Source organism: Arachis ipaensis, chromosome B10 (assembly GCF_059453495.1).
Source record: "Arachis ipaensis isolate K30076 ecotype BB chromosome B10, ASM5945349v1, whole genome shotgun sequence".
NCBI lineage: Eukaryota > Viridiplantae > Streptophyta > Magnoliopsida > Fabales > Fabaceae > Arachis > Arachis ipaensis.
In genome coordinates, this window is record NC_142435.1 from 137716268 (window position 1) to 137777215 (window position 60948).

General features: G+C 33.2%; 3 protein-coding genes, 1 long non-coding RNA gene, 3 other non-coding genes and 2 pseudogenes across 7 annotated transcripts; 4 read left to right on the plus strand and 5 right to left on the minus strand.

Annotated features, from left to right (window-relative positions):
* Positions 1 to 5727: 5727 nt before the first annotated feature.
* LOC107621475 (monodehydroascorbate reductase-like) lies at positions 5728 to 9857 on the plus strand (annotated as a pseudogene).
* Positions 9858 to 21863: 12006 nt separating this feature from the next.
* On the minus strand, positions 21864 to 22537 carry LOC107621473 (putative protein phosphatase 2C 76 pseudogene; annotated as a pseudogene).
* Positions 22538 to 28559: 6022 nt separating this feature from the next.
* LOC148581864 (uncharacterized) lies at positions 28560 to 36215 on the plus strand. The gene is made up of 3 exons (XR_015893213.1): positions 28560 to 28914; positions 35630 to 36004; positions 36111 to 36215. It is a non-coding gene; the product is annotated as an uncharacterized LOC148581864 (long non-coding RNA).
* A 16-nt stretch (positions 36216 to 36231) lies between these two features.
* On the plus strand, positions 36232 to 37051 carry LOC110267891 (uncharacterized). Its single transcript, XM_088495192.1, has 3 exons — positions 36232 to 36346; positions 36428 to 36643; positions 36742 to 37051. Exons 1-3 carry the CDS (start codon positions 36248 to 36250, stop codon positions 36835 to 36837), a joined length of 411 nt encoding a protein of 136 aa, XP_088351318.1. The 5' UTR covers positions 36232 to 36247; the 3' UTR covers positions 36838 to 37051.
* Positions 37052 to 44146: 7095 nt separating this feature from the next.
* Positions 44147 to 44266, minus strand: LOC148581865 (small nucleolar RNA Z278). The gene has a single exon (XR_015899255.1). It is a non-coding gene; the product is annotated as a small nucleolar RNA Z278 (small nucleolar RNA).
* A 141-nt stretch (positions 44267 to 44407) lies between these two features.
* On the minus strand, positions 44408 to 44520 carry LOC148581866 (small nucleolar RNA Z278). The gene has a single exon (XR_015899252.1). It is a non-coding gene; the product is annotated as a small nucleolar RNA Z278 (small nucleolar RNA).
* Positions 44521 to 44576: 56 nt separating this feature from the next.
* LOC148581867 (small nucleolar RNA Z223) lies at positions 44577 to 44668 on the minus strand. Its single transcript, XR_015896880.1, has one exon. It is a non-coding gene; the product is annotated as a small nucleolar RNA Z223 (small nucleolar RNA).
* Positions 44669 to 54479: 9811 nt separating this feature from the next.
* Positions 54480 to 56061, minus strand: LOC107623356 (putative galacturonosyltransferase-like 10). The gene has a single exon (XM_016325581.3). The coding sequence runs from the start codon at positions 55793 to 55795 to the stop codon at positions 54638 to 54640; it is 1158 nt and encodes a 385-aa protein (XP_016181067.1). The 5' UTR covers positions 55796 to 56061; the 3' UTR covers positions 54480 to 54637.
* Positions 56062 to 58933: 2872 nt separating this feature from the next.
* LOC107621468 (uncharacterized) lies at positions 58934 to 59599 on the plus strand. Its single transcript, XM_016323487.1, has one exon. It carries the CDS (start codon positions 58934 to 58936, stop codon positions 59597 to 59599), a length of 666 nt encoding a protein of 221 aa, XP_016178973.1.
* The last annotated feature ends 1349 nt before the right edge of the window (positions 59600 to 60948 follow it).

Consider the following 60948-nt stretch of genomic DNA (forward strand, 5'->3'; position numbering starts at 1 on the left):
AACAGTCATACATCCAAAAGTCCACTCAAAAACTCAAAGCTCGTATCAAAGATGTAAAATAGGGCTAATTTTGAGTTAGAAGGAGAATAAATAAGACCTATTGATTAAAATCCTAAATTATAGTTGTCACAGTTGTTATTGTCGCTGTCACTGCTATTGCCACCACCACAGCGATTCATCTCAAGATATTATAGCCAATTAGATCGTTCTTAAAAAAAAATTAAAAAATTATAGTATTTAGATTTTATTATTTATTTTGTTTTCATAAATTCTTAGTTCCTAAAAAGCAATTTTTTTAATCTTATAAATTTATTTTTTTAAATATGTAACAAGACATTAGGTAAAAAAAAATTAAATAACTATTCTAGGAAAGGATACGTCCTTCCTTTTATCAGCATCAACAGCTAAAGAAAGAAAACAACAAACAACAAAAAATATAACTTAAACAAAAGAATCCAATGGAGATGAGATTTATAAGAAATTAATAATGCATTGTTTGTTTTATATCTATGTTTATATAGGTGTGTTTGATATGGCATACTAAAAGTTTGAAATTGAGATTAAAACTTAATATTATATTTGGTGGTTAAATATTAAAATTAAATAAAATTTTAATTTTGAAATATAAAATATCAATTCTTTTAGTACTTTTAAAAAGTAAAGATATATGAAACTGAAATTTTAAAAAATTAGAGTATGTATTCATTTTGATCCTCAAAAAATTTTGGACTAAACACTTTAGTCTTTAACTAAAATTAATTATTCAATTGATCCTTAACAATTAATTCTATCAGTCACTTAGATCTTTAGCTCCGTCAACTATAATGAAAGACAAAATGGTCCCTGACAATTCAAGTAGGAGACAAAATGATCCCTCACTGTAAAACCCATAAATTTTAAAAATTTTATTAAGAGTTAATTTCGATTTATTTATTCATTAAATACTTTAATCTCAGAAATTATTTTATAAAAGATAAATTAAAGTAAATTTTGATTAATTGAGTTTAGAATCCATTTAAGATTTTATCTGATTTTATAATTATTGAATTATTTTCTATATTTAAATTATAAAGTTTAGCAAATGTAAAATAATAAGAATTTTATATAATTTAATTTAAACAAATGATATTTTAGAATTTAATACTTTTATTTTTATCAACAAAGAAAATTCAGAATTCAATCTTATATACAATATTCCCTAATTTTATTAAAATCTAACAAATTTCAATTTATCTAAAATAATTCCTAATTTTACAATTGTCCCAAATCGAACCCTAATTCTAAAATCAAACACACAAAATCCTAACCCATCCACCGCCCCTCACTCCACCGCCACCCCCTTCCCTAAACCTAACATTCAGTTAATTCAGAAACAAAAGAGAAAGAAAAGGGAAAAAAGGGGGAGAACGCAGAGTAAAGAGCAGAGAACTCGAGATGCCTGAGAGAGGAAGAGAGAGAGAGAGAGTGGAGATCTCGCCGCTGCTGTCGGAGCTCCACCACTGCCAAACCATCGCAGAACCACAGAGAGGAGAAGCCCGCAGCTGACATCATCGGAATGGGAGCCAGAGGAATCAAACGCGATGGAGGTTTGCATCAGCTGCTGCCATGGCCACCATTTCGTCACCGCCGCCGCTGGGTCGTCGTCGCGTCGTCGTCAAATCCGTTAACCTTGCCAACTCGTGAAAGAGAATCACGATGAAGCTCGGTTTCTGTTTCTTTGGTCCGTGAGCGGGGAGGTCGTGGATGGAGGAAGATCGATTGAGAGAGGACGCTGCCGCCACTGCACCACGCCTCGTCACCACTGCCGCATCGTGCTCCACACCGTCGCTGCTACTGTTCTGTCACGGGAGAAGGACGCGCGAAGGAGAGAGAGAAGGATCCGAAGCTGAGCTGAGGTCCAACCGCCGCGCTCAGTCGCTGTTCACGTTGCTGGCATCGCCTTCGGTTGGAGCCGTCGCTGCCAGCTTCCATCTCCATCAAGGCTGATTGTGGATTTGAGGGGACGAAGCTGCCTCTGCTGCCGGAGAAAGCACTGCCGGTAAGGGTTTTGGGTTTGTCCTTCGTTTCTTTTGAGATTCCGAAAGTTTTATTGTCGTTGCATGTTAATTTCAGTTGCCGTTGCCAGAGTCTAGTAGACGCTGCTGCTTGAGTGGCAGCCGGGGCTGCCGTCGAACTGATTTAGAGACTGCCGCTGCTTCGTTTTGTCATTTCAATAAGTATTTACGTTTAGAAAATCCCTGTGTTAGTGTTCGGTTATGTGTGATTAAAGACTTTGAGGTTTGGTAACGTAGATTTGAATTTTGACGTTGCGTGTCGCGTAAATATTGCTGTAGCTGCCGCGCCATTCCTTTTATCCCAGTAAGTGTCTCTATCTCGGAATCCTCACCATTAGTTTTCCATTATGTGCTTTAAGATTTTCCGTGATATTAATGTTTTAGGAATTAGAAACTGAGGTCGCACGTCGCGTTTGAGGCTGTTCTGCTTTTGAGAAAGCAAGCGGAGCCGAGGTTGCAGCTGCCACTGATTGCGGGCGGAAAAGAAAGGGTTTCTTGATGCGTTTGATTTATGAGTTTCGACTATTCGAGATAGGGGATTTTTCTTAAAATCTATTTTACTTTGCGGAGTTGTTATAAATAGATATTAATGTGATAAAACATATGTCTGTTATTATGATTGTCTTATAAATGTGGTTGTTTGCTGGACTGAATGACTGATTGCTGAAAAGAAATTGGTTTGAAAAGAAATTGGTTTGAAAGGTTATTTAGTTGATTATTATTTAGAAATGGTTTCCTTGGTTTTAAAGCTATTTTTGATAATGTAAATGAATCGGATTTGGAAATGATTTGGAATATGAAACTGAATTAATTTTGGAAACGGTTTAATTTTGAGTTAGTCTGACTTTATAAATGACTTTGTAAATGATTTAGTATTTCAGCTGGTTTGATTTTAAAAAGAGATTTATTGTTGGCATTGATTCGCTTTGAAAATAATTTGATATTGGAACTGGTTGAATTTTGGAAATGAATGAGATTTGGAAATGGTTAAGAAAAGGTTTGAGAAATATTTGGATGGACTCGAAAAGGGTGGCAGTATCCGAGTTTTAGAGGAGATGCTGTCGAAATTTTATAAAATTAGAAATTTTATTGAAGTAATTATTTAAAAGGATTTGTTTTTAAACATTATATGTTTTAAGATTGATTTATTTATCAAATAAAGAATTACATTTTGAATTGGGATCGTTAACGGACGGAATGGAAAGAAGGATGACGAGGATTTTCTTTAAAATATGGTTTTTGAATGAATTTGGAAATGAGATTTGGATTGATGAATGATTATGACGTTGAGAATGTTGAGGATGTTGAGATATGAATTTTGAATTATTCATTTGGCTTATGAATTTGAATTATCTGGAATACAAGGTTCCCTGGATAAAGTACCATGGCTTGCCACCAAGTGTACTAGGTTGAAAACTCAATACTCTGTTGACCCTACGACGTAAGTGTGACCGGACATTATATAAATTCCCGGGAATGTTACCCCCCATTGAGCAATATTGATTATTTAAGAAAAAGCTATGCATAGACTCTTGGGGATGCACGTCGGGGGACAGTCTAAGGACAATTCAGACTTGTCGGGTTGGTTGGATAACCGACAGATGAGCCTCATCAGCCATAGGACAGGTATGCATCATATGAATTTGTATGCTTTGCTTGGGTTTGAACTTATTTTGGTTTGCCTAATTGCTAAACTGTTCTTAACTGCTACTTGAACTATTTGCTGTAACTGCTACCTAAACCTATGCTTTCCTTGTCTGTCTTGGTTGTGTTTGTCCTGGCGTGCTACATTTGAGAATGAACTTTGATGCTGAATTAATGATTGTATTGTTTGATTGCGTGGTTGATTTCTGAATGAGATTTTCTTGTAAGAAAGGAAAAGTTTCGGATTTTTGAAAGATTAAACATTGTTTCTTTGAAAAGGTTTTGAACGATTTTTTATTGGTTTTTAAAAGATTCACAAGGCAATGATAGTCACTGAGCCTGAAAACAGTTTTCTTATTGAATATTTGCTTATGACAACTTTGAAATTTCGTGGTGAGACTGTGTGGTTAGGTTCTCATCCCCTACAACTTTACCTTTTCAAGAACCGAATGAAGAAGCATTAAGAGGAGTTATACTGCGCTTGGTTTATATGTTGTTCTATTAATTAGATTATTTTCTGCCCTCATCTTTGTTATTACAAGCTTGTAAGAGGGATAGGAATTGTATGTTTTATATGTATATTATATTGAGTTATTATGTAAGAAGTCTTGTATATGAATCTATGCCTGCTTATATTTTTCTTTAGATAAAAGTGATACAGTGTCGAGTCACAGGCTCCTATTTTAGTATTTAGTATGTAAAGTAGTCGTAATACTTCTTGCTATCAGAGTAGCACAGTCGGAAGCGTGACTTCTGATTGTGAGGATGTTACACTCACAACTCTAACAGGAGACAAAATGATCCCTGACCCCTTTGTTCGAAAACGACACTATTCTTCCCTAATTTTCATCATATTTCGCATAACTCTAACATTCATATTAGCCTTCTTCACCTTCACAATCTTCTTTTCCATCTTTTCCTTCCTCTTCTTCAGCTCCAAGATCAAGTCTGTAGCTGGTACACCCACTTCCTCCGCACTTTACCCACCATAAACATCCACCTCCATGTCCTCGATAATAGCATCACCTCTAACCCCGACAACGTTCACCACATCCTCAAGACCAAGTTCCACAACTACTCTAAGGGCACGCTTTCTCCACTCTCCGACAAGCAATATAGATTGTTGGACATTAAGACATCATGAGAAAATTCTCTTTTGTCATCATATACAAATTCTCATTTGGAATGGACCCCGAGTGTTTCATTCCTTCTTTTCTGGAGTCCAAGTTGGCAAACAGTTTCGACCTTGCATCCAAGCTATCAGTACAACAAGCAATGTCATCGTTGCTGCTCATATGAAAACTGAAGCAATTACTAAACATTGGTTTGGAGAAGAAGCTGAAGGAAGCGATCGGATTGGTGGACAATGTGGTCATGGAGATGATAGGGCAAAGGAGGAGGGAGATGGTGGCGACGATGACGGGTCTTAACAAATCAGACTTGCTGTCTAGATTCATGGGATCTATCGAAGACGATAAGTACTTGAGAGACATAGTCATTAGTTTCCTGAGTATGAATTGGTTGAGAACAAGTTGATGATTTTTCTTCTTGTGAACATTGAAGTTGCAGAGTGTGCATTGTGTAGCTTCAAGTTATAGTGTTAGACTGTTAGTGTTATGTGAGATACAATGGAAATTGGAGGAAAACAGTGTCGTTTCTAAATAGAGGAGCTCAGAGACTATTTGGTCCCCTGTTAGAGTTTCTAGAGACTATTTTATCCTCCGTTAGAGTTGACGGAGCAAAGGACCTAAGTGACTGACAAAGTTAATTGTTAAGGACCAATCGAGTAATTAATTTTAGTCGAAGACTAAAGTGTCTGGTCCAAAATTTTTTGAGGACCAAAATGGGTAAATACTCAAAAATTGAGACTGAAATTGTATTAATATTTCTTTTAAAAAAATACCCTTATCCAAAAGTTGAAATTTCAAGTTTACTCTTTGTTAAAACTGGTTAGGGTTTCTTCTGATTTTCATTGCATCTCTTCTCATCCTGGAATACAACGTTGGTCCAAACCCTCCTCAAGCCCATGATGCCAGCATCGCCACCAGGACTAGCTCATCGTAGTCGTCGGAGCCATGGTGATGAAGGTAAGTCACCTTGCATCTTGCAATTTAATCACACGGAATACAAACATTGACAAATGTAAACGCTGAAAGCTGCGAAGCTACCACAATATGGAGCTAGTAACTCCACTCATAAACTACGCTTTGATCTGCGTTCTGCTATTGTTCGTCAATTGTAACATCCTACCACACAACCTTACGCTCGAGTCGTAAAGCAGAGGTGACAAGGTATTACGACCTCTAAAATAATATATATGTATAATAATTGAAAGAATGTAATATACGAGGAGTCTTAAAGGACAGTTAAAGAAAAAACGTAGAATTAAAAGCGCAACACTCAGAAATAACGTTTACTTGCGTGTGAAAAAAACTAAAGCACGCATACATATGTATATAAAAAGAGAGTAGAAGGTCTAGGGTACAACTTAAGCAAGCTCCTAACACAGCCTGCGGAGCTAAGGCTGGTCGGAGAATATATTTATGTACATACATATAGATATCCATAACCCAAAATACATAAAAGTAAGGGAATACGTCGGGGGATTAGTGCCCTACCACCTTCATTACATCCCACAAAACACAATCACAATAAATGCGGGAGAATGAATCGAGGGATTAGCACCTTACCGCCTTCCCCACATCTCACAAAACACAATCACAAAGAATGCGGGGGAAAAAGATCGAGAGATTAGCGCACTACCGCCTTCCCCGCATCCAACACATCAATATCATCATTATGTCTATTTATTCTCAAAATTCATTATCGTCATTCCTTTACAATCATTCCTTATAGACATGGCATCACACATATACCTCATATCTTTGCATTTTTGTACATAATTCATCATTTAAAATCTTACTTCACTCACAAGTTACCACCTCTTCCTAGCTTTATCTCATTACTAGGCATACTATTAAGATCTAGGGTTAAAAGAATGAAAATAGAGGTTTAGAGATTTGAAATTAAGATTTAAAACACAAATCCATGTTTGCTAAAACAGGGGTCATGCGTACGCGTAGGCGTGCAATTTTCAATGCTCGTGTACGCATTACCTCGTCCGCGTATGAAGCCCCATGCTCGCGTATGCAAGGGTCTTTTTTCGCCCATGATATGTACGCAGCACATGCCCGCGTACACATGCATGCCAAACAGAAATGTCCATCCGCGTATGGAGGGGTTTGCGTACGCATGCATTACAGATTAGTCAAAAGTGGTTAAGTTTACAGAATTTCAATTTTACATACTGAACTTCCGACGTGCATAACTTTCTCGTTTTAAAATATTTTTTATCCGTTCTTCTAATGGCGTAAACTTCACGGAGCCAATTTTCATATGAAATAAGTTTGAAACAATTTGGGGGTTCGGAAGCTGAGTTATAGCTTGCCGAAATTCGGCCAAAAATCAAATTTTCACAAAAAATACTCTAACATCTATTTTCAACAAATCACCATTCAAAAACCAACTTTCTATGCTCATAAACAACACCAAAACATACTATATCACAGAAACATAGCCTCACATCCTACCACAATCAATCATACCTTAATTTTTAACAATCTCTTATATAAACTTCTCAATTAAACCAACAAACTCATCAATAGTTCATCACATAAATATTCAATCCCATCATCCTCATCATTCATCATTAAAATCATCATGCCTCAATAAATTCTCACCACAAACATCAATTGCCATAATTCATACTCAACCCAATTCAACAATTTTCATCAAGGATGCTAAACATTTAACACAATCATGCATTTCAACCTATACTAAGGTCATCTAGCCTATGTTTTCACAAAATATTATATATTATATACAAGAAACCAAAACCATACCTTGGCTGATTTTGCTCCTAAGTCAAAGGCACCACAAGTTGGTACAAAACCCAGCCCCAAGGTTCTCAATCCTCAAGCTAACAGCACCCAAGGCTCCACCAAGCATCCAACATTCACAATTTAACTCCAATTCACATATATACACTACCTAGTTCACATTGCCACATCCAAGTATACCAATTATTATTCAAACATAATGAACAAGGAAAAACTACTAGGGTTCAAAAAGTCTCACCTTACTCAAGCACCAATATAGCAAGATTAAGCGCTTCCCTCAAGCTAGCTTCAGCCTAAACATCACAGTTTAACCAAATCTAAACACATACACCTATTTGTTTTCGAAATTAGGAGTAAATACCCATAGTCGTCCCTGAGATTCACGCAAATACCCATAATAATCCCTAAGATCCCGATTTTCCCATTGTAGTCCTCCAGATAGAGCTCCGAGCACTCAAACTGGTCCCTGGCCATATTTCAAGTGATGACTCATCACCGGAGCGCTGACGTGGACTCGAATTGCCACGTGGGAGGGGTCCAAAATGTCGTCGTTTTGGGTTTGGCACCCTTGAAAGCCAAAAACGACGTCATTTAGATGTTATTTAGTACGAAAAACAGTTTTCTCCCCCAACACAAATACTTTCACTTCACTCGTCTCTTCTTCTTCTACCCTCTGACTTCTTCTTCATCTCCCCATCAATGGTGTAGCCATATAGGGTTGTATTCGCTGGGTTTAGGAAAATTTGAGAGAAGAAGTAATCCGACCAGAAGTTGTTATCGTTCTTCCCCTCCTTCACCATAAGCACGAGGTTCTGACTTTGTGATCGGACTCAAGGTAACCTTCATTTTTTTTTACTTTGCATTTTCAATACAGTATTGGTTGATGATATGCAAGTTGTTAGTGTAGTTGAGGTTCTGGAGTTTTGGTGTCATTGTAGTATCTAGAGTTTGAAGGCTGGCTGGGGTTTGTGGGGTTGCTCTATTTAACCCAAATGAAACAGGGAGTTGTATGCAGGATTGAAACATATGTTTTCTTGTGGTGATTAATTTTTTTTAATGCATTAGTAAGCTTTCTATACATTTTGTCTTAATACATGTTCTCTTGTATTTTCTTTTTGTATTTTTTGTAGGTAGCACCTTATGAACGTCCTGCACTAAGCAAGGCTTACCTTTTTCCTGAGTGTGAGTTGTAATATTCTCTCTCCCTCTATGTTATAATTCCTGATTTCCATGTTTGTGTTGGAAGTGGAGGAGAAAGATTGCTTCCTAAGTGGTACAATGAGAAAGGTGATTATTACATTTGGTTCATCACAATTATTGGATAGTTTTAAGGACAGCTAGGCTCTCATGCTAAGTGAAAACAAGAGTAAATTAACAAAATGGTCCTTAACAATGATTTTCCAAATGCAAATTTAAATGTTTGATTGCAGGTATAGAGTTGATTCTTAGCACAAAAATAGTGAAAGCAGACCTTGCCGCAAAATTTCTGACAAGTGCAGGAGGAGAAACATTCAGTTACCAGATTTTGTTGATTGTAACCAGCTCAACTGTAAGGATCCTTGAGGATATTAGAGAATATGTCTTGCATTGTACTCATTTCTTCATTTTTCTGGTCTTGCTAATAATTTGTATTTGTTTGCAGGTTATAAGGTTAAGTGATTTTGGTGTTCAAGGAGCTGATGCCAAAAACATCTTTTACTTAAGGGAAGTTGATGATGCTGATAAACTATACGAAGCAATTAAAGCAAAGAAGAATGGCAAAGCTGTGGTTGTCGGAGGTGGATACATTGGTCTGGAGCTTAGTGCAGCAATGAGACTCAACAATCTTGATGTTACCATGGTCTACCCAGAGTCTTGGTGTAGTAAGTAGATAGTTATAACTCTTTCTTTTCATGCCATACTGTTTTATTTCTTTATATATTTTTAAAGAAGTGCATTATAATATGATGTTGCAGTGCCAAGACTTTTTACATCTGGCATAGCTGCTTTCTACGAGGGATACTATGCGAAAAAGGGGGTCAATATTATTAAAGAAACAGTTGCTGTTGGATTTCCTTTTAAATTTCAAATCAAGCTTGTCATGATTTCAACCCACCATTCAGGTGAAAGAAGTCAAACTAAAGAATGGCAGGGTCCTAGAAGCTGATATCATTGTTGTTAAAGAAGGCCACAAACAACCTTATTCAAGGGACAGGTTGAAGAAGAGAAGGGTGGAATCAAGGTTGAAGAAGAACTGAAGATTTTAGATACAGTTACTTAGGAGTTTTGTTTTGTGTTATTAGTCTTTTTCATCGTACAATGACTAGATCGTGAATTGTGATCCAAAGGAATTTGCATTTGGAAAATCATTGTTAAGGACCATTTTGTTAATTTACTCTTGTTTTCACTTAGCATGAGAGCCTAGCTGTCCTTAAAACTATCCAATAATTGTGATAAACCAAACGTAATAATCACCTTTCTCACTGTACCACTCAGGAAGCAATCTTTCTCCTCTACTTCCAACACAAACATGGAAATCAGGAATTATAACATAGAGGGAGAGAGAATATCACAACTCACACTCAGGAAAAAGGTAAGCCTTGCTTAGTGTAGGACGTTCATAAGGTGCTACCTACAGAAAATACAAAAAGAAAATACAAGGGAACATGTATTAAGACAAAATGTATAGAAAGCTTACTAATGCATTAAAAAAAATTAATCACCACAAGAAAACATATTTTTCAATCCTGCATACAACTCCCTGTTTCATTCCTGTTTCATTTGGATTAAATAAAGCAACCCCACAAACCCCAGCCAGCCTTCAAACCCTAGATACTACAATGACACCAAAACTCCAGAACCTCAACTACACTAACAACTTGCATATCATCAACCAATATTGTATTGAAAATGCAAAGTAAAAAAAAGGAAGGTTACCTTGAGTCCGATCACAAAGTCAGAACCTCGTGCTTATGGTGAAGGAGGGGAAGAACGATAACAACTTCTGGTCGGATTACTTCTTCTCTCAAATTTTCCTAAACCCAGCGAATACAACCCTATATGGCTACACCATTGATGGGGAGATGAAGAAGAAGTCAGAGGGTAGAAGAAGAAGAGACGAGTGAAGTGAAGTGTTTGTGTTGGGGGAGAAAACTGTTTTTCGTACTAAATAACATCTAAACGGCGTCGTTTTTGGCTTTCAAGGGTGCCAAACCCAAAACGACGACGTTTTGGACCCCTCCCACGTGGCAATTCGAGTCCACGTCAGCGCTCCGATGATGAGTCATCACCTGAAATATGGCCAAGGACCAGTTTGAGTGCTCGGAGCTCTATCTGGAGGACTACAATGGGAAAATCGGAATCTTAGGAATTATTATGGGTATTTGCGTGAATCTCAAGGACGACTATGGATATTTACTCTAATATTTTCGTCTGGGACCGCGTGCAATTCGGAGTAGACGACCGAGATTTGAAAAGGATATTCGTTATTTTCTTAAAAGAAATTATGCTGTTAGATCATATTTAGAGTTGCCACCAATTAATTTTTTTATAAGAATGGTATCACTAATTGAATGTCGAAAATTGAGAAAAAACTGTTACTAGAATTTGAGTTCAGAAAAGAGATTAGCATCCTATATCAGCTGCTTTTAGATGGTTAGTTTTTTGTTTTTTGCTAAGATAGTAAATTTCATTGCAATAAGGTCCAATTGGATAACATACAAAAAAAAAAAATAGAATAGAAAAAGATCCACCAATGTAACTAAAGGAAGTCCTCTTCGAACAGGGGGTATAATCAAAATTGAAAAAAAAAATCATGTTGTAATAAGTTCTATCTTTTTCATTTATCTTCGAGCTTTTTTTCACGCAGTGCAATGGAGATCTGTAGTATTTCTGTTCAAACATTATCTCGTTCCTCGCTTTCCATAGCTACCAGCATAAATTTACTGCTAGTTCCTTTCTTTCATCCGTAATCCTTGTTTGATTGCTTCTGTTTTGGGTTGCTAACCACCATTTCCATGCTTCTTCTTTGCAGGTCGGCACCGTGATTCCAGAAATGTCCCAGCTGGCTTCCGCGAAGTTTGCACATATCCAGATGCAATGAACAACCGTTTCCTCCACCAAGTTGCATTTGAGGTCTTGGTGTGGAGCTTCTATTTAATAGGTATACCTTCGTATAGTACCTTTTAAATGAAATTTTTTATTTTTAGTTGGCACTTTAATTTTCAGAGATTCGACCACATCTATTTGTTTTGGAATCATTCAGGGAGGTATTCAATTGATAGGTGATTAAATTGGAATGTCGTCTCATAGCCGGTTGCAACTGAATAATTATTATTCTTTTTCTTCATTCAGCTAATTTTATCTCTTCTCTCGTTAATGGTAGTGTTAATGATAGCTGCTAAGACTTTTGGATTGAACAATTTTATTATGGAAAAATCTAGGGGACCAGTAATTTTATTAAATTTTAGCCAATATGTAGCCATAAAAAAAAGTGAGCCATTGGATAAAATCTCATATCAATCTCATACTATTAAAATCATCATTGATAACTATTTGATGGCTACAAATCATAAAAGTTGCTGTCCTTAACACTCTTGGATTATTGTATTGTGGTTCCATTGTCTATTCGAAAATATTAAATCTCGTACTCAAAAAGGAATGTCTTAAGCAGTTTTTTTTCCATTATTATTTATGAATTTTATTTTATTCATCTTCTTTCAAAAAAATATATATGTATTCTTTTCGTATTTTTGTTATTTTGATAACTAAATTTCGTCAATATATATAATTTGCGAGAAGTAATATATTATATTTTAACAATTTTATCAAAAAATATTTATTTTATATTATTATTATTTTTGTTATGAAAAATTAATTTAATCAATGCTCATAATTGAAACTTAGAATATAACTTTAAAAATATTAGAACAAAAGAAATAGTTTTAATTGATACTTTAATCTTCTTCTAATTTCTATCATAAGTCAATTTAAAAATTTATAAAGTATATTAAATGATAATAATATATGTTTATAATTATGATAATATATTATTTTTTACAATAATACTCCTTGAAAAATATAAAAGAAAAAAATTTAAAAAAATTATTAGAGAATATGTATTATATTTAAGCATAATAATCATTAAAGTGATATATATATATATATATATACACGCGCATGAATTCATAAAAATATGTAATAGCTTAGCGGAGATTAATGCACAGCTATCTTTATTGTCTTTGGTTTGAACTTTAGATGGCATAATTTTTTTATACATCAACAATGTAAGATTTAAAATAAATAAAATAAATATTTTAATTTCTTCAATTATAAAATTTTTATTTTTAATACTATAATTAGTATTTCTAATTAGTGTCAATAATCTAATTCTAATAAAAAATTGCATGTATAAAAATGAGTGCTTTACGTGGACATGTGTTGCAATTAAAGTGAGTCACTATAATTCTACAGCTGAGGAAGAAAATAAATTTCAGTTTCGAAAAATTTACCAAATTTATTTTATAATTTCATGCCTCTTCTAAATCGTATTTTGATGATGATGATCTCTGAGTTTTTTTTTTTTTTTTTTGAATTCTCAATAATAATAATAATAATAATAATAATAATAATAATAATAATAATAATAATAATAATTGGTTCTACTATTATAGTTATATATACGTGAAACTGATCTTACCTTATTAAACCTGTTTTTGGCATACAAATTAAATGGTGGTTTGTTTTAGATCCAGTTTGTTGTTTTAATATGTGAAATATAAAATAATCACACAATATATATAAGAACAACAATAAATTAAAGTCTCATACTCGATCAAAACGATATATTAAAACTAAAATGTAAGACAAATGCGAATAAAATATAACCTGAAAATTTATTAATAAACGTGCATAATTGCATTATACTTACAGTGGACATTATTCAATTATATATTTAGTGGTGATCTATATGTTCTTTAAAGAAAATATCTTGAAAGGAGGACCTTCCAGTATTGCCGGTGTCTTATGATTAATTGGATTTGGACCACCGGAAATATCATGGTCATGATTCATGTTTCTAAAGGATAATTTTGTGGTGCCGGATTACCGATTGGGTTTGGAGCAGATGGAACATCATGCGGTTGGCGGCGGTGGTGGTGGCGGTGGCAATCCATTATGGATTGGATTTGGACCACTTGAAACAGTACGGTCGAGACCTATATCGTTTGAGAAAGAGTATTTTCTAGAAGGAGGTCCATTTGGCGGCGGCGGCGGCAATCCATTATGAATTGGATTTGGACCACTTGGAACGGTACGGTCGAGACCTATATCTTTTGAGAAAGAGTATTCTCTAGGAGGAGGTCCATTTGGCGGCGGCGGTGGCGGCAATCCATTATGGATTGGATTTGGACCACTTGGAACAGTACGGTCGAGACCTATATCTTTTGAAAAAGAGTATCTTGCAGGAGGAGGACTTCTATTACCGATTGGATTTGGACCACGTGGAACTTCATGGTTAACACCAACATTTTTTGAAAAAGAATATCTTTTGAAAAAGGATTCTCTTGAAATTGATAGTGGCAACACTTCATTATTGATTGAATTTAGACCAATTAAAACATCATGGTTGAGACCTACCTCAGGGTTATTAATTTTCGTAGCATCTATAGTGTCGTAAACAAGTGACAGAAAAAAGAAGCAAACAATGATATGAAACAAAAGTTGAGTAAATTCCATTTTTTAAATTAATGTGTCAGTAATGCTCGAATCATCTACTTATGTAGAAAAACCATATCACCTGGGGTTTCTCTTTTGATGGAAAGATAATAAAATTTAAATATTCATAGTCAATTTTTAATATTCGTGAAAAACAAGTAATTAATAATGAGCTATATATATGACCCATTTAATGAGGTGCTAATATAACTATATCTAATTTGCTATTATTTTATAATGTGATAAGAAGTTATTTAATTTGCAAGGTGAAAGGATCATACAAATTTGTGATCATCACAAACTCTTCAGATTTTCAAATTTTAAAATATTATAAATGTATCAATGTTTAAAATCAAAATTTGAGAACATACAAATATTTTTCAAATTTAATATTTTCAACCTTTTGTTATTATAAAAACTTTTTTACCAAAATTATTAAGAAAGAATAATTAATTTAATACTATTTTTTTTACCAAAAAAAATGACCAACATTTGATTTTAAAGAGTCGATACTATTTTTTATGATCAGCTCATACATTTTAATGTTAGAAAATTTTAAATTTCAAAATAAAATTGGTAAATGTATCAATTTTTAAACTAAGAAATTGAGAGTATATAAGATAATTTTGACTAAAAAATTATTTTGTTCTTCCAAAAATGTTAAGAAAGAATGAACCATTTAAATTGTATTTAAAGAAGAAGACCAAAATTAATTAAATATTGAAAATAGATAATATATACTATCCTAAGATACATATTAAAATTGCATTTATTAGTTTAGCTTTAGTCTTTAGAGGACTTTGCTGGATGGGAGCTGGGAGGAAGACAAAGAGATTGGAAATTTTTATTTATTTTTTCATTTTTTTTATAAATAACAGAATAGAAACGCTCAAGAAAAAAGAAAAAAAAAACAAATTACCCCGTCACTATTTTGATAAATATAGTTCTAACAGAATCTGAAAAAAAATTAATAGATTGAAAGTTTATTTTTATTAATCATTCAAACTTTTCATTTAATTTTCAATTTCTCCAAATCGAAGGTTTCATGAGAACTAAATATAAATTATATTTTTATTTCTAAAAAATTATCATATTACCATTTAAATTTTAATTTCCGATATTATAATAAAGAATAAATTTATAAAAATATTTATTAAGTCAGACAAACTTTTATTTCTTATTTATTTAAAACTCTTGAACAAGATTTGAGCATATAAGTTATATTTTTTGAAAAAAAAAACTATGTGTATTTAAAAGTTCAATCATAAAATTATTCATAATATATATGTGTATAAATATATATTATTTTACATATTTTTAATATATATTTTATATTTTAATATATAATATATATTAATAACTAATTTTTTATGTATATTTGCTTCTTGTGCGTGCCAACTCTTTTTGTCGTAAGCAGTCTTTATGTATGTTTATTTCAATATTTTATGATAAATTAATTATGAGTATTTTTGTTGGACTTGAATTAAATATTATATTATAAATTATAAATAAATTATAAATGATGGATAAATTTAATTTAATTATAACTAGTCTCTATTTGTTGTTCCTGTCCCTTTTGCCCCATCCCCAAAAAAGAATTGTAAGAATAAATAATAAATAAGTCTCTAATTTTTTTTTTGTATTAAATTAAGGTGGAAATTCACCTGCAGTCGATTTTACATTAAATTGTTTTTGGATAGATGACACATATTATCATTTGGTTAAAAAAAATCGATTTATTTTATACAAATAATTTAATTAAATAATCAATTGATATAGCTATGATGTTAAATTTTTTATCGTATTTTATTTTAAAAATAAATTGACTAATTTAAATTGAGAAATTGTAGTTAATTATTTACTATATAATTATTTTAACCAAAATTATAATTAAAAATTATTAAAAAGATAAAATTATCTAGTATATTGGACCAGCTCAATGTTAATTAGATTTTTTATTTCTATTATAAAATATAAAAAATTAATTCTCAAAAATAAAAAATCATGTTATTTTTTAGGATTTAATTTTTTTTATTGTGTTTTCATAAAGTTTGCACAAAATTCTCCTATCACATTGATTAAACTTATTTATTTACGTAAAGTTTGTTTATGACTCAGCAAACTTGTTTACGTTTTAATACGATTTGAATTGTATTAGCATATTTTTATTTTTTAATTAATTTTATTTTATTTTAAATAATTAGAATTTTAAATTATAAAATTTGTATTAGTTTACAATTTAAAATTTAAATTCTAAATTAATGATTTATAAAATTGTATATAATCGTATTATTGTACTCATATGATTAATTATATTTATTCGATTTTCAAAAAAAAAAAATAACGGTTGTTAATTTTTAACTAACAAATAAATACACTTATATTATTTTAAATTAAATTTTTTTAAATAAATATACTCTTATTATTTTAATTTTTTAATTTAAATAAACATATGTGTATTATTTTAAATAAAATTTAAAATTAATATAAGTAGATTTATTTAAAATTTAAAACATACTCTTATTATTTTAAAATTTTTTAAATTTAAATAAACGTACTCATATTATTTTAAATAAGTATATTCTTTTCATTTGGAAATAATATGAATGTATTTAAATAAAAAAATTAACAACCGTTATTTTTTTTAAATCGAATAAATATAATTAATCATATGAGTACAATAATATAAATACATACAATTTTATAAATTATTAATTTAAATTATATCTGTTTAAATTTTAAATTACAAACTAATACAAATTTTTAATTTAAAATTCTATTTATTTAAATAAAATTAAATTGATTAAAAAACAAAAATATACTAATACAATTCAAATCGTATTAAAATATAAACAAGTTTGTTGAGTCCATAAACAAACTTTACGTAAATAAATAAGTTTAGTCAACATGATAGGTAAATTTTGTACAAATTTTATGAAAACACAATAAAAAAAATTAAATCCTAAAAAATAAGATGATTTTTTTTAGAATTAAATTTTTTTATATTTTATAATAGAAAGAAAATTGATTAACATTGAGCTGGTCCAATATATTAAATAATTTTATTTTTTTAATATTTTTAATTATAATTTTGGTTAAAAAAATTATATAGTAAACAATTAACTATAATTTTTCAATTTAAATTAGTCAATTTATTTTTAAAATAAAATATGAAAAAAAATCTAACATCATAACTATATCAATTGGATTTTTAATTAAATTATTTGTATATAATAAATCGTCGATTTTTTTTAAACTAAATAATAACACGTATCATCCATCTAAAAATAACTTCATATGAAGTTGACTGCAGGTGAGTTTCTGCTTTAAATTAAATATCTATAAGCCTCGGGCATTTCTACGCATTAATTGGTTAACAACTTATAATATCCATACAAGAAAAGATTAGATATCTATTTGTGTACTTTATTCAAATTATGGATAATAAAGAAAATTAAAAATGAAATAAATACAATATGATTGCAATTACCCAGTTACACAAGAAAATGAAAAAAAATATCGACCAGCCATTTCTTTTTTTTTTTTTTTTTTTTTTTTTGAAAATCAATCATTTATGTTCAGAAGCAAATCAGTTTTACGGGGAACAAAAAAGAAAAGAGAATACTTAAAAAGCTAAATCACTATATCTAATTCCTTATTGATTTGGTCAAATCATTTGTTGTTAGGCTATGAATTTCATATTTACATGTACCATATTAGTATTAGTATTAAGGTTTAATTATATTGTTAGCAGGTCTCTGTAATTTTGTAAAATTTTTAATTAGGTTTTTAAATTTTTTTAATTAGATTTTTGTATCAATTTTTTTTTTAATTAGGTCCCTCTTGACAATAATTAATTTAATTGTATAGGGACTTAATTAAAAAAAATTGATGTAGGGACAAAAATAAAAGTATAGGAACCTAATTAAAAAAAATTTAGTGCAAGGACTCAATTAAAAGGAAAAAAAAAAGTATAAAGACCTAATTAAAAATTTCGCGAAACTATTAGGACCAACAGAATAATTAAACCTAATATTAATATAGCATAAAAGAGCGCTACAAGAAAAAAGGCATGTGGATACACTTTTTTCTTGTTACGCTTTTAAAGCGTGGTCAAAAGTGGTTAATGACCACACTTTTTTTAGGCATAAAATTTAAGTTTCCAACGTCTGTTATATATTTATTAAAAAAAATTAAACTTTTAACACTACAAGATACTTATTGATTGGTGGAGGTTTTATAGTGGAAGTTTTTGAAAACCTCTCCAACATCATTTATTCGTCGCAATTTTCAAAATTTTTCTACATAAATTTGGACACAATTAAAACAGCCATACACTCAAAAGTCTACCCAAACACTTAAAGCTCGTATCAAAGATATAAAATAGGGTTACTTTCGAGTGAGAAGGAGAGTGAACAAGACCTACTGATTGAAATCCTAAATTATAGTTGTTACCGTTGTCGTCGTCGCTGCCACCGTCATTGTCACCACCACAGCGATTCATCTCAAGATATTATAGCCAATTAGACAGTTCCTAAAAAAAATTAAAAAATTATAGTATTTAGATTTTATTATTTATTTTGTTTTCATAAACTTATAGTTTCTAAAAAGCAATTTTTTTAATTTTATAAATTTGTTTTTTTAAATATGCAACAAGACATTACGTAAAAAAAAATTAAATAACTATTCTAGGAACAGATACGTCCTTTTATCAGCATCAAGAACCAAAGAAAGAAAACAACAAACAACAAAAAATAAAACTTAAACAAAAGAATCTAATGAAGATGAGATTTGTAAGAAATTGATATGGCAATGTTTATTTTATATCTATGTCTATATAGGTGTGTTTGATATGGTATACTAAAAGTTTGGCATTAATATTAAGATTTAATATTATGTTTGGTGGTTAAAGATTAAAATTAAATAAAAAAATTTTAATTGAAATATAAAATATTAGTTCTTTTAGTACTTTTAAAAAGTAAAAAGATATATGAGACTGAAATTTTTAAAAATGGGAGTATTTACTCATTTTGATTCTCAAAAAATTTTAGACTAAACACTTTAGTCCCTAACTAAAATTAATTATTCAATTGGTCCTTAACAATTAATTCTGTCAGTCACCTCTTCGCTCCGTCAACTCTAACGAAAGACAAAATGGTCCCTGACAACTCTAATAGGAGACAAAATGATCCCTCACAACTCTAATAGGGGACAAAATGATCCCTAACCCCTTTGATCGAAAACGACACTTTTCTTCCCTAATTTTCATCATATCTCGCATAACTCTAACATTCATATTAGTCTTCTTCACCTTCACAGTCTTCTTTTCCATATTTTCCTTTCTCCTGTTCAGCTCTAAGATCAAGGCATGATGTAATTACCACGCGTGTTGTACCTACCTCAACATGTCATGAACCACACACTTCCTAAATATCTGTGGCTGGTACACCCACCTCGTCCACACTTTCCACGTCCTCGATAATAGCATCACCTCTAACCCCGACAACGTTCACCACATCCTCAAGACCAAGTTCCACAACTACTCCAAGAGCACGCTTTCACCACTCTCCGATAAGTAATATAGATTGTTGGACATTAGGACATCATGAGAAGATTCTCTTTCGACATCATATACAAATTCTCATTTGGAATGGACCCCGAGTGCTTCATTCCTTCTTTGCTAGAGTCCAAGTTGGCAAACAGTTTCGACCTTGCATCCAAGCTATCAGTACAACGAGCAATATCGTCGTTGCCGCTCATATGAAAACTGAAGCAATTACTAAACATTGGTTCGGAGAAGAAGTTGAAGGAAGCAATCGGATTGGTGGACAATGTGGTCATGGAGATGATAGGGCAAAGGAGGAGGGAGATAGCGGCGACGACGATGGGTCTTAACAAATCAAACTTGCTGTCTAGATTCATGGGATCTATCGAAGACGACAAGTACTTGAGAGACATAGTCATTAGTTTCCTGAGTATGAATTGGTTGAGAACAAGTTGATAATTTTTCTCCTTGTAAATATTGAAGTTGCAGAGTGTGCATTGTGTATCTTGAAGTTACAGTGTTAGACTGTTAGTGTTATGCGAGATGTCAGAGACCATTTTGTCCCCTGTTAGAGTTTCTAGGGACTATTTTGCCCTCCGTTAGAGTTGACGGAGTAAAGTGTAACACCCTCACTATCAGAAGTCACGCTTCCGGCTGCGCTACTCTGATAGCAAGAAGTATTACGACTACTTTACATACTAAATATTAAAATAAGAGCCTATGACTCGACACTGTATCGCTGATTTCTTTGAAAAAAAAAACAGAAATAAATACTTTATCTTAAGAAAAATACAAACAGGCATAGATTCATATACAACTTACATAATAATTCAATATATTATACATATAAAACATACAATTCCTATCCCTCTTACAAACTTGTAATAACAAAGACGAGGGAAGAAAATAATCTAGTTAATACAACAGCATATAAACCAAACGCAGTATAACTCTTCTTAATGCTTCTTCATCCGATTCCTGAAAAGGTAAAGCTGTCGGGGGGTGAGAACCTAACCACACGGTCTCACCACGGAGTTTCAAAGTTGTCATAAGAATATATTTAACAAGAAAACTATTTTCAAGCTCAGCGATTATCATTGCCTTATGAATATTTTAAAACCAATAGGAAATCGTTCAAAAAAATTTTCAAAGAAACAATGTTTAATCCTTCAGAAGTCCGAAACCTTTACTTTCTTATAAGAAAAACTCAATCAGAAACCAACCACGCAATCAAACAACACAGTCACTAATTCAGCACCAAAGTTCATTCTCAAATGTAGCACGCCAGGACAAACACAGGCAAGACAGACAAGAAAAGCACAAGTAGGTAGCAGTTACAGCAAATAGTTCAAGTAGCAGTTAAGAACAGTTTAGCAATTAGGCAAACCAAAACAAGTTCAAACCCAAGCAAAGCATACAAATGCATATGATGCATGCCTGTCCTATGGCTGATGAGGCTCATCTGTCGGTTATCCAGCCAACCCGACAAATCTGAATTGTACTTAGACTGTCTCCCGACGTACATCCCCAAGAGTCTATGCATATCTTTTTCTCAAATAATCAATATCTCAGACCATTTTCAATTTAAACTCATTTTTCAACAAATCAAGCTTATTTCTAATATTATAATCCTTTCTAGATCTCAATTCATTTCCAACAAAGCCAACCAACATTTACTCAAACCCTTTTCAACGGTTTCAAATTCGAGTCATTCACAAATCTCAAGCCGTTTTCCAAACCCAAATTAACTCTAACATCAAATCATTTTCCAATCCTCAAATTATACTTGATAAACATTCAAATCAGATTTTCAAATTAATCTTCTACTCACTATCTCAATACCAACTCAATATTCAAAAATAGCCACAGTCAAGTAAGCAATCACATTCATTCAAGGCAATTCAATTCAATTCATAAGACTCCATAATCACTAAAAATATTTATTTTCTTAATATCAATTTATAACAACTCTTAAGAATAAAAATGAGTTTAACGAAAACGCCCCTACCTCAATTTAGTTTAAACGCATCAATTCCTCTTTCGTTCATCACTTTTGTTTGGCTCATGATCCTCAAAGAGACCAGCCTTCGATATTATAGTCCTATAATCTCCAATATTAGCAACATAGAGATGGTTATCAATCAAAACAGCGGTTCAAGTAGTAGAGCCATCATCCCAGAAAATGTCTTTTTCAGAATACAGAAATTGAGAATTAGTACCTTGGTACGTTTCACTTATAGCCAATTTGGCATCAGTACAAGATTTTGGATGCTTCATGAGATTATCAAAGAGATGCTCTTTCAAATACTCTGCACCACGAAAACCACCATGACCATCAAATACTCCAAGTAAGCATACTGAATGACCACCAATTTTTAATGTTTTAATATCGTAAAAATCCTCCATCGCCCTCTGAAGCTTGAATACCTACAGCTAAGCCTTCCATCCTCACTATTCCACCCTCCACTTGCAAACAGGCCATCATCATCTTTCTCTGGCATCATATCTACAAGGGAATCAGCACTTCTTCACATGGAACACGTATCCACCATCATCACTGTGAATGTCTTGAATTGGCGAGTAGGCGAATAAGAAATACTAGGGACAGCTTGCAAACTCCTCCTAGTGTTGTTTATTCTCACTCATTTGGCAAAGGTTCTAGCTTGAATAACCAAAGACCTTGCACAACTGCTACATACCATCTAAACGACCAACCAAGAAGACAAGGGTTCCGGCGGCAACTGAATAACTCACAATAACAACTTCATTCAACATAAACACTCCCTCACAACAGTAACGGAACAACTTAAGCGTACACAACGAGATCAGAAATAAGGCTAAGGCTCACCAGAATAGTAGCGGCTTCAACAGTGGTTCTCTGGCGACAACGGCGCCGTTCTCCGGCAATAGAAGCACGGCTACAGCAACGGCGGTGGCAGAACAGCAACTCCAAGAATCCAACCACTGAACCAATCTTCACCAAATTCCAAACCTTGATTTTGGAAAACCCAATCTACGAATCTTCCTCATCAAACCCCGATGACACCGTGCAACTCACCGGCGTCCATGGCAGCGGCGGAGATGAAGCACAGCAATGAGCTGCTATGTACATCGCATCTTTTTCTCTCTCCTTCGTCCAATGGCAACGACGACGGCAAGGGTTCTGGCGGCAACGCGAATGCTTTCAACAGACGGCGGTGGCGGCTCTGATTACGACGACGAGGTGTGGCGGTGGGGACAAGGCAGTAGTAGTGTGTGACGATGGTGGTGCGAGCTGGACAGCGGCAACCTCTTCTCCTCCCTCTCCATCCTCGGCTCTCTTCTCCCCTTCGTTCTCCCTCTTCTCTATTTCCATTTCCCCCTTTTCTCCTTTCTTCCCCCTCTCCGTTTTTTCCCTTTCTCCTTTTCTTTCATTTTCTTTTCTTTTGTTTTTGCTGAAGGCTGAGGCGTAAGGGGTGAGGGGGTGGCGGTGATAAATTAGGGTTAGGATAAAGTGGTTTAGATAATTTTAATAAAATTAGAGGTACATAGTATTAATTAAAAATCTAATTTAATCCCTCAAAATTATTTTAAAATACTAGTTAATTATAAATTTGCTAATTAACTTCTAATAAGTATTTTAATTTAAAATTAGAGATAATATAATTTATTTTCTTTGTTTATAAAATTAAAGTATTAAATTCTGAAATCTCAATTATTTAAATTAAATCATATAAAATTTTTATCCTTTTATGACTATTAAGTTGTATAATTTAAATATAGAAAATTACTCAATAATTATGAGATTAAGTAAAATTTTTAATTTAATTATCAAAATTTAATTTAATTACTTTTAATAAAATAATTTTTAAAAATAAAATCTTTAATAAATAAATAAATAAATTGAAACTAACTCATAATAATATATATATTTTTTAAAAAAACCTGGGTCTTACATAAAGGACCTAAGTGACTGACGGAGTTAATTGTTAAGTACTAATCGAGTAATTAATTTTAGTTGATGACTAAAGTGTCTGGTCCAAAATTCTTTGAGGACCAAAATGGATAAATACTCAAAAATTGAGACTGAAATTTTATTAATATTTCTTTTAAAAAAATACCCTTATCCAAATTTTGAAATTCCAAGTCTCCTCTTTGTTAAAACTGGTTAGGATTTCTTCTAATTTTCATTGCATCTCTTCTCATTCTGGAACACAACGTTGGTCCAAACCCTCCTCAAGCCCATTATGCCAGCATCGCCACCAGGACTAGCTCACCATAGTCGTCGGAGCCGTGGTGATGAAGGTAAGTCACCTTGCATCTTGCAATTTAATCACACAGAATACAAACATTGACAAAAGTAAACGCTGAAAGCTGTGAAGCTATCACACTGTGGAGCTGGTAACTCCACTCATAAACTACGATTTGATCTGTGTTCTGCCTTTGTTCATCAATTGTAACACCTTACCACATAGAATCTTACACTCGAGTCGTAAAGCAGAGGTAGTGAGGTATTACGACCTCTAAAATAATATATATATATATATATATATATATATATGTATGTATGTATGTATGTATGTATGTATGTATGTATGTATAATAATAGAAAGAATGTAATATACGAGGAGCATTGAAAGATAAGCAAAAACGTAGAATTAAAAGCGCAACGCTCAGAAATAATGTTTACTTGCGTGTGAAGAATAACTAAAGCACACATACATATGTATATAAAAAGAGAATAGAAGGTCAAGGGTACAACTTAAGCAAGCTCCTAACTCAGCCTGCGGAGTTAAGGCTGGCCGAAGAATATATTTATGTACATACATATAGATATCTATAACCCAAAATACATAAAAGTAGCTCTAGTTCTCCATAAACCTCTATGAGGTGTAACCGTAAGGTATATATAAATAAGGAGAGTCTGTACACATATAGATAACAAAATAAAACAAAATGTAAACTCCCAAACACCCACTTCGCTGTAGAAAACTTCAGACGCCTAGCGAGGTGCCTCTCAACCTACATCTAAAAACCACAAATATCCGTATGGAATGAGAACTGGAGGTTCTCAGCATAGTAGAGGTGCCGCATACATAAGATATAAGGTCCTGAAAAAGCCAGAAGCAATTCTAGAACTCTGACATCTAAATTATAAAATTTAAAGATTTAAAACTGAAACCATAAACAGGTTGGTCCTCGAAGGTTCTAAACTTAACCCAAATCGTACTATAACCCTCAAATCCTCCGCCTTTCCTCCAATCCTCCAACTTTGGTGCACAGACAAGCAAAACAGATAAGTCAAGCATATACAGAAAGTATATATAACAAGTAGGCAATTAGCAATTAACATGAATAAATAATTAAGCAAGCTAAGACAATGCACAATCAAACAAAACATACAAATGCACATGATGCATGCCTTTTCTACTGGCTGTGAGCTCACTTGTCGGTTACTTTACCAGAACCCGACACACCTGGTAGCTAACCCGGATACCATCTCTCAACTGCGCATCTCTAAGAGGCATAAAATCGGGGGATTAGTGCCCTACCACCTTCTCCTGGAGGCATACACAAGGGGAAATAAATCGGGGGATTAGTGCCCTGCCACCTTCTCCTAGTGAGGCTATGCCATACTTGTCAAGGGATTAGTGTCTTACCACCTTGCAGACAAAGAGAGAAAGAATGTGAGGGAATATATCGGGGGATTAGTGTCCTACCACCTTCATCACATCCCACAAAACACAATCACAATAAATGTGGGAGAATGAATCGAGGGATTAGTGCCCTACCGCCTTCTCCACATCTCACAAAACACAATCACAAGGAATGCGGGAGAAAAAGATCGAGGGATTAGTGCCCTACTGCCTTCCCCACATCCAACACATCAATATCATCATTATATCCATTTATTCTCAAAATTCATCATCATCATTCCTTTACAATCATTCCTTATAGCGATGGAATCACACATATACCTCATAACTTCGCATTTTTGTATATAATTCATCATTTAAAATCTTACTTCACTCTCAAGTTACCACCTCTTCCTAGTTTCATCTCATTACTAGGCATACTATTAAGATCTAGGGCTAAAAGAATGAAAATAGAGGTTTAGAGGTTTGAAATTAAGATTTAGAACACAAATCCATGTTTGCTGAATCAGGGGCCATGCGTACGCGTGGGCCACGCGTACGCGTGGGCGTGCAATTTTCCATGCTTGCGTATGCATTACCTCGTCCGCGTATGCAGGTAAGCTAGACAGAATCAAACGTCCATGTATAAAGCCCCATGCTCACGTACGCAAGGGTCTCTTTTCGCCCATGATGCATACGCAGCACATGCCTGCGTATGCATGCATGCCAAACAGAAACGCCCATCCGCGTATGGAGGGATTTGCATACGCATGCATTGCAGATTAGTCAAAATGGTTAAGTTTATAGAATTTCAATTTTACATATCAAACTTCCGACGTGCATAACTTTCTCGTTTTAAAACATTTTTCATCCGTTCTTTAAACGGCATAAATTTCACGGACCCAATTTTCATATGAAAGAAGTTTTAAACAATTTGGGTATCCAGAAGCTGAGTTATGGCTCGCCAAAGTTTGACCAAAAATGAGATTTTCACAAAAATACTCTAACCTCTATTTTCAACAATTCACCATTCAAAAACCAACTTTCTATACTAATAAAAAACACCAAAACATACCATATTATAGAAACACAGCCCCACATCCTACCACAACCAATCATACCTCAATTTTAAACAATCTGATACATAAACTTCTCAATTGAACCAGCAAACTCATCAATAGTTCATCACATATATATTCAATCCCATCATTCTCATCATTCATCATTAAAATCATCATGCCTCAATACATTCTCACCACAAACATCAATTGCCATAATTCATACTCAGCCCAATTTAACAATTTTCATCAAGGGTACTAAATATTTAACACAATCATGCATTTCAACATATCCTAAGGTCATTTAGCCTAAGTTTTCACAAAACATTATATATTATATACGAAAAACCAAAACTATACCTTGACAAATTTCTCTCCTAAGTCAAAGGCACCACAAGTTGGCATAAAACCTAGCCCCAAGGTTCTCAATCCTCAAACTAACAGCACCCAAGGCTCCACCAAGCATCCAACATTCACAATTTAACTCCAATTCACATATATACATTACCTAGTTCACATTGCCACATCCAAGTATACCAATTATTATTCAAACATAATGAACAAGGAAAAACTACTAGGGTTCAAAGATTCTCACCTTACTCAAGTACCAATATTACAAGATTAAGCATTTTCCTCAAGCTAGCTTGAGCCTAAACTTCACAATTTAACGAAATCTAAACACATACACTCATTTATTTTTGAAATTAGGGGAGAGTGGCTGAGAAGAGAATAATGAGTTACTTACCAAATTATTCTATAGTTTTTGTAGAGCTCGTTGCGGTGAACACATGGCCGCAAACGGTGCGACAATCAGAACTCCAGATCAAAAGTTATGTGAGGTTGAATTATTAAGTGAAAGTTTGTATTTTTGGAAGCTCTCTTCTCTCCACGGACATGCTTCAGCGTGTTTTTGGCTGAATGGAGGAAGAAGAATGACTCTTCTTGAAGTTATTGGGCTGATGGGTTGGGCCTTGGGCCTATTTTGGGCTCGGTTTAGCCCAATTTTAGGCCAAATTATTTAAAATTAGCGTCAAAATTCTTGTTTTAATTAGGTCTATCTTATTAAACTATAAAATTCATAATAAATTATTCTATTACCATTTAAATTTTAATTTCTAATATTATAATAAAGGATAAAGTTATAAAAATATTTATTAAGCCAAACAAACTTCTTTTTTATTTATTTTAAACTCATGAACAAAATTTAAGCTTTCATTTTTTTAGGATAATTTTTTAACAAAAAGCTGTGTGTATATACCGTTATTTATATAGGTGACTAAAAGTGTGATATACGAAAATAGGAACTAGAAAATCAAATAGGGAATTTAGCAGTAAATTTTATTTACTGACGTGTATAGTTAGTTCGAACAGAAATCAGTTAGCATATTCCCTTCATAAGCAATGCCGCCAAAGGCATGCATGTACGTGTATAAAAGCCTCACATGAATGATGGAGAGTTTGGATCCTTCCACTCTAAACCAACTCTCATTTTTTGAGCTTCTCCTTCTCACAAGGTGTAAGCTTCTGCCTCATCACCATAGTGCACTGAGTATGAAAGCTAAGCTTGCAGAGGAGAGTGATTCTTTCACCACTTGTGAGATTATATTATCAGAGAAGTTCGTGAGTTTGTTCATTATTGATTTTTCTACTAATGGTGACAAATGAGCCAGAAAGTATCGTAATATTTTCGTCTAGGACCGTGCAATTCGGAGTAGATGACTGAGATTTGAAAAGGATATTCATTGGTTTCTTAAAAGAAATTATGCTATTAGATCAGATTTAGAGTTGCCACCAATTAATTTTTTTATAAGAATGGAATGACTAATTGAATGTCAAAAAATGAGAAAAATCTATCTTACTAGAATTTGAATTCAGAAAAGAGATTAGCATCCTATATCAGCTACTTTTAGATGGTTACCCTTTTTTTTTTTTGCTAAGATAGTAAATTTCATTGCAATAAGGTCCAATTGGATAACATACAAAAAAAAAATTAGAATAGAAAAAGATCCACCAATGTAACTAAAAGAAGTCCTCTTCGAACAGGGGTACAATCAAAATTGAAAAAAAAAATCATCTTATAAGTTCTATCTTTCTCACTTATCTTCGAGCTTTTTTCACGCACTGCAATGGAGATCTGTGTTTCTGTTCAAACACTATCCTGTTCCTCGCCGTTGCCAGCATAAATTTGCTGCTAGTTCCTTTCTTTCATCCATAAGCCTTGTTTGATTGCTTCTGTTTTGGGTTGTTAACCACCATTTTCATGCTTCTTCTTTGCAGGTCGGCACTGTGATTCCAAAAATGTCCCAGCTGGCTTCCGCGAAATCTGCACATATCCAGATGCAATGAACAACCGTTTCTTCCACCAAGTTGGATCTGGGGTCCTGGTGTGGAGATTCTATTTAACAGGTATACCTTTGTGTAGTATCTTTTAAATAAAATTTTTTATTTTTAGTTGGCACTTCAATTTTCAGAAATTCGACCACATCTATTTGTTTTGGAATTATTCAGGGAGGTATGTAATTGATAGGTGATTAAATTAGAACCTTGTCTGATAGCCGATTGCAACTGAATAATTATCATTCTTTTTTTTTTCATTCAGATAATTTTATCTCTTCCTTCATTAATGATAGTGTTAATGATAGCTGCTAAGACTTTTGGATTGAACAATTTTACTATTGTGTTGTGGTTTCATTTTCTATTCGAAAATATTAAATCTCATACTCGAAAAGGAATGTCTTAAACAGTTATTTTTTATCCATTATTATTTGTAAATTTTATTTTATTCATTTTCTTTAAAAAAATATATATGTATTCTCTTCGTATTTTTGTTATTTTGATAACTAAATTTTGTTAATATAATTTGCGAGAAGTAATATATTATATTTTAACAATTTTATCAAAAAATATTTATTTTATATTATTATTATTTTTGTTATGAAAAATAAATTTAATCAAATACTCATAATTGAAACTTAGAATATAACTTTAAAAATATTATAACAAAAGAAATATAATAGTTTTAATTGATACTTTAATCTTCTTCTAATTTCTATCATGAGTCAATTTAAAAATTTATAAAGTATATTAAATGATAATAATATATGTTTATAACTATGATAATATATTGTTTTTTACAATAATACTCCTTGAAAAATATAAAAAATAAATTTAAAAAAATTATTAGAGAATATGTATTATATATTTTTTTATTTAAGCATAATAATCATTAAAGTGATTGAATATATATATATATTCGCATGAATTCATAAAAATATGTAATAGCTTCGCGGAAATTAATGCACAAGCTATCTTTATTGTCTTTGGTTTGAACTTTAGATGGCAAAATTTTTTTATACATCAACAATGTAAGATTTAAAATAAATAAAATAAATATTTTTAATTTCTTCAATTATAAAATTTTTATCTTCAATACTATAATTAGTATTTCTAATTAGTGTCAATAATCTAATTCTAGTAAAAAACTGCATATATAAAAATTAGTGTTTTACGTGGACATGTGTTGCAATTAAAAGTGAGTCACTATAATTCTACAGCTGAAGAAGAAAATAGATTTCAGTATTGTAGAATTTGCCAAATTTATTTTATAATTTGATGCCTCTTCTAAATCGTATTTTGATGATGATGATATGAGTATTTTTTTTTTTTTGAATTCTCAATAATAATAATAATAATAATAATAATAATAATAATAATTAGAAGAAGAATGAGATGAAGAAAAGGTACAAGAGGTGCAATAGAAAGGTTGAATAAATAGGGTTTGAGTATTGATGTGGAGATTCGTTTTGTGAAAATAAAGTATAGGCATTTAGAAGTGCATGAATGTAAACTTAATTTTAAGGATATTGATCGAAATATTTTGATATAAAACAAAATCCTCTTTGCATTTGTGATAAGTTAGATGAAAGAATTTAAAATGTTTTTTGTAGAATTTTTTTAATGAAGATTTTTGTTAATAAATATTTTATTCTTTATAAATTCATCATATATACCCTAGTTTCTAAAATTCAGACTCTCTTGTTATTATTATTTCGCATTATATATTAATATATTTAAGTAAGTACTGATTATATGAGTAGTAGTACTATATATACGTATGATTAAAGAAGAGAACGAGTTTTAAGAAACAAATTAAGCATAAAATTCATGAAGATTTTGTTGGTTCTACTGTTATAGTTATATATACGTGAAACTGATCTTACCTTATTAAATCTGTTTTTGGCATACAAATTAAATGGTGGTTTGGTTTAGATCCAGTTTGTTGTTTTAATATGTTAAATATAAAATAATCATGCAATATATATATAAGAACAACAATAAATTAAAGTCTCATACTCGATCATAACAATATATTAAAACTAAAATGTAAGACAAATGAGAATAAAATATAACCTGAAAATTTATTAATAAACGTGCATAATTGCATTATACTTACAGTGGACATTATTCAACTATATATATAGTGGTGATCTACATGTTCTTTAAAGAAAATATCTGAAAGGAGGACCTTCCAGTATTGTCGGTGTCTTATTACTAACTGGATTTGGACCACCGGAAATATCATGGTCATGATTCATGTTTCTAAAGGATAATTTTGTGGTGCCGGATTACCGATTGGATTTGGAACAGATGGAACATCATGGGTTTGGCGGCGGTGGCGGCGGCGGCAATCCATTATGGATTGGATTTGGACCACCTGGAACAGTACGGTCGAGACCTATATCGTTTGAGAAAGAGTATTTTCTAGGAGGAGGTCCATTTGGTGGCGGCGGCGGTGGCGGCAATCCATTATGAATTGGATTTGGACCACCTGGAACAGTACGATCAAGACCTATATTTTTTGAGAAAGAGTATTTTCTGGGAGGAGGTCCATTTGGCGGCGGCGGCGGTGGCGGCAATCCATTATGGATTGGATTTGGACCACCTGGAACAGTACGGTCGAGACCTATATCGTTTGAGAAAGAGTATTCTCTGGGAGGAGGTCCATTTGGTGGTGGCGGTGGCGGCGGCAATCCATTATGGATTGGATTTGGACCACCTGGAACGGTACGGTCGAGACCTATATCTTTTGAGAAAGAATATTTTCTGGGAGGAGGTCCATTTGGCGGCGGTGGCGGTGGCGGCAATCCATTATGGGTTTTATTTGGACCACTTGGAACGGTACGGTCGAGACCTATATTGTTTGAGAAAGAGTATTTTCTGGGAGGAGGTCCATTTGGCGGCGGTGGCGGCGGCGGCAATCCATTATGAATTGGATTTGGACCACCTGGAACAGTACGGTCAAGACCTATATCTTTTGAGAAAGAATATTTTCTGGGAGGAGGTCCATTTGGCGGCGGCGGCGGTGGCGGCAATCCATTATGAATTGGATTTGGACCACCTGGAACAGTACGGTCAAGACCTATATCTTTTGAGAAAGAGTATTTTCTGGGAGGAGGTCCATTTGGTGGCGGCGGCGGTGGCAATCCATTGTGGATTGGATTTGGACCACCTGGAACGGTACGGTCGAGACCTATATCTTTTGAAAAAAAATGTCCTGGAGGAGGACTTCTATTACCGATTGGATTTGGACCAGATGGAACTTCATGGTTAACACCAACACTTTTTGAAAAATAATATCTTTTGAACAAGGGTTCTCTTGAAATTGATAATGGCAATACTTCATTATTGATTGAATTTAGGCCAACTAAAACATCATGGTTGAGACCTACCTCAGGGTTATTAATTTTCGTAGCATCTATAGTGTCGTAAACAAGTGATAGAAAAAAGAAGCAAACAATGATATAAAACAAAAGTTGAGTGAATTCCATTTTTTAAATTGATGTGTTAGTAATGCTCCAATTATCTACTTATATAGGAAAACTATATCACCTTGGGGTTTCTCTTTTGATGGAAAGATGATAAAACTTAAATATTCATAGTCAATTTTTATTATCAGTGAAAAACAAGTAATTAATAATGAGCTATATATATATGACCCATTTAATGAGGTGCTAATATAACTATATCTAATTTGCTATTATTTTATAATGTGATAAGAAGTTATTTGCAAGGAGAAATTTGTGATCATCACAAGCTCTTCGGATTTCCAAATTTTAAAATATTATAAATGTATCAATGTTTAAAATCAAAATTTGAGAACATACAAACATTTTTCAAATTTGATATTTTTCAACCTTTTGTTATTATAAAAACTTTTTTACCAAAATTATTAAGCAAGAATAATTAATTTAATACTATTTTTTTTACGAAAAAAAAATGACCAACATTTGATTTTAGAAATTTTATAAAATTCAAAATAAAATCGGTCAATGCATCAATTTTTAAACTAAGAAATTGAGAGTATATAAGATAATTTTGACTGAAAAATTATTATTGAGAGAATTATTATAAAGTTAATTACTACTAAAAAATTATTTTGTTCTTCCAAAAATGTTAAGAAAGAATGAACCATTTAAATTGTATTTAAAGAAGAAGACCAAAATTAATTAGATATTGAAAATAGATAATCCTATCCTAAGATACATATTAAAATTGCATTTATTAGTTTGGGTTTAGAGGAATTTGCTGGATGGGAGCTGGGAGGGGAATGAAGGACTTTGAATATATAAACGGTATTTATAAATTTTATTATTATGAAGACAGAGATTGGAAATTTTTATTTATTTTTACATTTTTTTATAAATAACAGAATAGAAACGCTCAAGAAAAAAAAATGTACCCATGTCACTATTTTGATAAATATAGTTCTAACAGAATCTGAAAAAAAAAAACTAATAGATTGAAAGTTTATTTTTATTAATAATTCAAACTTTTCATTTAATTTTCAATTTCTCCAAGTCGAAGGTTTCATGAGAACTAAATATAAATTATTTTTTTATTTCTAAAAAATTACTATATTACCATTTAAATTTTAATTTCCGATATTATAATAAAGAATAAGATTATAAAAATATTTATTAAGTCAGACAAACTTTTATTTCTTATTTGTTTAAAACTCTTGAACAAGATTTGAGCATATAATTTTAAGGATATTTTTTGAAAAAAAAAAGCTATGTGTATTTAAAAGTTCAATCATAAAATTATTCATAATATATATGTGTATAAATATATATTATTTCACATATTTTTAATATGTATTTTATATTTTAATATATAATATATATTAATAACTAATTTTTTATGTATGTATGCTTATTTCAATATTTTATGATAAATTAATTATAAGTATTTTTGTTGGTTGAACTAAATATTATATTACAAATTATAAATAAATTATAACTGACGGATAAATTTAATTTAATTATAACTAGTCTCTATTTGTTGTTCCTGTCCCTTTTGCCCCATCCCCAAAAAAGAATTATAAAAATAAATAATAAATAAGTCTCTAATTTTTTTTTTGTATTAAATTAAATATCTATTAGCCTCGGGCATTTCTACGTATTAATTTTGGTTAAGAACTTATAATATCCATACAAAAAATGATTAGAGATCTATTTGTGTACTTTATTCAAATCATAGATAATAAAGAAAATTAAAAAGTAAATAAATACAATATGATTGAAATTAGCCAATTACACAAGAAAATGAAAAAAAAAATATCGACCAGCCATTTCTTCTTTTTTTTTTTTTTTTTTTTGAAAATCAATCATTTATGTTCTTAAGCAAATCTAGTTCTACGGGGAACAAAATAGAAAAAAAAAAAGAATACTTAAAAAGCTAAATCACTATATCTAATTCCTTATTGATTTGGTCAAATCATTTGTTGTTAGGCTATGAATTTCATATTTACATGTACCATATTAGTATTAGTATTAATATAGTATAAAAACCGCGTAAAATTTAAGTTTTCAATACCTGTTATATATTTATTAAAAAAAATATCATAGTATTTAGATTTTATTATTTATTTTGTTTTCATAAACTTTTAGTTCCTAAAAAGCAATTTTTAATTATAAATTTGTTTTTTAAATATGCAACAGGACATTACGTAAAAAAAATAATTAAACAACTATTCTAGGAACAAACACATCCCTTTTATCAGCATCAAGAACTAAAGAAAGAAAACAACGAACAACAAAAAAATATAATTTAAAAAAAATCATTCAATGGAAATGAGATTTATAAGAAATGGATATGGCAGTGTTTGTTTTTTGTCTATATAGGTGTGTTTGATATGGCATGAGAGTTTGAGATTGAGATTGAGATTGAGACTGAGATTGAAATTTAATATTATGTTTAGTGGCCAAAGATTATGAATTGCATATGCTATATATTATTTTTATTATAATTTATATGTACGTGTTTTGTTTAATAGAGTCTCTTCACTTATGTACTCATGTACTTTCCTAATCTATATATGAGCTTGGAATGAATTTATGAATTGTGAATTACATATGCTATATATTATTTTTATTATAATTTATATGTTTGTGTTTTGTTTAATAGAGTCTTTCTATTCATGTACTCATGTACTTTTCTAATCTATATACGAGTTTGGAATGAATTTATGAATTGTGAATTGCACATGCTATATATTATTTTTATTATATTTTATATGTATGTGTTTTGTTTAAGAGAGTTTTTCCGCTCATGTACTCATGTACTCTCCTAATTTATATATGAGCTTGGAATGAATTTATGAATTGTGAATTGCATATACTATATATTATTCTTATTATAGTTTATATGTGTGTTTTGTTTGGTGATGACACGCTATGTCCCACCATTAATATAATGAGCTATATGATGATATATACAATTGCAATAGATACGACTTGGTAGTGTATTCCAAACCACAAATTTGAGCATAATTCCTGTATACCAAGTAAACTTAGTATCACATAATATTGATTTATCATAACTATCATTACTTATTAATACCATTAATTGTTAATATATTTCATAATTCTGATTAAATTATCTATTATCACCCTTAACAAACCGTCTTTGGCCTCATTTTATAAATTATTTAGTATCAATATGTCATAAATACCTGAGTTCAAATAATAGTAACTGGGATATACCAGTGTCATTTTTGCATGTTAATACATATTATTATCTATATATTAATTATTATCACTTTGTTTTGATCCGAATGCAGTTAGAAAAGATGCCCAAGGTAGGTCGTTTCACGAAGAAAGTCCGTATAGCCACAGCATGTCAGCAACCTCAAGTAGGATTTGATGCGGCCTCAACTTCGCAGAGAGCGGACTGCCCAATTCCGCCGCCAGTGGCAATGGTGTCCCCGCATCCTCATCTTTACGCCCCTTTCGTTCGCATTGCAGCGAACCACTGCCTGCTCCACAGGCTTGCACCCATGATATTCAAAACTCGGAGCCGGACACCGAAGACTTAGACCCAGAGGCAGATGAGGTAGATTCTTTTGACTAACATGTTGATAACCTTTTTGCTGCATCGGATGCTCAGAAGCGCAAGGGACGCAAAATCACAGAATTTTGGGATGTTAAAACAATTGGTATAAGAGAATTTATTTAATTCTATTTTTCATTCAGCTATTTTCCTATGATGTCATCGCAACTTGGCTCCAATGGTAACTAACTAAGAATAAATATGTTTTACAGAATCTGATGGCACAATCAAACAGGTCAAACTGAGTGTGAAGGAAGCTATGAAGCCACCTAACGGAAGAAAGATTGTACTTAGGTTTAACAGTGCACTGCAACCAGTTGGGGATGAAGCAGGTCTACTGAGCAGCGTTATGGGACTGCTAGGATCTGACTACACCAAATTTCTAATATGCGAGAAGGACTGGAGAAAGGTTCGCACCAGGGACAAGATCTATAATGAATGTGTAAAGGTAAAATGTTATTTTTATATTTTCGTACCATTCCAAACTCATAATTTGAACACTACTGACAACTTAATTTTAATGTTGCAGGAAATGTTCCATTTTGAAGAAGATAGTAGAGGAATTATCAAGCGTATAATATTCAAAATGCTAGGAAGGGCTTGGAAGGAAACGAAGAACAGATTATACCATCACTGCTATGACCCAGAACTTTCACTTGAAGAAAATATCGAAAACCGCCCAGATGGAATTACTGCGAACCATTGGAGGTGGTTTCTCGATTATCGCAATAGCGAAGAGACACATGTAATATAGTTTTGTTTCATAACAGAAAAAGTCTATTTATGTCACATTGAGTTAGTCAGAACTAGTGTCTAGTAACTCTTAATTTGATGGCATGACAGGAGAAGTGTAAGAAAAATGCTGAGAATCGATCAAACCAGCTTTACACCACACCGGCGGATCGAAAAGCTTGGCAAGGCTCGGAGAAGAAGAGTTAATCTAATTTTAGGAATGTTTTTGAACTATATCTTCCTCTACTTATTCACTTTGTCATCATTATTGGTACAGTCGGAACGATAAGGGAGGAGAGTTAGTAGAGGAGAGTTGTATCTCTTAACGCACAAAAGAGCTAATGGCTCCTAGGTCCATGATGCAGCTCGGGCTATTGGAGTAAGTAATGTGTTGAGAATCGGGAAGTAGTTTCTCCTATGTTTTAGTTTTTAAAATTTTATTGGAAGTCTGTGCGGTTAGTGACTAGCTAGTAAATGCTTATAATTGCTTATATATGTGTGTAGGATAGAATTGAGGCTATTGAGCAACGTGATAAATCCTCTAGACTGTTGTCTCAGAATGATTCGCTTGCTCAAGCTCTCGGAAAGGAGCACCCGGGTAGGATGCGTGGCATGGGGTTGGGGATGACTTCTAGTCAAGTCTTCGGTATGAATTCCCATTAGCCGAACAATGATTTTGAAAGGGAGGAGACCCAAAGGGTGCTGCTTGAACTACAAGCAGAGTTGGCAGCAGAAAAATTGAAAAGGAAGGCAGTGGAGGATGAAGTAGCAGCTGGAAAGGTCAGGATGCATGCAATGGAGAGTGCTTTGATATGTCTACTTCAAGGGCAAGGTAGGAAGTTGCCATCAGACGTCGCCGCATGGATGAGTGCGTTGGAGGGACATAATAGAAAGTAGATCTTAGGATTGTGGAACCTTTTCTTCTTTTAGATATACACTTTTATGTTGTTGATTATGCAACTCTTAGTAAGGAGTATACTTTATTGATATTCGGATAATTATATTAATTAAATTAATGGTTTTGCTATTGTCGTTTACCTTGCAATTTATTTTTCGGGATATAAAATAATTTAACTTACAAATATTAAGAAGGATTAAGAAAAAAAAAGAAAAAAATGTACATTAAAATAAAAAACAGTGTGGTTTGTCAGTGTACAATACAGTATTTTTGCGGCCATTTAACCGGAAAATAGCGGCGGTTGCGAACTAGCCGTTAGAAATTTAAAAATTCAGTTTAGGAGATAGAAACCGCCGCCAGTTATATTTGAAAAAACATTGGGCCTTAAACAGCAGCGTTTTCAAACCGCCGGTGATTACATTTGAACAAAACCGTGGCCATTAAACAGCGGCAGTTTCTAACCGCCTATCATTTCGTGTGCATAACTGTTGTCCAGATCGCGGCGGTTTCAAACCGCCGCTAAACATTGCGACACTATTTCTGGGTTTTGCGGCGGTTGTGCCAGCGGTTCCTGAGAACCGCCGCAAAATCATATAACCACCCCCAATAGGCGACGCTTAACAAACCGCTGGAATCCCGTTTCGCGGTGGCTTAAAACCGCCGTGAATCACTCCAAGAACCGCCGCTATTTCCCGTTTCCTTTGTAGTGACAAAATATCAGTTCTTTAGGTAGCGTTTGTTTTGAGATATTGGGATAGAGACTAAAAGATTGAGATTCAGTATCATATTTGTTAGTCCAAAGACTGGTAATAAAATTTCAGCTGTCCCCAAAATTTCAGTATTTAATACTTTCAAAAATTAGAGACACCTGAGATTGAAATGTTTAGGGACGAAGATTGAAACTTTAATAATATTTTATACCTAAAATATCTACATTCCAATTAATTAATTTCAACTTTATCTTTTGTACAAATTAAATTAGAGTTTCATTCTTATTTTAGTCCCTCTTCTACTTTACACCATGTAAGGTCCCACATCGGTTGGGGAGGGGAACAAAGCATGCCTTATAAGGGTGTGGATACCTCCCCCTAGCATGACGCGTTTTGACGAGTGAGTGTGGGGGGCTTCTGCTATCATCCCTATTGTCAAAGGCAAAACCGTGAGGCTGTGCCAAAGCAAACAATATCGTACTAGCGGGTGGTTTGGGCTGTTACACACCAAATACAATACTTAGACTTATTTCAATCTTTATCTCTCAGTCTCTATCTTTTGGTCTCAATCTGTCAGTCTCTGTCTCTCTTTCAAACGCTACTGTAACCTCAAAAAAATAAAGACACATGAGATTAAAATTTTAAAAAATAGAGACTGAAATTTTATTAATATTTTTTTTAAAACAAATATTCTTATCCAATTTTTGAAATTCCAAGTCTACCCTTTGTTAAAACTGGTTAGGGTTTCTTCTGATTTTCATTGTATCTCTTCTCATTCTGGAGCACAACATCGGTCCAAAGCTTCCTCAAGCCCATGATACCAGCGTCGTCGCCAGGAATAGCTCATCGTAGTCATCTGAGCCATGGTGATGAAGGTAAGTCACCTTGCATATTGCAATTTAATCACACGGAACACAAACATTCACAAAAGCAAACGCTGAAAGCTGCAAAGCTACCATACTGTGGAGCTGGTAACTCCACTCATACACTATGCTTTGATCTCTGTTCTACTATTGTTTGTCAATCGTAGCTCCTCACCATGAGATTTCATTCTCTGTTTTGTAAATTTTGTTGTTTTTCTTGCTTCTAAATTTTTATAGTGGTCTATAAAATTCACGCGATTATTCAATTTAACTTTTCAGATTTTAATTTCACTTTAGTAGTTTTTCAAAGGGATAAGTATTGTTTTGGTCCCTCACGTTGAGGGTTGGAATCGAACTCGTCCCCAACGTAATTTCTGATTTAGAATCATCCTTAATGTTTTTTTCGTATTAAAATCGTCTTTTTTAATAAAATTTTTAATTTTATTCCTAAACTACCCCTACTTTAATAAAACCACCGAACCAAGCCCACCACCACAGCGCCACCATGACCACCTTTCCCCCTCCCCTTTCTTCTTCCTCTTCTCTCATCTCTTCTTTGTCCCCTTGCCCCACTCTCCTCTCCTCTGCCACCGAACAGCCACTGCGCCCCTTAGTGACGGCGTTGCCACCCAACCTTAGCCACTGCACCCTTACCGGCGTCCCAACCTGTCACCACCCCCTGTCCGAACCCTAACCCAGCCAACCACCCCTGCAACCCTCTACCATCTTCTCCCCCTCGCATCTCCTCTCAGCGTCGAACCACCATCGCGAACCAACCTCCCCATGGCCGAACCACTGACCTGTAGCCTCCACCATCGACGAGCCATGGCGACCCAACCCAGCGCCGCCGCGGCGTCCAGGCCCCTCCCCTCCGTGCGAAGCTCTTTCCCCTTCCCCTTGCTCCATCGTTCCTCCCACTGTCTTCGAAGGTTAGAACAGGGCAAAACCCCTGTTTCCATTTCACTGCGTACTGACCATTGCCACGTCGCCAGCGCCACTACCAGGCCAGCTGAGTTGCTCCGCCCGTTCCTCACCACCACGTTTCCTTCTCCTTCCCTGCTCCAATTTTCTGCTTCCCAGATCTCAATTTTTTTCTCTTCTGTTTATTCTGTTGGTGTTGGTGTTGGTGGAGGAGAGGGAGGAGGGGAAGTGGAAGAAGTCGGAGAAGAAGAGGAAGAAAATGAAGAGGAAGGGGAAGTGGTTTTGCTATTTTTACTGTTGCATCTGAATTTTGCTTCTTCTTTTTCTGTATCTGTTGAATTTTGCTGTTGAATTTGCTTCTTTTTCTGCCTCTATATCTGATTTTTTTCTTTTTTATTTTGCTATTGAATTTGGTGGTGGTGGTGGTGGTGGTGGTAGTGTTGGTACTGGTGGTGGTGGTGGTATTGGTGCTGGTTGTGGTGTTGGTGTTGGTGTTGTTGGTGGTGGTGGTGGTGGAGGAGGTAATTGTGCTGTTAGTGGTGAGGGTATTTTTGTCCAAAAAAATTAAAAAGACGATTTTAATACGAAAAAAATGTTAAGGATGATTCTAAATCGAAAATTACGGTGGGGACGGGTTCGATTCCGACCCTCAACGTGAGGGACCAAAACAATACTTATCCCTTTTTCAAATTAAGTTTCGGATACTATAGTGGTCCTTGAACTCCTTTTCGGTGATGAGTTAACAACCATAGTGATGATGTGGCACTTCTTTACTATATTGGATGCTGTAATAGTGGTGTCAATTGAACCTAAGGCCCTAAGGTTAACCATAAACCCTTCAATAAAATTTTAGCCTATAACTCCTAAAATTACAAAAATACATTTTATAAGGTCCTGACCTTAATTAAGTCCAAAAAAATTGAAATAAGACTGGCCCTACAAGCCTAAAAACAAATTGGCAAGTGACTAAGTGGTGAGATTGGTGACCTACGCAGTGCTGCTCTTCCTCCCTAATGAAATTGGTGGCTATACCTGGAGAAGAAGAAATCGGTGGACGACGTCGTGGCTGCTCCTCCTCCCTGACGTGGTGGACAAAATTGGTGGCTGTTCCTCCTCCCTGACATGGTAGATGATGTGGTGGCTGCTTCTCCTCCCTGACATAATGACTATCTCATCAAGAACTAAAAGTGCAAAACTAATTTAAAGCATCAAATATTCTTCTTCTTCTCCCCCTCTCTTAGAGTTTTTGTTTTGCTTGTTTCTTCTTTCCCTTTTCGTGATCTCAAAATGGGATTTTTCTTTGTCACTTGAACTATGAACTCAAGTTTCATCCTTTAAATGGTTGGTGTTTGAAAACAAATAACAAGAACCCAGTATGATTCATTGGTTCTTTTAGATTGCTTCTGATTTGTTGTTGAGTGCTTGATTAATCTTATTGGTGCCTGTAATAGTATTTTCTAATGGAAGTCCACGTTCTTCCTTATAATATTCTTATCCGATTCATTTTCTAGCATTAATTTAATTTGGAAGATTGTTTTATCTTTTTGACTTTGTAAATTGTATTTTGATTGTCTAAAATATGATTAGGAAATTTATCATCCTAAATGATGAGATTGTTTTTAAGACTTTTGAACAATATTTAAAAAATAAAAAAAAAAGGATTAGATGATCTATGAGCTGGCCCTAGGACTTTTGGTCCATAAAGATTTTTGGTCCTGCGAGTTTTTTGAAAATTTGACCCTATTGATTATACGGTCTTTTGTTCTTTTGGCCCTATAGGACTAAATATATTGACACTACTAGTTGAAATGACTAGCGGACCTAGTCAAAAATTAAAATTGTGATCCAATTTGATCCCTCCCATTTATATAATCATATTCTAATTAAGAGCGTTGCATTCTTTTTCATCTTTTTCCTGTTCTTTTTCTTTTTCTTAATATTTGTTCGTCGTCACTCATACTTACTAACTAAAGGTAATTGAAATTTAAAAAGAATATGCAATCACAATTTGATGATCATTTTGTTTTTGGTTTTTTAAAAAGAACAAACATCCAAGTAGAAAAATAAAATAAAATAAAATAAATATAATTTCCATCGCCCACAACCATCAATCATTGTTTATAGATGATTATTAATGTTGGGCAAGTAGAGAACAAACCCAATGAAACACAGAACAAATGCATAATAATTTAGTTTGGTTGTTGTCAATAATCACCGACCATGATATCTGGTCCAATGGTTCAATCCTTATAATCGTTTGAGGTAGAGGTGGTGGTGGTTGATTAGTTCCTCCAACAGTCTTTTGACAGGTGTGAATTAGGTAGTGTCTACACTTGAGGCAAGATGAATGAGAAGTGAGCCACTACTTGTCAATGCAACAAACATCGAAGCCATGGTTACAATTTGGCAGAATGCGCAACTTTTCACCATTTGTGAAGTCCAAGAGGCATATCACATGCTCAATGTTCAACTCCGTCGTTTGACTACTTAATGATGATGATGGTGATGATGATGATGAGTTAGGATTTGTTGTTGAGGAAGATGATGATGATGAGTCGTTGATTACTAAATCGAAACATACACCTCAAAGCACACTTTATGATTGGTTCAATTCTAAGGAGAAAATAAGTCGGATAGGAGGATGGAGAGAACCTGAAGAAGATGATGAAAAAGAAGAATGCAATACTTTAAATTAATAGAAATGAATTAGATCAGAGTTATATAAAGAAAGAAGATGGGTCACAATTTTAATTTGGTCATGTCAGCTAGTTATTGCAGTGTCCACCGTGGTAATAAAGTGCTACATCATTATTATAATTAGAGAAAATTTATTCCTAAATCAGTCAATTTTAAACAATTCTATTTAATATTTATTAAGAGTAAAATATTATTTTTGTCTCTAACAGTTGGGAGAAATCTTATTTGTGTTCCTAGCGTTTAAATCGTCCTATTTGTATCCCTAATGTTTATAAAAGTAATTCAATGTTATCCTGCCGTCAATTATACTAACAAATCAGATTGTATTTTTCAATTATTCTCACTTGGATGTATTCATTCTCAAGTAGGTCTCATTTGGATATGTTCGATTTCAATATTGTACCACTACAAGAAAAATACCCATTCAGGTACACTTGAAAAGTGTAGCCAAAAGTGAAAAAAATGATGCCTTAGGCTAAGGCTACGCTTTTCGGGCTACGGAGACGCTTTAGTGGGGGATGCCTATTCGGTCGTTGCCTATTCTCAAAGGTTACGCTTTTCTATACCAAGGGCTACGCTTTTGGCATTTGAGAATAGGGTGCGCTTTTCAAGTGATGCTATCCAAGACCAAAGGCTACGCTTTTTAGCTTCCATTTTTACCAGAATAGGCTACGCTTTTCAACGCTACTGCATCACCTGTAAAGCATAGCCACATTGTATACCATGGCTACTGTTTATAAGTGTAGCCTTAGATCCTTCATTTTTTTTATATATACATATTTATAATATTCTAATAATTTTTTTACATCTTAATATTTAGTAATATTTTAGTAATATTTACAATTCTGTATTTAGTAATATTTTTCTACAACTTAATATTTATAATTTCGTATTTTCAATTAAATTAGTTAAATCTCATTAAATAAAAATAAATACATAATAATACTAAATAATTTCTTTAAATAATAAAAATGATCTTTAATTTCAACAAAATATATTTATAATGAACCAAAAGTATTGGAATGAACATAATTTTAAATATTCATACATCTCACACTAAATTTATATATGAAACTACTTAGAGTTTACTACTAACAAACTATGAAAAATCAAAATATTATATCCTACATATATAAATCTTCTAATATAGAAGTCAATAATCAACGAACCATCTTTGCCAATAAACTATAATAATAAACAGCTTAATCTTCATCAACATCTTCAAAATTATCCTACATAATTATATAGAAAAATAATTAAAAATATTTATAATGAGATACAAATAAATTGAAAAACAATGAGATACAAAATTATCCTGCATAAAGTGAAAATCGTTTATGAAAGATATTTTGGTTTCATTAGCCCAGATTTGAAGAATCCAAAGAAAAAAACAACACTTGAAGTAAAAAAAAAAAAAAAGATGAGCAACCTCAGTTTTAATCTTTAATGTCATTGACTTGTAGCAACACCAAGTAGGTTCTCCCTGAAAAAATAGGAACTTGGATACATTGCAACCTCGGACACGTTGGATTGAAAACATCATCGGCAGTGGAAACATTAAAAAATAGGATTTAAAACAAAAAAATAATAATACTAAGTCAATTAACTCGAGTACAAGTGAAGGCAATTTGATTAGGATACAGCTAAATGGTTAAATTCAAAATAGGAACATTAGTTTACAAAAGAAAGCCTCAGTTGAACCATTGAAGTAAAATGAATGTAGCTTCACCAAGTAGGTTCTCCTGTAAACAGGGTCTTAGCTCCACAACACCTCAAACAGTTGGATTGAATCATCACAAACTATGTTTGGCACTCAATTAACATGCATTAACAACAGCTTAAAAAATAATAAATGCAGAAAGGCTCAGAAATATAACAGCTTCATCAATCACATTTTTTCATAAGCAAAACTGGCATTTGAAGCTGAATTATTATCCTCATAGCCAACCAGAAATATATCAAGCAGAAAACCGAAAATCAAATGTTTATTAAATCAAAAATCAATATTTGGATAAAATATTGATTGCCATAGAAGTCATTACTTACAGTATTTTATCAATTTCCTTCAGAATATCGACTACAACTGCCTGCATGTCCTTCCTACTAGGTTCTTTCTTGGACTTCTTACTACCTTTTCCTTTTCCTAACAATGGCATTGGAACAGAATAATTTGAGATGAAAAATTTACAAATAGACACATACATATAAAATACAGAACCATGCTGTGTAACTTGATACGAATTCATATCAAGGGTATGTTTATCAGGATGGTAAAAAATGGGGAGGCAAATTTCATGTGAGCTCTGTAATTGTCAGCATTTAGCTCATCCATGAAAACTTATGTCCCATTTTTCCCCAACCAAACACCTGAGAAGGGAACTTTCCAGAAACAGTTTGACAAGACTACTTAATCAAATTAACAAGTTCTAAAACTATTTCGCGCAAACAATAGAATGCTAACAGAAATAGAGCAAGCACTACAGATAACATCATATGTAAATTGGGAAAAATACAATCAATTCACCTTGATACTTCACTGAAGCTTTTGACGGCTTCTCTGTTTGTTTTTTGCTTGCAGCCTTTCCCTTAGTATCTGACTTTTCACTAGAGGTTTTCTGCTTCTTGGATGCCAAAAGCACTATCCTGATGAATAATTGCCAGAATGGAAAGCTAAGATTATCATTTGCTTTCATAATTGACAGAATACAGAAACTTAACAAGAAAGCTAAGTATCTCCAATTATATCAAGGCAAAATAAGTGCCAAAACCAGCAAAACAACTCAGAAAAAAAACTGCCAATAGTTAGAAAGCAACTTGGTTGAGCTACTGCATTCACAATTATACCAGATTGCAACACAAAGCTACTAGCTCGTATGATGAAAAAGTATAATATCTTATAAAACTCATTTTCAGATGTTGACTACACAATGTGAATCTTACGAGACAAATAACATGCTATGTTATCATAGAGAATAGTCTTATATATGTTACCTCTGCATCCTTAACAATTGGGGATTGCAGCCCATTAATGACTTCTTTTGCATCATATATCACTCTCGCTTTTCTGTTATTTGTATCCTTCATTTTTATTGTTCTGCCCCATCAAAATGGTTATGAAATTAGCATAAATCTAAGATAGAATAAAATTAATTGTTTAAGAATCGATAAGTGAAAAATTTTAAAGACAATATAATACCTATCCCAATGATCATCAACTTCATACAGAACATTCAAAGTTGATGAATTAAGGATCTTCCCTTTGACCACTTTCTAATTTCCACAAATCCAAGAAAATAATGAATTGATTTGTAAGATAAATCAGCCTCAAGTCCTGTCTCTGTTGATTTTATATTAATTTCGCCAATCCAATCAACAGCAGGAACTGGAATTATTCTGAATAAAAGCTGATAATATTCTCGTCTCCATTAGAATCAGTTTCGAACACCCTTAGCTTTATGATCTTACAACAAAGCATATTAACAAGGGTCATATCCAGTAGGTATGACACGAAAAAGCTAAAACCCCCAATTCATCACAAATTGAATAAAGAACAAAACTAGAATTCAACACTAATAATAACAAGCAATGCTCAAATGTGACATGAAAAAGCTTCTAACACAGACAGCACGACAGAAATTGAACCAGACATAGAAAAATCCTAATTAAAAATGAAATTTTGATATAGGAGCCCTAATTAAATTTAACACAGGCTAGTGGGAATTAGGAACCCTAATTGCCTAAATCAGGAAAAAAATTAAAAGCCTACCAATCGTGGATGAGAGCGAATCGAGCAGGGATAGATGGAGCAGAGGCGGCATGATTAGCCAAGGAGACGCGGAGCAAAGCAGAAGAGCACGGCAAAGAGGTGGTGCAACGTAAGAGAGCTGCCACGTCGTTGCAAAGTAATAGAGCTGCGGCGGCGATGCGGTGTAACAGAGCCACGGTGGTGGCGTGGCGTGGCGTAGCAAAGCCGTGTGAGGATGTGGTGCAAGGAGAAGAGCCATGTGATGGCGTAGCAAAGCTATGAACTCTTAGCTTTGTGCGAAACGATGATATCACGGGGGAAAGGGAGAAGAGGTGGAAAAATTCACTGGGTGTTATGTACTTTGGGGGAAAATGGGAAAAAATTCACTAAGTGTCAAGCATTTCGTCCTAGATACGTATGGTTTTCGATCTTCGTGATGGTGAGAGTTTTTGATCTTCTTTGAAAGGGTTTTCTTCGTGCTTTAGAGGTGAGTGATGACGAGCTTTGGAGGGAATGGGTGAAAATTTCACTAAGTGTGTGAGCTGAGTGTGCGTGCTTAATGGAAAAATTTAAGAGGGAAAATATTCAGCAAGTGTCAAGTTTTTGGCTCTAGATACATTAGGCATCACTTTTAAAATACACTCAAAACTTAATAAATATGCTACCCTCTAAAAGCGTCCTCTTTGATATGAAAAGTGAACCTATAGATCTCAACCTACGGCTACGCTTTATAAGTGATTTCTATAATACCTAAGGCTACACTTTTTAAATGATGCCACAATTGTGTATCTTTTTCTCTTATAAAAAGGCAACATAGAGAATAGGCTACGCTTTTCAAATGTAGCTTAAAAAAAGTGTGGCTGAATGAGTATTTTTCTTGTAGTGTACCCATTATTTGTATTCAGGTTCAATTATGTCCCTAAAAAAGTGAATTATGTAAATATTGCGGAAACTAGTTTCAACTTTTGATGAGCTATTATCCGGAGTGAATTATGGTTCTGTCTCAGACATTTTTATTCTAATTTCAAGAAGAGATTTTCGGAACTCCAACTAAAGCTCATGATGTGTAATTGACGGCAGGATAACATTGAATCACTTTTACAAATGCTAAGGATACAAATAGGACGATTTAAACGTTAGGGACACAAATAGGACTTACCCCAAATATTGGAGACAAAACGATACTTTACTCTATTTATTAATTTTAAATTATTTTTTAAAATCAGAATATTATTCATTAACATTAATTACGTTTTTGAATAATAAAGATTTGGTAAATTAATCGCTTCCTAAATAAAATGCCATCAACCTTTCCTCTTATAGCGTCGGCCTTGTCCCTCGTGTAGACCACCACTTTGCTGCCGCTGTAGTGCGCCACCATTCCCGCCGCACAGATCGCCGCGTGCGCCATCGTTCTCACCGTTGGTACAGGGACAAGAAACATCCATTCGTAATAAAAGAAACATTCATTTTCAAATAAAAGAATCATCTAATCTCGAATAAAAAGAACATCCAATCTCGTATGAAGTTCTACTAAGTTTCTGAACCCCAAAATAGAGATGAAACATCCAGTAAATCGAAGAAACAACATCCACTAACTTTTGGAAGATGGGAAGTGACTCGACGGCGTGATGGAAGAGGAGGAGGAGGCAAGACAAGATGGAGGAGGAGGAAGAGACGCGGCGTCACGGTGGAGATAGTTAAAACACGACGTGATAGAAAAGGCAGATGGTGCGGCGCAACGACGCAGTGGCGACGGAATGGAAGCCTATGCAGTGTGGCGGAAGAGGCATACGACTTCCGTGACTTGTCGACCGTGGTGGATGGCGTCCTTGCAGCGGAAGCAAACATGGCGTGATGGGCTCATTCATGGTAGCATTGGAGGAGGCAACGGCGGCGCAGACGTGGTCTGTGACAGAGGTTGATGGCATGGGTGACAGCGTGCAAAGTAGGAGAGTGAGGTGACTACTTTTTTTTTTTTTTGAAACTAGGGTTAAGAGGAGTATAAATAGAGTGTTTTTTTTTTTGTTTTAGTGGACTTTGGATCTACTCCAATAGGAGTTGGTAGGAGTTGGCTGAACCTTTTATTAGTTACTTAGCGAAATTGTTATGATTATTGACTCAACATCGATTATGGTGCCCAAAACTTAATATAAAAGACCACTATAGTGAAATTAGAATTTGAAGAATCAAATTAGATAATTACATGAATATCAAGAACACTACGGGAATTTAGTGCTTGTTTGAGTGTCAATAAGTTGATAAAAAAATATTTTTTTTCAATGAAAAAATATCTATTTTTATTTTTTAGCGTGTTTGGTAAATTTCTAATAGTAAAAGTAAAAGAACTAAAAAAATAAAAAAATAATTTTTTTGAGAAGTTACAATTTATAATTTGTTGAAAAAAATTTTTCTTAAGAAAAAAGATGTTTTTATATAATAAATAAATAAGTACTTTTATATTATTCAACCCAAATATAATTGATAGATATTTTTTTTGTAAAAGACCTCTAAACATAAAATTACTTTTACTTCTCTATAAGATCTTCTAAAAGAAAATAACTCAAAAAAATATCTTTTATTAAAAATTCACCCACCCACTCACTCACTCACTCACTCACTCACTCACTCACTCTCTCTCTCTCTCTCTCTCTCTCTTTCTCTCTCTCTCTCTCTCTCAATCTTCAATACCACCATAATATGCAGTGCCACCACACTTACACCCTCCTTTACCAACACCACCATCATCACCAACACCACCGACTCTGAACTAAGAGAAAGAAGAGGGAGAAGGACACACACTCTCTCTCTCTCTCTCTCTCTCTCTCTCTCTCTTTAAATCTTCAATACCACCATAATATGTAGTGCCACCTTCAACACCAACATAATATGCAGTACCACCATACTAACACTCTCCTTCACTAACACCACCATCATCACCAACACCACCGACTCCGAACTAAGAGAAAGAAGAGGGAGAAGGCGCAATGCGGCGCTGGCGAGGTTCGGAGTTGTTGCAACCACAACAAATAAGAGAGATAAAGAGACGAGGAGTACACGCTCCGAATGGTTTCTCCCACTTCTCCTTCCTTCATTTTGGGGTTTATCGCCACGTGTTCACTCCATCACCTGCTTCAAGATTCTCTTAATCGTAACATTGTTTTGAACTTCCTCAATACCAGGGGTGTTCACGGGTTCAGGTAACTCGATTACCCATCTGTAGGGGTGTTCATGGGTCGGGTGAAATCAGGTTTGTCCTGACTCAGACCCGACCCGAAATATATACCGGGTCTATTTTTTAGACTCTAATCTAACCCTAGACCTGATGAAACCCAAACATTTTCGGGACACAACTATACCGGGTGAAAATCGGGTCTTTAAAACTTTAATAATAATTTATAAAGAAACTTATTTATGATGCACTTATTTATAAAAAAGAAACTTGTTACCGAAAAGTTGATATTCATATTTGAACTTAAATTTGTCCATAAATTCTAATTTGATGCTTCTTTGATCTATTTTCTAATTCAACAAGTGTGATTAAAAATAAAACAATAAGCTTATAATTAATATAACATAATATTAAAATTAATTTAAAACATATATATCTTTTTAGTTTCCTTAGGGTGCACATTGGTCGGGTTCGCCTTAACTTGGACCCGGCCCGAAATAATGACCGGGTTTATTTTTGAGACCTTACCCGACCCTAGACCCGGTGAAATTGCACCAAATTAGCCCCTAAAATATTCAGAGCCGGGCAGAGTCTAGGCCGGGTCGGGCCCACACCCCTACCCGTACGCATAGTTGTAAGAATAGGACCGGACCGGTCGGTTCGATCGAAAAAACAGTGAACCGGACTTCCAACTGGTTCGGTCCAGCATCTGAACCACTTAAAGAATAAAATCGATCAAAGCCAGGAAAAACCGGTCAAATTCGTTGAACATCGCTCAAAATCGGTGAAAACCGATTCAACCGAACCATTTAAGAGAAAATTCCAAAATTAATGAAGATGTATTTCAAACCTGGTCTTCTTTGTGCGTGCATGCTCTTCTTTGTTCCTTAATATTTTGAATGCTAATTATTTATTATATAGTAAAATAGATATTATTTTAATTTTATACTCACTTATATTTAAATTAATTATATTTTTATTATTCATAATTATTAATATAAATGTAATTAAATATGTATAAATAAAAAAGATCAAATAATTTTATTAATTACAATATAATTATTTTTTTATGATTATATGATATTTATCAATATTACTTTTTAATAAATACATATAGTACATAACAATATAATAAATATAAACTAATTAATTAGTTATTAAAATAAAAAATATTTATTTTAATATAAAAATAAAATAAAAAAAATCCTTATTATGAAAAAATACTAGAATTTTATATACTTATTTAATAATAACTATATTACAACTTGTTGATTATAATTTGTTGAAACTCTATTATTTTTAAAATATTAGTAAAGATATATATATATATATATATATATATATATATATATATTTTAATTTTAAGTTTTAGACTATTTTATATTTTTTATTTACGTTCAACCAATAACTCATCAGTTGAACCAATAAACTAGTAAATCAGTAGTCTGATCGGTTCGATTACCAGTTCGATTCTGACAACTATACCCATCTAAATCCGAACCGAACCGATTAAATTGGTTCTGAAACCAATGAATAATCGGATATAATTGAACCCAACCCGATGATACCCAATCATAATTGGTTCGGGTATCAATTTTGGAAAAGTGGAATCCTAACTAACTTGCAACCCCAATTACCCTTTTATTAAATAAAAAATATAAATTCTAATAATATATATATAACTCTATTATAATTATGAATTTATGAGTATTTTTTTATTGTTAAAATATTATTGACTTGTTAGTTGGTATTATATGTTTATCATATTTACATTATTTTTCTTAAAAAATCTCGTTTTTAAAATTGTTTTTTTGAATTTTTATTTTATTGAGTATCTAATTATCTGAATCGAACTAATCTATTATTAACCGACTTAATTTGGTTCAAACTAAAAAAATATAAAACTAAACTAATCCAAACCAATTATAATTTAATTGGTTCGATTCTTGTTATATTCCAAAGCTAAATAAATCCAACCTATGAACACCTTCCTCAATATGATAATTTCCTTTTTCTTTCTCTCCAGATCTGGGGAGTTTTTTTTTTTTTTTTTAAAATGGGCAATTGAGGAATTCAATGAGCTTGTGATGAATGTAAATGGGTCGGACGGTTGGTGTTAAAATCTGATTTTGATTGATGAAAGAAAAAAAGTTTTAATTTTATGGAGATAAAAATTAAGTGTAGTCAACTTTACGTAAAATTAATAATTAAGAATTGTTAAATAAAAATTTAGTCAAATCAATTAAATCATTTAACGACTTTAAATTATCAACTTCAGATAACTGCACCTAAATTTCTATCTTTTATGAAATATGCATTCAGGTATTTATGGGAATGGAAATGATTTATATCATGGGGACATGGTTGATTGAAGAAAGACTAAGAGCAACAATCTCAGCACTATTTATGTTCACATGTGGTGAGATCTTGGGTTATTCTACACAGCTCCCATTACTATTATGGTGAATGAGTTTTATATATTAACGGTATTGCTGTCCGAGAATGCAGCAGTGGGCGTTGTTGTCGACGCTGTCATGGTAGTAATTGTGCGACTGGAGCAAATATTCCAGTGCTAGTGGTGGTGTTATAGGTGGAGATTGAGAGAGAGAAAGAGAGAATAATATGATGAAGTATCTACTACAATGAAAATTTTATTATTGTTATTATGTAAAAATATTTTATTTTGATTATTAAATAATAAATTATAGAATTTAATTTTTATATATTATAAAAATATTATTTTTATTTAAAATATAATTAAATAAATAAATTATATTTTTTAAATAAAAATCATCGTAAAAAAATATTTTTGACATTTTAATAAAACTATAGGAGTAGCTGCCAACTTGCCATATGTTGATAATACTGACGGTGATAGGTGAGACAAGGATAATTTGGGCTAGTTTACTCATTAGATTTGAGAAAGCACAGGGGCATTTCTGGAATAACAAGATAACATCTTACTTGTAAATAAGCCACGTGAGTGCTGCTTTGGCAAAAGCGTGCATCAAACTGACTCTGATTCTAGGGTTCTCATTTTGCGGCGATTGAAGTAGAAGATTTTCATCTGCGAAATTCTTCGGTGTTCTTATTCTGATGATTCTAAATCCGTGTTGTAACTCTTAACCTTAGGGCTCAATCCCCTTTTGATCAAGGTACAATAATTCTCTTGCTTCAATTTTTCACTTCATAGTTTGAACAATATTTTAGCCATTAAAGCATTTTTAGGTAACAATATTAGGCTTATGACCTCTTTCCATCGCATTATCACTCGAATTGTGAGCTTAATTTCTTTTATTGGTAATTTCTATGGTGTAAATAGTTGATGCATTACTAGTTTGTGATGAAGAAAATGCTCAGAGTGTGTGTTGTGTCGTGTGATGTGATTGAAAGAGTTTATAAGCCTACTTTTGATACTTACAATGCTTTGATGTCTGAATGTTGTTTGAAACTGTAATGTGAATAAGGCAAGAAAATTATATTGTAAAAGTGTTCAAGAGAGGTTGTTCCCTGATGCTAGGAGTTATAACTGATAACTGATTAGATATATGCCCTTGGAGTTGGTGTTGAAGGAAACTGCAGTTAGTTAATCCCTGTTATGGTTTGTTCTGTCTTCTGTGAACATTGATGAATGTTGTGGAATGTGCTAATGATAGGGAACAATGACGGCGCTTGTTGACTGCAACTGGTGCCACAATGCCATGTTGCTGTGGAATTCAGTTATAGCCTATTGATATAATTTAAGATTCTGGTGTTTATACACATGTCATTTGAATTGTTTTTGTTATATTTTAGCTGCTAGATTGCTTGCAGGTTGCATTCTTTTCTATTACAGGTACATAAAGTTTCGGCTGAGGAAGGGTAATACTGGTCTTATTTCAAGGTAAGGGTTTATCTTCAGGTTCAATGAGTTCGTCCACTAATGGGAAAACCTAAGAGTCAAATCCAGTTGAGGGTGAAGTACAATTGGAACTTGGAAGGACCGAATTGCCGAAGTTTTACATTCTTTATCACCATCTTTCTCTTGCTGATTGTATCCTTCTTGGTTGTGTTTATATTAAGGCTCCAGAAGTCATATAACAGCATTAAAGCAAGATGAGTGCCATCTCAAAGTCTGCATTTGACTTTCCTATTGAAGAGGGTTATACCTGCTAATGAGATTGTCATCTATTGATGTCATAATAAAAGATTAAAAGTACAAGCATATGTATGAAATGCTTAAAAAACACACATTATTTGATTGCATTTGGAAGACTATTAAGATGGTAGGAGCTAGAGTCAAATACTTTTGCTAATGTAGTTGAATGTCTATATAATTTGTATTAGCCGTACTATGGTAGTTTTAGCCCCATTTGTTTAGGCTGTAACTAAAAAGTTGTAACTTTATGTTTCCAGAACAATTCATGCTTATTAGGGAAAATTTTTAAACACTTGTCAATTTACTCTTCTTTTCCACTAATTCTGGCATTCAGTTCCATTCGGGTTATTTTTTTTAAAGCTGATCATAACTCACCCTAACCACATGTCTGTATGGATTTATGCCAACTTTATCTATTAAGAGAAACTTTGGCAATTTTCAGATGAAGCAATCAAATCAGCTAATCTGGTCTTGTTAGCTAATTATGGCTTCCCATCCTTACCTTGTTAATGGACTTTTCTTGTAGCTTCAAGCAACTTTTGGGTCAAATTTTGCCTACTGAAGATGATGGAAGAAAAGGGGTGTGAACAACAATTATATTCAACTTGGTTCTAGTCTTGTAAATTTATTTTTGAAGTAAAAAAGATTTTCACTCCCTCTCAAAATTAAGAATCAATTCTGAGAATTAAAATCCAAACAGCAAACATGTTACCATATCATATGAAATGTTTTTATTAAAGCAGTAAACAAAAATGTATTAACTGAAAATCTTTCTATGGTTTTCTATCTATACAAAACAAAGAATCTTGGTCACTCTACAAACTAACCAATACAAATCTTCTAAATTCCCTTTGAAAAAAAATTCAAGAATCTGCTAATCTCTTGGCAATTCTATGGCGGTGATGATGATGATCATGCTGTAAGTAAAGATCATAAGGTTTCCACAGATAATCAACAAGGCATGGCTTCTTGGCATCAAGCCTTTTCCATGGCTTCCCTTTACCACTCCAATGCATCAAACTAACTGGACCAGGATGCAAACTCCTGCAACTGTCAGCAACATTATCCCCTCCAAGACCATGTTGATTCCATCTATGTTCAATAGGCTCAACATCACCACCAAAAACAAGCAAGAATGGAGGTAGTGAACCCAACTCATAGATCCTTCTTTCCTTCTGAACTTTCATCCATTTCTCAATCCTCTTGGTGTATTCACCTTTTCTCCATTTACCCAAGTCCATTACCATAACCCCAGTGTTGAAATAACAAGGCCTTTTCTTCTTCCCTTCAAAGATCTTAAGGAACTCTGAACTTGACCAAAACTCATAGGAGAAGTATCTTGTGAAATTTGCATGACAATATTCAGGAGCACCAATGACTTTTGAACTTGAATCTTTCAGAGAAACCTTCCAAAGCTTTTGGATGTCATCAACAACTATGACATCAGAATCCAAGTAGATTACTCTCTCAACACCTTGATCAAGCAAATCAGCAAGGTAACTCCTTGCATAGTTCAAAGGATTCTCAAGTGCTTCCCTTATTGAAGGTGATATGAGAGCATTGACTAACCTTACATTGAACACGTACACTTTGAATTTCAGTGAAGGAAAAGAAGATTGAACAATACTTGCAAAGTCAGCATCAGATTCAGATGAAATGATGAAATGGAAGAAGAGATTCTCAGGACAAGAAGTGTGTTTGACAACAGAATGAACCGCAGCCAGAGAACCTCTAAGGTATTCAAGGTCAAGGGTCATTGCAATATGAACAAGTGATGGTTCACATAACAATTCTTGCAAATTGTTTCTTTCATCAAAAACAGTGCAACTTTGCTGGTTTCTGTATTCTGGCGCCTCTTTAAATTGCAAAAAGGAAGCATCTTTGAACTCATTATTTTCATGGCCATTGTTATCTCTGATCTTGAAAGATCGAATACCATTGGCTGAAGAAAAGAGAAGCAAGCAAGTTGAGAAGAAGAAGAACAAACAGAAAATTGATCTAAATAGAAACATTTCTTTCATAAGCTTTCTAATTCTATTGATGCAGCTGACAAAAGAAGAAGAAGAATTTTGGATTCAAGAAGCTGAAAGAGAAGGATGGGTAAGTTTATATAAACGGAAACGCGGTTGTTAATGATGTCATGTGACCGAGTAAGAACTCGAACTTGTTCAGAGACTTTGGTTAGGAAAGTAGTAGGTTCAAGGAACCTTCATTTTCTCTTGAATTTTTTCCTTGTAGGTGTGCCTTTTGAATTATTCTTTGATGGGGAAAAAAAATTGAATAATTTTATTCATTTCTGTCCAATTTTAACATTGGATTTTTAAAGAAAAAAGAGCAAAAACATATTTTGCACTTTCGGTTCTGTTAATTGTACCTGTAACGCAGACATACCCATTGTGACCACGTGGCACGTGCTTTGATTTTATTTTTATTTTATTTTTTGGGCACATCAATATTTTCTATTATTACTTTATTGGAATGTTCACATTTAAAATAAGAGTCTATGGTTGGTTCCATGTTAAGAACGCGTCTAAATTTGTTTTATTATATTCACCTAATAATTTTTGATAATTTCGTATAGCTGTTTCTCTCTTACCTAATTTTTATTTTAATCATTTTATATTGTTAAATTTATATTTTGTCAAGTACTCATATCACAATTCTTTCCTCAAATTTCACATCAGACTGAACAAATAAATATGATTTAATTTTTAACTATTCTAATGACTAAGACTAGTAATGAAAATGAGTGTAATAGTTTCATTTAAACATTTGTTTTGTAAGAGTTTTAAGAATTAACGGTTGACTTAATTTTTATTTTTGTAGTTAATGTGCGCTAATATATATATATATATATATATATAAAATTTTTATTATGGCATAATACATAATTTCCTTTATATAAAATTGTCAAGTATATTTTTCCTATAATTGCCTTTTCTTTCATTCAATATTATATATACTATTTGGTTAAATTCTTATCGGTAGAAAGGAGAATTTACTTTTAGGAAAGTTCATAGAAAGAATTTATTAAAAAAAACTGTTATTTTAGCCAAACGTCTTTTAATTTAGAACAAATATTAGTAATATATTGACACAAAAAAAAAAAAAAAACCATTTGTACACTATATCATTCAATTATAATCTATCTAATTAATAATTAATGTTGTTGAGTTGTAACCTAACTATCTGAATAGTTATGCAAAGAAAACAATTTAATTAGAGAATAGTGTGATTTTTTTCTCCCAATAAAATACATTGACATAATGTCCATTTGCCATTTTCCCCGTCAAATGACCAAATTGAACATAATAAAAAAGGAACTTATTTGTTCCCGAAAAAAGAAAGTGCTATTTCAATCTTAGAGAAGAAGTAAAGGTTGTATATAACTCATACCCTCTTAGTTGAACAATAATAATTTAATTCTACGACGCAAAAGTGTCTTCAAGTCAAAGTATTAGAGTCAACGATGTACAAAGTTCAACAAATGTCTAGAAAGGGCTTTGTATATTCTGGGGTGTTGCGTGCGCATATGCATATATATACATATTGAAAACATATGTTATTCTCTGAAAACTTTTATACACATTAAAAATGATTGTGGAGTTTTAATTCATATTTCTAATTATCTTCTATATTTTTAAATAAAAAATTCTGAATTATTTATATTGTTGATGCTTTTAAAAAGTAATATACATTTAAATTTTTATTCATTTAAGTATTAAGAAAATAATCAAGAATATAAATAAGACTTCCAATAACAAAAATATTAAAAGGATTGGTGTTTAATTTTTTCCTAATGTTGATCGAAAAAATTATTTTCGATCAGAAATGGTCAAATCGAAAAATAAAGTATGGGTTTTCGAGAAAATGTGTTTAGGAGGCTAAGTTTGGGAGTTGCTGATGCGAAAATTGTTACCAATTACTTTGTCGAAATCGAAGAAGCTAAGTCGAGAGGGAGATTCGATTTGAGGGAGGACTTTCGGAGATTTAGTCGAGTGGTCAAAGAAGTGAGAAGGTTAATGGATAATTAATCACATGAGGAATATCTATAATCGTGTAGTGGGAACCGTTACCAAGGGCGGTTGTGTTTCAAAATTGTAATTTATTTTAATTATAATTAATTGTAATTAATGTGATTCAATTTACTGTTACGTAAGGTTAGTTTATAAATACTAGGAAATTTCAGTGAAAAGGGGTTGGAACTTTTACTCAGAAAAACACTCTAGCACACTCACATCCCAAGAAATTCCTGAGTCTGCAATCGAGTAACTTTTCTGTAGGGTTTCTTCCACCTTCCTTATTCTTTCAATTTATTCTCTTGTAAATTTAACATTTCAATTCATTTTATCTATTAAGTGTTCTTTATTTTATTATTCAATTTACCTTTCTGCGTCTAAATTTTATATGTGGAAGTCCTTTGCTTCAAACGAAGGCAATTTATTATTTTCCTTTAATTTCTTTGAAAAAATTATTGATTTAGTTTACAAAACTTTAATTTATGAATTTTATTTGTCAATTCATAAATTTATTTTATTTTAATTTTTAAATTTAGTCTAATCGAAGACACTTTGATGCACTTCTAGAAAACTGGTACTCGCACAGAGGAGTAGGTTTCGCTCCCAGATCACTAGATCTCGAACCACCATCGATTTGCTAAAAATCGACAAAACAAATTGGCACGCCCAGTGAGACAATTTTTAAGTCGAAGTGTGTCAAAAATAAATACTTTCCAGTAATTTCTTAGTGTATGCGATTACAAAGTGGGAAGATCATTCACATGGCTGATGAATTATCAAATGTGAATGGTAGTTTTTCCACCAATGATAGTATACCGGTATCCGTACAACAAGCTGACGTGTCTTCACGTTCGGAAGGTGCAATTGGAACTGAAAGCATAGTCGTCACGACTATTCAAACTGAAAATGTTGGACGTAATACGCGTCCACATGGCCCTGCGCCACCGTTTCAACCTCCATTAACCGTTGGTTGGCCCCCTTTATGGTCTTCCTGCTGGTTACACCCGACCGGTGGGTGGGTTTGTCCCGTCTATCTGTTTTGGGAATGCAAATGGAGTAAATATTATGCAAAACCCACAACAACACTCTGAGTATTCTCGTGAGTATCATGTGTGCTCCACTTTGAATGCTGCGAGTTCAATGGCAGCGTATCGACAACAAGTGGAGGAAAATCATCATGACTTGGTTAATTTATTGACTCAGCAAATGACTACAATTCTGAATCCTATGATGGCCGATCATGAATTGAGATTCGAGCGTCTTGCTAGACAAGTCGAGAGGATCGCTCGAATCGTCGATTATGATGAAGGCGAAAGGCATAATGTTCGAGGAACTAATGAGGGGATGGAAAATATTTTTCAAAATGAAAATCATGTTCCAAATCGAGAAAATCCTCGCATAGTTCATCGACATGAGAATGCTGATAATGTTTTACATGGATTGCGTGATCGTTATCAGGTCACCCGAATTATAGAAGAAGTGTTAAATCGGGTTGGATTGAATGTTGGTTTTATGAATCAGCCACATTTTGTCTCGGCTTTTCCCCAAGTAGTTAAAATGGTTGAAGTGCTAAGAGAGGTAAAAAATCCAAAAATAATTACAAAATTTGCTGGAGAAGTCGGAGAATCAACAACTGAATATGTTGCTTGTTATTTGGTCGAAATTGGAAACTTAGCAAATGACGAAAATTTGAAAATGAAATTTTTTCCGTCGTCATTGACGAAGAATGCATTTACATGGTTTTCGAATCTTAGACCAAATTCGATCACAACATGGAATCAGTTAGAAACTGCTTTTCACGCTTAGTTTTATCGAGGGAAAATGAACGTAGCAGTTACCGATTTAGTAGCTTTGAAACGTGAAGATGGTGAAACCATTGATGATTATTTAATACGTTTCAAAAATGCTAGAAGTAGGTGCTATGTCACATTGCCTGAAAATGAAATAGTGAAAATAGCAACTATGGGGTTAGGATTCTATATGCACAGAAAGTTGCTTAATGTGCATATTCCTGATTTGGCTGAAAAGGTTCGGCAAACTGAGTTAATGAAAAAGGAAAAAAGAAAAACATAGAACCGAACAGAGGTCGAAGAGTAAACCGTTTACTCGAAAGGAGAACGTTGCTTATGTAACCATGGAGTCCTCAGAGGAAGAAATTGATTTCGAAACAGAAGTCGATTTGGCCGAACTTAAGAAGGACCCTCCATATGTTTGTTCTTTGTTGGAAAAACTCCCTGGTAGTGAAAAGTCGAATGATTCAAAACTTAAAAGTGGAAAGAAATATAGTTTTGATATTTTGAAATCTGATCAGATTTTCGATGTGTTGCTTAAAGATAAACAATTGGTTTTGCCTGAGGGTAGAACACTACTTTCCTTGAAGGATTTGAAAGGAAAGCCTTATTGCAAATTTCATCAAGCAACAAGTCATTTGACTAACAGTTGTGTTCGTTTCAGGGATTTGATTCAGGAGACAATAATGGAAGGACGTTTGAAATTTGATGATGGCAAAAAGGAAATGAAGGTTGATGTAGATCCCTTTGAAACTGATGCCAGTTATGTGGAACCCTGCTTTGGAGTGAATATGGTGGGGATGTCTTATGATTTTGATGTGGTTCTTGATGATTTTGAGAGTAAGAGCTGTGTACCCTAGAACAGGGGATGGTTTGTTGGACTTCTTGGTTCAGCAAAAAATCAAAGACCGGGACGTATCTCTGTGTCCACGGTATAACGCTGTTTTTGATGCTGAAGCGGCGGCAATCTTTGAAAAGGAAAGAATGAAGAAAGAATTAGCCCACAGGGAGGAATAAGCACGTCAGAGACAACCAATTCGTCGTGTAGAAGCTTCTAGTTCAAAAATTCCTCTACATGATGTGGATACACATTTGAGCCGATCTCAGGCTATTGGTGTTCAATGGATCAGAAACTGTCAAGAGTTTCAAAAGCGTGATCACTTATATCGACGTAATCCTCAATGGAGACATAGAGCGCCGTCTCGAAATCAGTATGCCGCTTTTCGAGGACGAGCCAGAGGATACCCGAGAGGAAGAGGAGGAAGGAGAAGTTTCCATCAGAATAAGAAACTTCAAATTGATACAGGGAGGAAGCAAGCAAGGGGGCAACTCCTTCGGTGCATTCCTGAATTGTCTTTCCTTCTG

Bases quoted from the DNA above. Each gene is read 5' to 3' on its own strand.
- LOC110267891 (XM_088495192.1), top strand. From the start codon at position 36,248: ATGGGACTGCTAGGATCTGACTACACCAAATTTCTAATATGCGAGAAG. The intron at 36,347-36,427 runs GTAAAATGTTAT...TTAATGTTGCAG, and splicing joins TCTATAATGAATGTGTAAAG to GAAATGTTCCATTTTGAAGA. The intron at 36,644-36,741 runs GTAATATAGTTT...ATGGCATGACAG, and splicing joins GCAATAGCGAAGAGACACAT to GAGAAGTGTAAGAAAAATGC.
- LOC107623356 (XM_016325581.3), bottom strand. From the start codon at position 55,795: ATGAAAGAAATGTTTCTATTTAGATCAATTTTCTGTTTGTTCTTCTTC.
- LOC107621468 (XM_016323487.1), top strand. From the start codon at position 58,934: ATGGCAGCGTATCGACAACAAGTGGAGGAAAATCATCATGACTTGGTT.